The 72,089-nt window shown below is 42.2% G+C and overlaps 1 protein-coding gene and 1 long non-coding RNA gene across 2 annotated transcripts; both read right to left on the bottom strand.

Annotated features, from left to right (window-relative positions):
• Positions 1-8,552: 8,552 nt before the first annotated feature.
• HSPB3 (heat shock protein family B (small) member 3) lies at positions 8,553-11,237 on the bottom strand. Its single transcript, XM_078004736.1, has one exon. It carries the CDS (start codon positions 9,138-9,140, stop codon positions 8,688-8,690), a length of 453 nt encoding a protein of 150 aa, XP_077860862.1. The 5' UTR covers positions 9,141-11,237; the 3' UTR covers positions 8,553-8,687.
• A 36,705-nt stretch (positions 11,238-47,942) lies between these two features.
• Positions 47,943-70,106, bottom strand: LOC144341229 (uncharacterized). The gene is made up of 4 exons (XR_013418104.1): positions 69,892-70,106; positions 67,967-68,232; positions 63,221-63,287; positions 47,943-48,030 (listed from the first exon to the last, which is right to left on the bottom strand). It is a non-coding gene; the product is annotated as an uncharacterized LOC144341229 (long non-coding RNA).
• Between the last annotated feature and the right edge of the window lie 1,983 nt (positions 70,107-72,089).

Below are 72,089 nucleotides of genomic sequence, written 5' to 3'. Positions count from 1 at the left end.
AGATAGGGAAGGTTGATTATGGGGTAGAGGGAAGATAACAACTACTGTTTCACACAAAACAAGCCTGAAAACCAAAATTCCCAAGTACTTCAAAAAACTTAATGCTAAGAAAAATCAAGCAAGTCCATACTTTGAACTTGAATTCTCTCCAGATAAAATTAATATATAGAACAATCCAATAAAGACTTTGAAAATAATTATGTTTAGGATGCTCAAAGAATTATATAAAGAATTATGTCTATTTAAAAAGAGTAAGAAATTATGAAAGAAATGGCTGACAGAATAGTTTGATAGGCTGAGTGTGGTGGCTTATGCCTATAATCCCAGCATTTTGGGAGGCCAAGGTGGGTGGATCACATGAGGTCAGGAGTTCGCGACCAGTCTGGTAAACATGGTGAAACCCTGTCTCTACTAAAAATATGAAAATTAGCTGGGCGTGGTGGTGGGCATCTGTAATCTCAGCTACTTGGGAGGCTGAGGCAGGATAATCGCTTCAACCCAGGAGGCGGAGGTTGCAGTGAGCCGAGATCATGCCATTGCAATCCAGTCTGTGTGACAAGAGCGAAACTCCATTTCAAAAAACAAAAGGATAGTTTGATAAAGAGTGTAATTAAAACCATAGCCATTGAGAACACACACGTAATACATGAGATAAACGCAGTAATATGGTAAAAATGAGACTTCGTATCTCTCTGTGCTTTACATTATATAGTGCTATGGTTTGAATGAGTCCTCTCCAAAATTCAGGTGTTGCCTATCTCACCGTACTAAGAGATGGGCCTTTAAGGGGTGATTAGACCACAAGGGCACCTCCCTCATGAATGGAATTAGGGGTCCTTATATAAGAACTTGACAGAGAGTGTTGTTTATTACCTCTTGCACATCTGCCTTTCACTATGTGAGGAAACAGTAAGAAGGCCCTCACCAGACACCAGTTCCTGGATCTTGGACTTCCTAGCCTCCAGAATTAAAAACAATAAATTTCTGTGTTTCATAAATCAGCCAGTCTCAAGTGTTCCATTATAGCAGTATATACAGATGAAGACAATTAGACTGGCAAAATTTTAAGCCTGAGTATGCTAAGGTTTGATTAGGATTTAGGATAATTTCAAACCCTCATATAATTCTAACGGTAACATAAGTTGTTAAATCACATTGGAAAACACTGTTATGATCTATTAAATGGAAGGTAGCCATACTCAATACCTCATCAGTTTATTCTTAGGTATATACATTAAAGAAATTCCTGCACATTAGCCAGGTGAAGTGGCACATGTCTAATCCCAGCTACTAGGGAGGCTGAGGTTGGAGGATCACTTGAGCCAAGAAGTTTGAATCCAGCCTGGGCAACATTGACTTTGCTTCTTAAAAAAAAAGAAAAAAGAAAAAAAGAAATTCTTGCATCCGGAAGTCAATAGACATGTACAAAAATATTCATAGTGATATTGTTCATATAGCCCTAAATTAATCAAGAATGTCTATTATTATTTGGGCATAAAAGCTCATGTCTATAATCCCAACACTTTGGGAGGCTGAGGCAGGAGGATTGTTTGAAGCCAGGAGTTTGAGACCAGACTGGGCAGCAAAGCAAGATTCTGTCTCTACAAAAAAAATTAAAAAATTAGCTGGGCATTGTGGCATGTATCTGTAGTCCTAGCTACTCAGGAAGCTGAGATGGGAGGATCAGTTTAGCCCACGAGTTCAAGGCTGCAGTGAGCTATGATCACAACACTGCACCCAAGCCTGAGCAACAGAGCAAGATCCCGTCATTTTTGTTGTTGTTGTTGTTGTTGTTGTTGTTTTTTCTGTTACCCAGGCTGGAGTGCAGTGGTGCAATCTTAGCTCACCACAACCTCTGCCTCCCAGGCTCAAGCAATTCTTGTGTCTCCTGAGTAGCTGGGATTATAGGCATGTGCCCGGCTAATTTTGTACAATGGCATGACTTACTGAAACCTCCTCCTCCTGGGTTCAAGCGATTCTCCTGCCTCAGCCTCCCTAGTAGGTGTGACTATAGGCGCACACCACCATGCCTGGCTAATTTTTTGTATTTTTAGTAGATACGGGGTTTCACCATGTTGGCCATGCTGGTCTCGAAATCCTGACCTTAGGTGATCTGCCCGCCTCGGTCTCCCAAAGTCCTGGGATTACAGGCGTGAGCTACTATGGCTGGCCAACAGTAGGATTTTAATAGTCAATATTTAAAGTAAAACTTTTTTTTTTTTTTTTTTTTTTTTTTTTTTGGTGGCAGGGCCTTGTTCTGTCACCCAGGTGAGAGTGCAGTGGCGTGATCACAGTTCACTGCAGTCTTGACCTTGTGGCTCAAGCGATCCTCCCATCTCATTTTTTATTTTTTCTTTTTCTTTTTTTGTAGAGACAGGGTTCTCATTTTATTGCCCAGGCTGGTCTTGAACTTCTAGCCTCAAGAAATCTTCCCCACTCAGTCTCCCAAAGTGCTGGGTTTACAGGCATGAGATACCGTGCCCAGCCCAAAACTAAATTTAATTTTTAAAATGTTTTAAATAAATAAGAGGTGGGGTCTCACTATTGTTGGCCAGGTTGGTCTTGAACTCCTGGCCTCAAGCTGTCTTCCCACCTTGGCCTCCCAAAGTGGTAGGATTGCGGGCGTGAGACATTGAGCCGAGTCTAAAAGTAAAATTAAGAATAACAACAAGGTGGAGGACAGCGTTCAGTGGGTAGTAAGGACACAAATGACCTAGTCACAATCAGGAGAAGGATATTGACAATGTTTTTGGTGGGGTGCGGCGGCTCACACCTGTAATCCCAGCACTTTGGGAGGCTGAGGCGGGCAGATCACCTGGGGTCAGCAGTTTGAGACTAGCCTGGCCAACATGGTGAAATGCTGTCTCTACTCAAAATACAAAAAATTAGCCAGGCATGGTGGTGCATGCCTGTAGTCCCAGTTACTAGGGAGGCTGAGGCAAGAGAATTGCTTGAACCTGGGAGGCGGAGGTTGCAGTGAGCCGGGATTGCACCACTGTACTCCACCTTGGTGAGACTCTGTCTCAAAAAGAAGAAAAAGAAAATGTTTAAATTTTTTTACTTGTATTATTTTCCTTCAAAAATGTATATTGGCCTATAAATTTTCAGTCAGTGTTTAAGTTTTAACATCTTAAAGATCAGTGGAAAAAACAAAGAGGTAAACCTAAAATCTGAAAGAGAAAAAAGTAAAGAAAAGCATGATAAACAGAAACATGAAATAAGAAATAAATTCAAATATTTAATTCCAATAAGTAAATGGATTAAACTTATCTACTAAAAGACAGATGATCAGACTGCATTTTTAAAAATTCAACTACATGCTACTGCTTTTAAAAGACACATTTAAATACTGTAGTATATTCAATATATTGAATATAAAAGAACAAGAGTTGCCATGTAAATAATAAAAAAGCAGTATTTTTCAGGCAAAACAGAATTTAAGGCTAAAAGTATTAAATAGGGATAAAAAGTGGGCCTACATAATAATATAAGAAACAATTCAATAGAAAGAAATTACAATTTTAAACCTACAATTAAGTAAGTTATATAAATTTACACAGCAAACTTAAAAGTATAACAACATAATGGAAAAATACACAAAGGAATAAATGGGCCAGAACTTTTTTTAAAAATGGAAAACTGCCTTTTTATATTGAGAGATTTGAAGACACCAATCTATATGTTTTCTAGGATCAGGGGAAAAAAAGGGAAGAACATAGACTATTTGAACAACACATTACAAAGAATGGTATCATATAGATCATTTGATCTTACCACATTGCACGTTCTCTGTATTTCCTTGAGGTTAGAAAACATTAGTACATAGGATTATATTTGTATATATACACACACACTTGTGTATTAAACAACACAGGAAATGTAAACAGCAGTTTGAATCATTTACTTTTCAGATTAAAAATACTCTCTCTCTTATTTTGCGGGGGGGTTGGAGGTGGATGTGGGATCTGGCCAACTCAACCACTAAATAAAGTTATTTTCAAAATGTAATATAAGAGCTATACCAAACCAACATTTTAATTTTTAATTCTTCTTTGTGACTAATTATTTGACAGGCTCTAAAGAGAACATTAGTCATTAGTAAAAAGTATTTTTGTTAAACTAGTGGAAATCGTGGGTTTTTAAAAATTTGAGGTTGTATGGTAAATTCCCTCTATTCCCTTAATTTTCCTGGGGGACTTTTTTGTTTTTGTTTTTTACTTTCTTGGGTTTTCTTTGTTGTTGTTGCTTTGAGACAAGGTCTTGCTCTGTTGCCTAGCCTGTACTGCAGCCTCAACCTCCCAGGCTCAAGCTATCCTCCCGCCTCAGCCTGCAGAGTCGCTGGGACTACAGGTATGCGCCACCACTCACGGCTAATTTTTGTTCTTTTGGTAGAGATGGGGACTCATCATGTTGCCCAGGCTCGTCTGGAACTCCTGAGCTCAAATGATCCTCCCACCTCAGCTTCCCAAAGTGCTCGGATCATAGGCATGAGCCACCGCAGCTGGCTAGGACTTCTTTAAGATTTGTTTCTCCCTGAAAAGAACTTCTCCATGGAGCGGCTCCATGTGCTGAGCCGGCATGCCTGCCCACAGACCTGCTGAGCCTCTTCACAGCCCCCTGTGACGTGCTAACCAGCACAGTACACATCCCCTCATCACACCATCTTGGCTTACCAGTTTTTCCTTGTCTCATTTCTCCTGTTTCCTCATCTTCACCATGCTGGGCTTGCACTTTCCAAATAAAGTGTCAGCTCTTCAATCCTGGTCCCAGGCTTTACTTTGTAGAAAGAGACTTTCTAACAGAGAACTCTGACAACAGGACTCATTTGATTGAAGTACTGGATATTATCCTCCTGCCCCTGAGGGTCACCCTCACTTTTCTCCATCTTGCCCTTTGCCCTGGGAGGCTGTTGAACTAGACTGACAGGACTCCCATGCCCTCTGGCCTCCAGTCAGATGCAACCAATGGGGGACCCTGGCAGGAGATGGGAAGGAGGAAGTATTTGTTCTCCTGGCTCTCTCCCTGTAAGAGGTCTCCTTGGACTGGTCGTGCCCTCAGATGAAAGTCACAACTGGTAGTCTCCTCTATGAGACTTTCCTTTTGATTTCTGAGACCTGCTTCCTCCTCCCATCCCTTTGGACCTGGGGGACATAACAACTGCACACTGCACTTCAGATTACTGCACTTTCCTTTGCGGTGCCTCTACGCCCTCCCCACTCCTTTGTAATGTTTCTCTCTCTCTCTTTTTGTTTTGTTTTGTTTTGTTTTTTGAGACAGTCTCACTCTGTCATCCAGGCTGGAGTGCAGTGGTGCCATCTCAGCTCACTGCAACCTCCGCCTCCAAGGTTCAGACAATTCTCCTGCCTCAGCCTCCCTAGCAGCTGGGACTACAGGCACGCACCACCACGCCCAGCTAATTTTTATATTTTTAGTAGAGACTGGGTTTCACCATGTTGGTCAAGCTGGTTTTGAACTCCTGACCTGAAGTGATCCACCCATCTTGGCCTCCCAAAGTGATGGGATTACAGGCGTGAGCCACAATGCCCAGCCTGTAATGTCTCTTTATAAATAAACCCTTCTTGAATTTTTCCTGTTTAAGAGTATCCAACTGTTTCCTACTGGAACCAAGAATAAAAAGAAATAGTTAAATGCTAACACAATTGAGCTTTGTTGAAATAGTGAATAGCCATTACAAATCAGTTCTTGTTTGGCAGAAAAAGAAAGCGATGCACTAATTTTTAAAAAGTCACTGTTGCAGCAAACCCCTATCAATCCCAGTAGGGAAAGCCCCAGGATAAAGAGGCCAAAGAAGAGACCCAGAGCCAGCAGATGAAACATGGTGTTTTATTAGGGGATTAATACAGGAGAGAGAGTCCAGTAGTGGCAGGTTGGCCAGGAGAACAAAACTGCTTGCAAACATTATGCAGTTTCTACAGCATTTTCACTTAACACCCTCCATCTAAAGAACTCCACCTGCCAACTATCATTTAACTCAAAACTCAAGGCCTCAGTCTCCTGTACGGCCCATATTCCATGGAACAGGCTGGGTGGGGGCTCAGATGTTTACCACAGATAAAAAACGAATCTCCAGGTTGGCCATGCACAGATTCTGTGGCTTGAAACACACATTCGGGTACATCTACCATACTGGGTCTTTCTAAAGGTGTGTTTAAATGATTGTTATCAAATGCATTTACCCTGTAATCGATTCAAAGGTCAAACAATCAGAGTTCTGGCAGAAAATAATTTCATTGCCTAAAGGACCATTTATGAGAGAGTGGGCAAAGGAAGGAGAATCAATAAGAGATTCACACTAGGTACAAGAAAGAGCAGAGAGTCACCCCTTCTCCTCCTTTTGAACAGACAAAAGAGACAGTGTTACAACCCTGAGCCCTGTGAGAGTGGCAGCCCTGGAGGAACTCAGTCATGAAGGATGCAGCCCTGACAGGGCCTCAGTCTGCAGCAGGTTAGGAGTAACAGAAAAATTCCTTGACTTTTCTCCCCTCTTTCCCACTAATCTCTCTGCAATCTCTGGTCTCCAGTCAGTGCCTCTTATTGGCTGAGCCCAACCAGAAACTAGAATGATGTGGCCCATCAGGGTCAGCCTGCTTGGGCTCAGAGTGGGACTGAGAAGGGCAGAGAATGGTTTGAGTTGGTGGGAGTGGGGAGGGCAACAGACAATAGCCAGTACAATCAGGATATCAAACTCCATGCAGATATAATCCTAATTTTGTGAAAAGTGATACATGCATTTATGTAGTCCTGTTGTTGAACAAGATATTTAAAATAGCTACCTCATGGTAGCAGAAGAGTCATAGATGATTTTTATTATTTATAGTGTTTGGTATATCTCCCAAATAAAAAAAAATGGATATAAGACTTTAACATTTATCTTTGGGAAAAAATAAGAGCTCATTAGAATTGTGTTTAATCTTATTTTTACAGAAAATATTTTCTATCAGTGGCTCCTCATGGTAGGAATTTCACCTCCTGAATTTTCCCGGGAGGAAGGTCTCATCTAGAGTGAGATCAAGGCCAAAAGACAGGGTTTGTTTGTTTCTCACCATATTAGTTTCTTTTCGCACTATTCTGCCAATCAATGGGAAAGAATGATAATCCAGTGTGAGACAAACGGTATCCCAATTCTGATCATATTAGCAGATCTGGAATCTCAACTACTGCTATTAACTTTGTTATGCAGCCAAGCTGATCTGTGATAGTCACTTGGTCAAACAAAATTTTTCATATCTGGGTTGGGCACACAAACCTCCGCGTATAAGCATAAACCTCAGATATGCATATAACTGCAAAATCTTTTCAATTTAATTAGACAGTAAACATCCTTCTCAGATTACATTTGTTTTCAAAATAACTTTTAGAACTGTTTGATTCGTTTTTCTATTGCTTCATGTCTTTTACATTTTAACTTGAACTACAGTAAAACAACGTGGAGGAGCACTGGGATACTGTCAGCAATCTGCAGTTGCCCTGGCGTTTTCCACACCCTGCATTCCCTGTCTATTCTTAGCACTGTCCTCGGGCTGCTTGTCAGCTCACATTCAGTGCGGAGTAAAAGGCAGGCAGCCACTGCCTCTGAAGAAATACTTGGTTTATACAGAATGCGATAGCAAACGTTTGGAATGTCCCAGAGCAGCTGCTGAAAGCACTAGTCCTTAACCTCTACCAACGTCTCCACTTTGAGCCCAGGCAGCAGTTTGGGAGAATATAATAAGCACCAATCCTCAGATGTGCTGTGTAAACTCAGACACGCAGTGTAAGCTCAGGTGTTGAACTTCCACTGGCTACCAGGCTATTTAAAGCTGAGGATTATGCAGAGATAGCAGATAGTTACATTTTGCCAACTAAGTTTATGGAGCATCTAAAAAGCACAGATTAAAACTCACTGAATTCAATAATCAAACTTTCAAAAGTGGTGTCCTAAAACTTCATATTAATTTATAAGAGGATATGTTATACATATCTCAGAACATCTTGTACGTGTCCATAGAACTTATACTATTTTTAAAACGTCAAAACACTTCAGATAGGATTCAGTATAGTTTTAAAAAGATAAATGAGGTACATATTTGAATTTTTAAAAAATAAGATTTATATCTGAAAATTCTCACTGACGTTTAAGGCAGTAACAACTATACTCAATCAGAAATAAGATTTCAGACCCAACTTCCAAATACTGTATTTTAATTTTTGAACTCCATATTTACAAAACCTCACTTTAATTAAAATAGACTAAAAAGAAAAGCTTATCAAGTGAAGGGAATCACAACTCTTTTTGGCAAAATAAAAGATTTTCATAAAATGGATAGGAATTCCTTAAATGAGTATGGCTCTTTTGCCGTCAGTGATTACAAATGCAGTGGGCATTGTTGGAATAAGAAGAAACAATTCTGAGTCCTCTCTGATATCCAAATACAGCTGCGTATATTTTCAATGTTTCAGTTGTAAGAATAGTATCAGTTTAAGCCACACAAACATATTTATAAATTTTCCTTTCTGAGTAAGAATAATAAAGACAACCTCAACATACCAGGAACTGTGAATATATTTTTAATCTTCATAAAAATCGTGGCAAATCATTTCAAATGTGGGTAATACAAAGATTCTCGTGGTACCAGTGGCTGAACGATCGTCTTCCCCGTGTCGTCTGAACAGGAACCAATATGATGTCACTTAGTCCCAGCTGGATCCTTTACTTCCACCACCAAAATTCCATCATGACAGAGGACTGCAGACAAATCTTTGGTTTCCACGCCATCTGGTAGTTTGTACTGTCGGGTGAAGCTTCTTGAGATAAAACCGTGCTCGTCCATTCTGGTTCCGTGTTGCGCTTTTATCAGCAGCCAGCCTTCGAAGGTCTGAATGATGATGTCTTCGGGGAGGAACTGGACCACGTCCAGCAGGATCTGAAAACGGGATTTGCCTTCTCGGGGTGGCCTCTCTGCTGCTGAGTTCACTGGAGGAGACTGCGCTGCTCTGGTTTTCCTCAGGTCCACGATGGTTGGCCCAGGCAGTGCGTATAAAGCATGATCCAGCCTGCAGTCTTCTAGACCTCGAGTTTCAAACTCTTCCTGGTAACGCACTGGAATCTCTATGAGGTGCCTCAAGATGATTTTTGCCATAGTGAAGGCAAAAACAGCCTTGAACAGCCTCCTTCAGCCAACCTTTAGTCAGTGGCGAGCCCCTGCAGTTGCCTACTGACTGGATTACCAGTTGAAGCAGCTAGTGGTTTATAGCTGTGCCCAGACGCAATCACTTAATTAGGACTGAATCACAGCACGGCATGCTCTCTTGTCTTTTCATGCACGCTGACAATGAACGGCTATTTATAGGGCATGTTTCCCAGTTGCATTTAGCACACAGCCTGCACAAGCTGCCCAGTCATGGATTGCCCTTACATTCTCAGTTATCCTTGGCAAAGGTATCTGCCTTGCTTACTTCACGACAAAAAGAAGTGGGAATCGAAAATGGTATTTGAAAAATATCTGGGTGAGGGTGGGTGCAGTGGCTCACGCCTGTAATCCCAGCACTTTGGGAGGCTGAGGCAGGTGGATTGCCTGAGGTCAAGAGTTCAAGACCAGCCTGATCAACGTGGTGAAATCCTGTCTGTACTAAAAACACAAAAATTAGCTGGGCATGGTGGCTCATGCCTGTGATCCTAGCTACTTGGGAGGTTGAGGTAGGAGAATCGCTTGAACCAGGAGGCAAAGTTTGCAGTGAGCCAAGACCACACCATTGCACTCTAGCCTAGGCAATAGAGTGAGACTCCATCTCAACAAACAAAGAACAACCAAAAATATATGGATGGGTGCTTTCTCCCTGTGAACTTCAGTGATCTAAGGGAATAGGACTTCTTAGAACAGTCAGAGATGTGCACTCATAATATGAGCTGGGATCACATTTTCCCTAGTCTCCAGATACAAAGCTGAGGAGGGCAGAATCTCGCTGTAATTCAGAAAGAATTAACACACATGTATTCAAATCTCAAACATTCAACAAACTGCCCTCTGTCCTACGCATTTCCTTTTATTTTGTCTTTTAGTCATTTGGGCTTAAGGAACATGTGAGACGCATTATCTGGGTTTATTTACATCTGACTCATCAAAATTAGATCAGATGACTAAGCTAGAGAAGTGACAAATGTCAGTTGGGGGCTAGAGGGGCATAGGATGGGGAATCTTAGTGATGAAAATAGTGCCACAAAGAAGAGAAAAATGTCAAAGCTTTGAACGATTTGATATGAACGTCCAAAAATCTAAGGATTAATCTTGTCACAGCTCTGCTACTGAGTTGGCAAAAATTACATATAATTTCCCCCCTTAATACTAAACTTACCCTGAAAAAGAATGAGGCAACTCCTTATCCACAGCTATGGAAGGATCTCCAAGGTATATTAAATCAAAAAGAAAAGTCCAGAGCAGTATATAATATGCTAGTATTTGTACTTTTTTTTTTTTTAAGGCAGAGTCTTGCTCTGTCACCCAGGCTGGAGTGGGTGACAGCCTCAAAGTCCTGGGCTCAAGAAATCCCTCACCCTCAGCTGCCTGAGTAGCTGGGACTATAGAACAATGCCGTCATGCCCAGTTAGTTTTTTTTATTGTTTTTGTAGAGATAGGGGTCTTGTTATGTTGCCCAGGCTGGTCTCTAACTCCTGGCCTGAAGAGATCTGTCAGGCCTCTGAGCCCAAGCTAAGCCACCATATCCCCAGTGACCTGCATGTATACATCCAGATGGCCGGAAGCAACTGAAGAGCCACAGAAGTGAAAACAGCTTCACTGATGACATTCCACCATTGTGATTTGTTTCTACCCCACCCTAACTGATCAGCGTTCTTTATAATCTCCCCCACTCTTAAGAAGTTTCTTTGTAATTCTCCCCACCCTTGAGAATGTACTTTGTGAGATCCATCCCCTGCCCCCAAAACATTGCTCTTAACTCCACTGCCTATCCCAAAACCTATAAGAATTCATGATAATCCCACCCCTTGCTGGCTCTCTTTTCGGACTCAGCCCGCCTGCACCCAGGTGAAATAAACAGCCATGTTGCTCACACAAAGCCTGTTTGGTGGTCTCTTCACACGAACACATGAAACAAGATCTTTCCACCTCACCCTCCCAAAGTGCTGGAATTACAGACATGAGCCACTGCACCAGGCCTTATTTATACTTTTTTAAAAAGTATGTATTTGCTTATATTAATAAAATCTCTCTGAAAGCTTTGTAGCTGGAGACAGTGAGTGCCTCCTGCTAGTGATTGGCAGGTGGGGGCTGGAGGAAGACCTAATTTTTACTATAAATATGTTTGTGCTATTTATTTATTTACTTTTTTTATTATTATTTTTGCCACCATCTTCTTTGTGATACTGTGTGCTCTTTATTTTATTTTATTTTATTTATTTATTTATTTATTTTTGAGATGGAGTCTCTCTCTGTTGCCCAGGCTGGAGTACAATGGTGCCATCTTGGCTCACTGCAACCTCCACCTCCCAGGTTCAAGTGATTCTCTTGCCTCAGCCTCCCGAGTAGCTGGGACTACAAGCGCCTGCCATCACACCCAGATAATTTTCGTATCTTTAGTAGAGACAGGGTTTCACCATGTTGGCCAGGCTGGTCTCAAACTCCTGACCTCAGGTGGTCTGCCCGCCTCAGCCTCCCAAAGTGTTGGGATTATAGATATGAGCCACTGCGCTCGGCCAGTGTGTTTTTTATTTATAGAGTGTATATGGAATATACCTACACACAATAAATTTTAAAATATGGAAACTTTCTTCTCCATGGAGATTAATATTTTCTTAAATGGATAGACTCACGATTACCTTTCCTTTAAAAATATATGCACTTTCTTCAAATGAAAAAAAGTCTATATAATATTAAAAATCAGAAAATGGAACAAAAATCTTCTTTAGCTCCCTTTATAAGTCTAAAAAACCTTTCTGGACATTTCGGTATACACTTAGAAACATGTCCTAACAATGCTGTTCACACTCAGCTTTTTGACCAGCAGTTTATAGGTTGGTGGCCCTCCAGGGGAAAATATACTCTTTTAGATATGTTAATGTTCTCTGGCTCATAGAATACTGTGGGATGTTGTCATCAGTGCTGCTCTGAGTAGAAAGTCAAGAACAGAACCCACTGCCAGTGACAAGAAACAGATATGATCTCAAGGATTTGGCACTAAAATACTAGTAAGATTTACAGCAAAATTGAGAGAAAGCTATAGACATTTCCTACATGCTCCCTACTCCTACACATGTACAGCCTCCCCCATTATCAACACTGCCCCCAAAGTGGTACTTTTTTTTTTTTTTGAGATGGAGTCTCGCTCTGTGTCCCAGGCTGTAGTGCAGTGGCACTGTCTTGGCTCACTGCAACTTCAACCTCCAAGGTTCAAGCAATTCTCCTGCCTCAGCCTCCCGAGTAGCTGGGATTATAGGCACCTGCCACCATGGTCAGCTAATTTTTGTAGTTTTAGTAGAGATGAAGTTTCACAATGTTGGCCAGGCTGGTCTTGAACTCCTGACCTCAGGTGATCTGTCCACCTCGGCCTCCCAAAGTACTGGAATTACAGGCAGGAGCCACGGCTCCCAGCCTCAAAGTGGTACATTTGTTACAACTGATAAACCTACACTGACACATCATTATCAGCCTGAGTCCATATTTCACACTAAGGTTCAGTCTTGGTGTTGTACATTTTATGCATGGTGGTGACGTGTGTCCACCATTATAGTATCATGTAGAATAGTTTTACTACCCTAAAAACCCTCTGGGCTCCACTTATTCATCCCTCTGTCTCCCCTAACCCTTGCTCTAAAAAACTTCTCAAAAAAAATAAGGCTATTAAAATGAATACTAGAAAGAGGCTGTTAGGGTGAGACAGAGAAAATGTGTCAAATAATCTTACAGTTTCTTGCACCAGGGATTTCTAAGACAGGCAAAGAAGGCTTAAGTGTGAGTGATAAGTTTCCATGTGTGATCTGTGAATGAGCTGTTGAGATTAAAAATGAGCAATTCCAGCACTTTGGGAAGCTGAGGCGGGTGGATCACCTGAGGTCAGGAGTTCAAGACCAGCCTGACCAACATGGTGAAACCCCATCTCTACTAAAGATACAAAAATTAGCAGGGCATGGTGGTGTGCACCTGTAATCCCAGCTACTTGGGAGCTAAGGCAGGAGAATCACTTGAACCTGGGAGGCGAAAGTTGCAATGAACCAAGATCGTGCCACTGCACTCCAGCCTGGATGACAGAGTGAGACTCTGTCTAAAAGAAAAGAAAAAAAAAAATGAGCATCACATTTCTGATGTAACATTCAAGACTTCTACTTCTGCCATTTTCCCAGAATTTTCCCAAAACTGCCCTTTGACTCCAGTCCTAAGCCTGACTGCCCTCACCATGATCATCAGCTACCTTGACTTTTTGTCCTTTTGGAGAATCTGTCAGGCTTCCTCACTGGTCTCCTTCTCCTGCCCTCCTGTCCATCCTTCGCTTTGTAACTAGAGCAGTTGTTCTAGAGCATCACATAGATGACGTCATTCCCTTGCTTCAAACTTGAAGTCAGAAGCTTCTCATCACAACCAGAGTGAAATACAAAACCCTTACCATGGCCTTTGAGAACCTGTAATCCGGCCCCTCTGCCCTGCTCCCCTCCTCCTCACACTAGGGTTCAGTCTTCGTGTTGTACGTTTTGTGCATGCTGGTGACCATGCCTAAAATGGTGGTCCCCCTGCTTCAGCCACACTGGCCTCCTTTCTGTCCCTTGGATACTCTAAGCTTGGTTCTCCCTTCCTCAGGCCCCTTGTACTTGGAGTCCCTTTTGTTCTGAAAACTTGACTTTCAAGTTGTCTTAAGGTTGCCTCTTTCTCATCATTCAGGCTCCAGGTCACATGTTACCTCTTCAGCCAAGTCGTTTGTGACCATCTACGGAAAGTACTCTTGTTGTCCATCATAGAACCCTATTTTACCCTTGCTTTGTATTCTTTTATGCCATGATCAGGGCGGTGTGGTCACAAGAGGAGATACAGGAGAGAGGCTCGGGAAAACAAAGTATGTTATACTCACAGGTCCTAGAGACAACTGGCCATGGAGGGCGTGGGGAAGACACGGGCAGTCAGGAGGCAGAAGATAGGAGCAAGTGGAACATTTAGCCAGAGCCATTATTGGGGTTTCCACAGGAAGGGCAAGGCAGGGCAGGATGAACAGTTTAGAACTGGCTAGTTTGAACAATTTCAGCAGGCGCTAAGCTACAGGGTGTCTCCAACTGCCTGGTACCTGGCCTTTGGTTGACTAAGGCAAAGGAATGTTGCCTCCTGGAGGGCAGAGGCCACACAGAGGAGAGATGGCTCTGGGTTGGGCAGTTTGCATATCAAAGGCATGCTCCCAGCTGAGCCCTTTGCTGTCTCTTAGGATTGGCCAGCCCTGGGAGGGGCAGTCTCTTTCCAGACGGAAAGGTTTTTAACATATCAAAACATCATAATATACAGAAAATAATCTACCTTCTTTTATTAAAGAATGGGAACTATTTTTTTTTTCTTGCCCCTCTCAAGAGGACAAATAGAGTTTTATTTTATTGCATGCATTCTCACTGGGGGTGATATTGCCCACAAGGAGGCAAAAATTGGTTCCTATAGAGCAAAAAAAAAAAAAAAAAAAAAAAAAAATCACATAATCTAAGATTATATAAAATCTGAGATATTATGTAATGGTTTGTGATCCTCCAAAGGGCCACAGTGCATAAATGGACATGTATCTGGGTTATTAGAATTTCAATAGGGAGATGGAGGAGAAATTAGGTGGAAAGTGTCTAAAGATATCTGGGAGGGGATAAATGATACAGTAATAAAACAGGTGAGAAATGCTATGTAGTCTGCTTCATTAGTCACCCATGAAGACCCCCATGGCTTGTGCCAAATGCTGAAGAGGTTAGGTGGATAAGGATGACAGTACAGATGCAGCAAGGCTGTCCTTGACCAAACCAAGGTCAGAGGCACCAGTAGGGTGAATGTCAAATCTCAGTGACTTGGAGATCATTGACCATTGAATACAGGCGGCAAATTCTAATAACAGCTTGGCTTGAAGTCTGAGAAGGTTTTCCAAAAAGAGCCATGACTCAGCTGGAATAAGAAGGCTGACAGAGTGGGCCACAGGGAGCTTTGAGCAGGGAAGGAGAGGGAGGACATCTGAGTGTTCCAGGTAACACGATGGCATGTTCAAGGTCCTGGAGCCAAAACAAAATATCATGCCAAGAGAAGACACAGGAACCTCAGCATGGCCACGATGCACACTGCAAAGTAGGAAACAGGGAAAATGAGGCTGGAGAGGCAGGGACCAGCCATGAAAAGCCTTGTCATCTGTCTTGAGACAAAATAACATTTTTAAAGTTGCCTGAACTTTCACCAGTTATTTAAGCTGTGACAGTAGAAATCTTAAAGATGATTCTTCATCTCCTCATAATCAAAATTTCTATTGAGGTTTGTTTGTTTGTTTTCCAAATTAAAGTTTGGATTCTATTTTGGAATAATAGAGTTAACTCCAGGAAAACTCAAATCAGTGCCTTTTTAAAAACTTTTCTGACCATACCCACAATAAGAAATATATTTACTATCATGACCCAGTGGATATACATATACACACACTGGGTACAAAACACTTAGCTTTCCTAGATGAATACACTCTGATGGTCTCTATTCAGTTCTATGTAGCTTAAGAAAAGTCATCCTTGAAACTCTAAATTCATTTCATGACCCCAAAATTGGTTAAAATTGACAGTCTGAAAAGTTACTTAAGTTTTTCCATTATTAAAGTTTATCATGTTTGTGGGGTGAATTACATCTTTGCAGACTGACTGTGGTGGTCTTAACTGATTGTTCTTCTGTGGTTGTGGTGAGGCATTGAGCAGGTAGGGAAGGAAGGAGTACAGTGGGAGCAGGCAGCATGGCTTATGTCAAATGTTGAAGAGGTTAAGGAAGGTATGAATGGAATCCTAGATTTAGCAGTGAGGGTTTCTTTGACTTAATTGAGAGGAGAGTCCATGGCAAGGTAGGGACAGAAGTTGAACTGTGGTTGGTCAGGGAGTGAATATTACATATAAACTACAATTTTAAGCATGTGAGGGGATGAAAAAATTAACATAAATTCCAGGTTTGTTTTGTCTAATAAGATGCTTTTAAGAAAATTGACTAGCTGGGCATGGTGGCTCATGCCTGTAATCCCAGCACTTTGGGAGGCTGAGGCGGGTGGATCCCCTGAGGTCAGGAGTTCGAGACCAGCCTGGCCAACATGGCGAAACCCTGTGTCTACTAAAAATACAAAAATTAGCCTGGCGTGGTGGTGCACACCTGTAATCCCAGCTACTCAGGAGGCTGAGGCACGAAAATTGCTTGAACCTGGGAGGCGGAGGTTGCAGTGAGCCAAGATCCTGCTACTGCAATCCAGCCTGGGTGACAGAGTGAGACTGTCTCAAAAAACAAAACAAAAACAAAAGATAATTGACCATTAGGCTGATGGATAGGAAAGAAGTGGTTAGCAAGAGACCCTGACAGGCTGTGCTTGTTTGAGTCTGAGACCTAGATGAACAATATCCCATTTGGAACATTTATTTTAAACAAAGTAATTTCCTTATGTCATCCTCAAGTCATTGGTAAGGTTTTGTTCAGCCCTACAGCCTAATGTCAACTAGGCTTTGGGAAATTAAGGAAGGGACTGTACTATATATTATATACATTAGAGTGAATGGCCTCAGCTACCCAGAGAAGCAGTAATGAGACAACCAATGAAAATAGCTGTTTGGAAAGGGATAAAATTGGCAACCCAGTTAACATCTACACATACCCAAGGGCATCCAAAAAGTTTATGACAGGAGGTTTGATTGGACCCTGGACCCTCTTGAAGGCTGAAGTCAACTCTGGAATGTTAGCCTGGAATGTTAAGGACTTTGTCCTTCCATAGGAGCCATAATAAACACAAATACAAAGAGAGTTGAAGGATGAAGAAAGTAATCTTCCTAAGATTTCCAATCTTCCTTCTTCGATCACATCATCTTTCCCCTGATCAAATACTTGCAGTGGTTCTTGGCTTTCTCACATAACTGTTGTGATTGTACAATCTGATCTTAACTTTCTTTCCAAATCTGTATTTTTAGGATTTCCTCCGTCGTATGCTCCAAACTCTTTGGTCTGGAATTCAAGGAGCCCACCAAGACCACCAAATAGGTGTTTGTAAGAAGCCATACCTTATAGGATTGTTCTGTACCATCCCAACCCTCCAACCAACTGCTGGTTGCTGTCTGAACATTTTTCTGCTTCTCTGTCTTTTTTTCTTCACATATTTCTTTCAGCAGGGCTGCTATGGTAGGCTTGATAATGCCCCTCAAAAGATATCTACATCTTAATCCTTGGAATCTGTAAATCCTTAGACTCTGCTACCTTATATGGCAAAGATTTTACAGTCGTGATTAATAAAGATCTGAGATGAGGAGGTTATCCTGGATGATCTGGCTATGTGCCAGATGCCGTCACAAATGTCCCTATAAGAGAGAGACAGAAAAACACAGAGGAAAAGGCGATGTGAAGACAGAGCAGAGAGGATTGGAAGATGCAGGCCTTGAAGATGAAAGCAATGCAATTACAAGCCCAGGAATCCCAGCAGCCATTAGAAGCTAGAAGAGGCAAGGGACAGACTAACCTCCAGAGCCTCCATAGAAAGCACAGCCCTGTCAGCTCCCTGCTTTTGGACTCCTGGCCTCCAGACCTGTGAAAAAGTCCATTTCTGTTGGTTAAGCCATCAGGTTTATGGTTGTTACCAGAGCCACAGGATATGAATACAGATACCCTTACCCTCTGACACAGATGTTACCTCTGATGCTCAATGTGTTTTTCCTTTAAGCCTTGACCCAAACACTCCTCCTCCCTGTAGAGTTCCCATACGGCTTCAGGTGGATGCAGTTTTGCTGTACTTGCTGGTATGAGGCCCACCTGGCACCATAGTCATAAACTTGTGGATCTCTTTTATGCATTGTTAAGCGAGACACTAGGCTAGGAAACATGAGAGAGAGAGTTGGTATTCAAGAACTAGCACAAGAAAAAAGCTTGGGAAGATTCTACTAGTTGAACTGGTATCTAATGTGCTCATGAAACTTCAGGGCCATAAACTCTGAAGGGACTATTTATAAGATTTTTCCTGCTGGGACTGTCGTGATGGAGTCAGATTCATCAGGCACTGCTAAGGGACTGGAATGTCAGCAACCAGGAGTTAGCAGGTGGAGCAAGCCCCACTGTGCTCACTTTGCCTCCCCTGAGTCCCCACTGCTGGGCTCCCCAATGCACCCATACTCAGGCTCAGCTCTGCTCTGCTACTGAGTTGATTGTAACCAAAGCAAACAAATCATCAACAGCCTCAGCTCAGTCTCACCAGGACTGGAAATGAATTTAGCCTGCCAGACTCTGTGGCATAGCTTCAACAGCTGAGCATCTGCCCGCCCTCTCAAATCTCCAACCAGATTCCAGACCACAGCCACTCCTACTCTTGGAGTTGGTGCAATTCACAAAGCTGAACATTTGGCCAAGATTTTCTTCTCTCTTTGCTTTCCTCCCAGCCAAATACCACAGTCCCTCTAAAGGCCTGGATCCTGCCCTGAACTGATACTTTGCTGGTGGCTAGGGCAGTGGTATTTCCTCTAGAGTCCATTTGTTCTTTCTACAGAGATAGATCCTAGTTCTGTGCCTTCAATCTGCTAACCATGTGTGTTAGTCAGGGTTCTCCAGAGAAACAGAACAAATAAGCTGCTAATATAGAGATCTATAAGCGGAGATTTATTGTTGGAATTGGCTCAGGTGATTATGGAGGCCAAGGCATCCCATAATCTGCCATCCGCAAGCTGAAGAGCTAGGAAATTCAGTTCAAGTCCAAAGGCCTGAGACAGGGGAACTGACGCTATAACTTCCATTCCAAGGAGTCTGAAGGCCCAAGAACCAGGAGCTCTTATGTCTGAGGGCAGAAGATGGATGTCACAGCTCACAGAGAGAGAGAACAAATCCACCCTTCCACCTGCTTTTTGTTCTATTCAGGCCCTTAAGGGATTGACTGATTGCCACCAACACTGGTGAGGCTGATCTTTTTTCAGTCTATGGAGTCAAAGGCTCATCCCTCTGGAGATACCTCACACACATACCCAAAAAGAATGTCTGACCAGCTATCTAAGCATCCCTTAGCCCAGTCAGTTGACACATACAAGTATCACACAAGGCTCTTGCCAGACTGTCTGACTTTTGGGCTTAGGGATTCTAGCCACCCATGCCTCCTGCTTCAAGGAGTAATGGTCTGTAAACATCACTTGAGCAGCCATGCCCTTTGACTAAGTAGGGGAGACTGTAGTGCAGCCAGTGAGAGCAACTGGGTAGCTTCCACAGTTACCCACCCTGCCTCAGCCTCCTTTTCCTGACATTGACTTCTGAGCACCAGTGTGCCTCCCTCCTCAACCTGCCAAGTCTCTATACCTAGGCCCATCTCATCTCCAACAGATCTACTACTTCATGGTGGTTAAGAACATGGACTAAGGGTGTCTCCTTCAATGTGTTACTTCACCTGAGAATGTTTCAACTTCTCTAAAATGGGTATAACTACAGAATATACCATCCAGAGATGTTGGAAAGATTGAATTTGATTCTGGCCATAAAGTATGTTCTCTATGAGGCACTGTGCTAAGTGATCAAGATATATAATGTTTCTGTTGGTCTCTCCAAAACATAAGCAGGCTGGACACTTGAAAAGTAATTTGTTGTCTATCAAAAACTGTGATCGCACTTTGGGAGGCCCAGATGTGTGGATCGGTTGAGCCTAGGAGTTTGAGACCAGCCTGGGCAACATGGCGAAACCCCATCTCTACAAAAAACAAACAAAAAAATTAGCTAGGTGTGGTGCATGCATCTGCAGTCCCAGCTACCCGGGGGGCTGAGGTGAGAGGATCACTTGAGTTGAGGAGTCAAAGGTTACACTGAGCCAAGATTGCACCACTGCACTCCAGCCTGGGTGACAGAGTGAGACCCTGTCTCAAAAACAAAACGAAAACTATAATCCTTTTTCTCCGCTAATCTTTAGAATTTTCATGAAAAAGCATATAAAACCACTTTTCTGGGGAAATACAGGTTACTGAAACCCAGACGGTATATAAATGAAATAAAACATAAAGTTTTAGACACAGAAAAATGTTTTTTACTCTGTCACTGAGTTTTTGGTACAGGGTTTCCACCTCTCAAAATAGGACCAATACAAGCATCTGTCTTTGGCCCATTTTAACATTCCTTTAGGAAGAGATGGTTTCTATGATATCAAAAGCTCCTTTAAGTTGCTAGGCAAAAAAGAAAGGCATGACATGTTAGGTTCAGACTTGAAAGAAGCAGAGATGTTCTCAGGATCTGTACTGAGCTGTAAACCTAATTCCAGATGTGGTGTGATGTGGCGTCTGAAAGTGAAGCCAAGAGGGTTTTCTGGTTTATCTGATAACTGCCCTCTGGTGGGAGAGGCTGGAATTTTACTGATGAAAGGCTGGTTCTTTAGTAATAACTGAGATTCTAAACAAATAATTCTTACTCCTCTTGACTTTTGACTTTATTTTCCAAATAAAGATCCCCATATACTGAGACCATTTCACTATTTGATCTGACCAGCTTTTAAATTACTTCTATTATGTGGGATGGGAGGTGGCAGGCTTGGGGAAAAAAAAATGTTTTTAATGCCTAGAATCTTACTCTCTATTTGGAAAATTTTTGAAGGATAAATGTTGAACCCGTGCTTTCTGATTGGAAGCTACAAAGCACAAATTATGCTGGTTCTACATGTATATTCTGAAACAGGCATCTTATTAGTATGATAAAAGAAACCTTTTTTAAGAGACATAAAGACCTAAATTTGAATCCTCACTCTGTCTTTTATCATCTGCTGGATCCAGGGCAAGTCACAGTCTCCCTAAGCCTTCATTTCTTCTACACCAGTAAAATGAGGAAAGTATGTATATCTTTTAGGTTGCTTTGAGTGTTAGAAAGAAGATGTAACAGAGAATAGAACCTGGCACATAGTAAGTGCTCAATACATGTTAAATATTATTATTTATAGTATGTAAGAGGATGCAAGTTCTTTGGAGAAAAAGCTGATCCATTTCAACTCTGTTATGGCTATTTTTAAAAGAATAGCATGCAGCATTGCCCACATTTCTTTAAATATTAGTCCAGGCCATGGCAAATATTAGATGTTACTGGATAACTACAAAAGCCACGAATTCTACACAGATGAGGTTCAGATCAAGCTAGAACTTGGGAAGGAATGTACTAAGACTTCCCTATCACACTAGAATTACATTTATCAGCTGTGATCAAACAATATTTATTCTTTTTCTGCAATTTACTTTTAAGCCCTTTGGTGGTATTAACATTACTTTTTAGTTGCTGAGCTACTAAGCTTGAGAAACTCAAGTCTGCTTTTTAACCTGAGGGAAATTCCAAGGAAATACTTGTTATGGCTTGCTCAGAAGTGGTTCTTGGGGCTTTAGGAGTTATTTTTCCACAACATAGTTTAACTGAGAGATCAGATAAGGATGTCAAGATAAAGAAAATGTAGAATTGGAGATAGTAGGGCAGAGAGTAGAGGGAAGAACTGGCAATCAAGGGCAAAGGAAGAAGACAGGAGTCATAACGAGTTTCCTAACACCGGGTAGGTGACCAAAACATCCATGAACCCCAGTTCTCAGGTGGAAAATAGGGCAAGGGACTGAACTAAATTTACAAAGTCCCTTCCAAGTTTAAAAAAAAAAAAAAAGAAAAAAAAGAAGAAAAAATCCACTTGAGTATCATGTTAATTACACATAGCCTGCCAAAGTGTTCTCAAAAACATTATCATTTTATTCTTTGTGCACCAACTCCCCAGCTGCAGCAACTCCCTTTCCATTCATTTCATACCACCAGCCAGGGTTGCCCTTTCTCCAGCACTAAAGGCTGGCAGAGGGGCAGGTGATTCAGAAGCACTTTTTTTTTTTCTTTGAGACAGCGTCTGACTCTGTCACCCAGGGTGGAGCTCACTGCAGCCTTGACCTCCTGGGTTCAGGTGATCCTCCTGCCTCAACTTTCCAAGTCACTGGGACCACAGGTGTGTACCACCATGCCTGGCTAATTTTCTTTTTTATTATTTGTAGAGACTGGGTCTCACTATGTTGCCCAGACTGGTCTCAAACTCCTGGGCTCAAGTAATCCTCCCTCCTTGTCCTCCCAAAGTGCTGGGATTATAGAGTGCCACTGTGCCTGGCCCAAAAGCACACTTTTATGTGAGGACCCTACCATCAGATATGAGGAGTTAATTAAATTGAGGGAAGGCATTTGTCCTCAGGATGTTATAAGGGAGATTCTTATCATTTCCCCACATTCCTGGAAAGGCTGCCTTGTATGCCCCCTTGATTGAAAGCCTGATCCAATGGCACTATGGCCTGGCATGTGGCCCCAACCCCAGTCCAGTGAGTGGACCCAGGGTGGACCCTTGACCGGAAATTTGGAATTGAGATTCTGAGACTTTAGGCCCTTACTGGGGCATGCGTTAGGTGTGCATTAGGCCCTTTAACTGAGGTGTGCATGGACTTCAGGTGGCCATTTCCTGCCATAAGAAGGCCAAAGCAGAGCAGGCCACACCAGCCTTCAGGTCAGCCTCACTGTCCCGGCTCTGTAGTGAGTAGCAGAAATGGGATCACACAGCTTCAGGGAGAATAGTTGCCTTAGAACTAGGAATTGCCCAGAAACCAAAAACTTGCCAAAAACCAACTCTCAAGTCATTATCTGCCCTTGTGCTCTGGGAAGTAACACATGTGTCATTGGGATACAATTCTCTTTATTTCTAAAGCTGGTCTGAGTAGGTTTCTGTTAGCCTTTAAAGAGCAAATACATACAGGCAGAAGAGCATGAAGAAATTCATTCTCATGCTCAAACCTCAATGAGCTCATGACTTGAAGTAATAACTCTAACATAAGGACATTTCAGACACCAAGATGAGCTATTGGAAACATATTTTAGGGCTGAAGGGTCTTCTTGGGGTCCTTTCAGTCCACGGGCAGCTTCCTGTGCTATCTTCCTGGTTTCGGTGGGAATTCTAGAGGAACACGCTTGGGCAGGCTGTTTATGTCCTTTGCAAAACAAACAGCAACTAAGATCTAAGATCTCATAGATGAAAAGAAGTGAAACTCAAGGTGGTATTTTTATAGCCTAGACTTTGAAAAAGCTGTCTTTGGAGGCCCTTTTGGAGGAAGAATGAAAGCTCATGCAGCTGATGCAATCTGCTCCATGCTCACAGCCCATCTGCTATTTGGGGTTTTTGTTTTTTGCTTTCTTTGTCATTCCGCTGTTTGAGATATGATCTCGCTCTGTCGCCCAAGGTAGAGTGAAGTAGCATAGTCGTGGCTCACGGCAACCTCAAACTCCTGGGCTCAAGTGATCCTCGTGCCTCAGCCTCCCAAAGAGCTAGGCTTCACCACACCCGGCCCCATCTGCTGTTCAAGTCTCATGAAAGGTGGCCTTGTGTGATGATCAAGAGCATAAGATACAGTCACCTGGGTTCAAATCCTGACTCCACTCTCAACCTGGACAAGTTACTGAATGCCCACCTCACTGTGTTCTTTTAAGATCAAAAAAGACCATGTATGGAGTATCCAGTGGGTTCCAAACACTATTCTGCATACTTTTACAGAAAATAAAAGCTAGCATGTATGCACATAGAGTACCTTAACTTACTGATCACAAGAGGAGTTAGAGAGACCACTAAGAAATGGGCTTGTGGGGTGTGGACACGTGTGCAACCCACGTGTGGTCCTACGATTCTAGTACCCAGGACTAGCAATCAAGGGAATTAATTAAAATTCATTTTAGAAACTCACAACCTGCAACAATTTCTCAGTAATAACCAAATTAAAAACCCTAATGATGTGTTTACCACTACAGATGCTCCTTGACTTAGGGGTTATGTTCTGATGAACCCAGCATAACTTAGATATATCGTAAGCCAAAAATGCACTTAATATATCTAACCCACCAAACATCATAGCTTAGCCTAGCCTAGCTTAAATGTGTTCAGAACACTTACTTTACCCTGCAGGTAAGCTAAATCAGCTAACACAAAGCCTATTTTATAGTAGAGTGTTAAACATCTCATGTAAGAATATCATACCACATATAGCTTGCCTGGGGAAAGATCAAAATTAAGCCGGGTACGGTGGCTGGAACTTGCAATCCCAGCTACTTGAGAGGCTAGGACAGGAGGATTGCTTGAGGTCAGGAGTTTGAGATCAGCCTGAGCAACATAGTGACACCCCATTTCTTTTTTATAAAAAGGAAAAAAAAAACCCCACAAAATTTAAAATATGGTTTCTACTAAATGTGTATCAATTTTGTACCATCATAAAGTTAAAAAGTCATAAGTTGAAGTTGAAAAGTCATGAGTCAGGGACTCTCTGTATATGTGTCAGACAGGGGTCCTCACAGTGGAGTATTCTGGTGATGTATTTTTCTTTTTTTTTTTTTTTTTTTTGAGACGGAGTCTCGCTCTGTCGCCGGGGCTGGAGCGCAGTGGCCGGATCTCAGCTCACTGCAAGCTCCGCCTCCCGGGTTTACGCCATTCTCCTGCCTCAGCCTCCTGTGTAGCTGGGACTACAGGCGCCCGCCACCTCGCCCGGCTAGTTTTTTGTATTTTTTTAGTAGAGACGGGGTTTCACCGTGTTTGCCAGGATGGTCTCGATCTCCTGACCTCGTGATCCGCCCGTCTCGGCCTCCCAAAGTGCTGGGATTACAGGCTTGAGCCACCGCGCCCGGCCGGTGATGTATTTTTCTAAGCCCCAAAGCAAGATGCACTATCCAGTGGCAAACTCATTGGCTTTATAGATGGAAAGATGCAAAGTCAACAGGCTTGTCTCCTACAGTGAAATGTTATGTCGGAACACTAGCATGGAGTAAACACTTAAACACTCCTTTATTTCTTTCCTTTCCTTCTACAAAACATTAACTTAACTGTGTCACCATGTAGGGTTGCAACAATCTAGCCATCTCTTAACTACCTCCTTGTGATAATATCTTGGTAGTTACAGCGTGTGCTTTTATGAAATGTATTACCTTCATTTCTTACAACACTGTACAACACTTCTACCGACCTCTAGAAAACTATACACTTTTATACTTTACTGCCTTCAAGACTGCATCTTCCGCATCCAACTTATCCTTACAACTTCACTGCATGCCTCTTCCCCTTCCTACCTTTCCTGCAAACAAGTCTGTGTGCACACACTTGACCTTTACCTGTTGAAACTTCTTTCTAGATTTCCAAAAGGCCACCCCTTTCAAGCCTTCATGCGTTTGCATTTTCAGTTCCTTTTTCTGTATGGAAAATTCCTGTCGGACTACATTGCTTCCTCTTCTGAGAAGCCTTCCCCCACTCAATCAGATGGAGCTAATCACCTCACCCTCTATGCTTGCAAAATGCTTTTAGGTTATCCACAAAGCTGTTCTGTTCCAGGTCACTGTTCCTGACCTCTGAGGCAGGGACAGGATGCTATACCATCTTGGAAATAACTGCTTTCGAGGAGACTTGAATGTGTCAGTCATGTTCCCGGCAGGCGAATGTGGCATCTGCAAACTGAGAAGTTGAAGAAGGGTTCAAAATATAGACTATTTACAAAGGATGGCAGAATCTAGGAGAAACACAGGGATAATGCAGGGTCTCCAGGGCCAGCCAGAGCAGGGAGTTTTGGCCTGAGAAGCCAAGGAGAGAATGTAGCTACTTGAACCCACAGTAAGAAATATATATAGAGAGGGGTCCACATAGCAGGACCAGAAACCCTTTGCAGAGAGAAATAGACAACCCCCTGTGGCCTGACAGGTGAGGAGTTGAGGGTATACTCTGACCTCATGCTCTACCTGCTGCCTTCCATTGGCCAAGCCCATCAGGAAGCTGGGGCAAGGGACCCATTGATGCAATCCTTATGGCTAGTCTCCCTGAGGACGGAGCAGAGGGAGAGTAGCTTGGGAGGGTCAACGAGAGACAGACAACACTGTATGCATAGTGACAAGTTTTTTGCACACTACATAAATGCTCAAACAGTAGCTTTTAGACCCAGCAGTAATAAATCAACCACACATTAGAGATATTTAGCTAAATGATCCCAAGGTGGTTTCCCTGGGCAGTGGACTCGAGATGGTTGTCAGCATGCAGGAGACACATTTGGGGTCAGCTCCTGTGGGAGAGAAGGGAATGAAGTCTGTCTTGCTGTTTCTCTGTCCAAATGACCCAAGAGTCTCAATCAGAAAAGATTCCAGCCTTGAATCCCAATGATGAAATGTATCAGGTACTTTTCAGAAAAGTATCCTGGTCCTTTTCTGGGCCCCAAAATAACAGTCACTTGGGGTCCTCCATTTTTATCACTCCCCCCAAAAAACCCCATACATATTACTAGTCATTCCCCATTTCCCTACCACCACCCTACATAAATGTCCACATTCTCCACACTTGCCAGAACACATGGAGTGGAGCATGCATTCTCAGTAAAGGAAATATCAGCCCTTAGGGGGCAAAAATTGTCCTGGTGGCGGGGAGGAGGGGCAGGGCTGTGAAAAAAATGTAGATATTACATAGTATCTGGGAGAGTGAAATTTCATGAACTGAGGGGTGGGAGGGATGAAACTTGGGGGGAAAAAAGTCTAAGATGGCACACAACGCCGCCTGAAAAGTACATTGTGACCGCATAGCACTTCCCAGTGACCCAGCAGGCTCAAGCAACATTTCCAGCTGCAGCCTCACGCATCACCTGCAGGACCTCCCAGGTGCCTGAGTGACAAAGCTTTCCTCTGTTGTACTCCCCTGAATAGGTGCTTATGAGGCCAGACAATAACACACAACATTGTAGCCAATGTGAAGGAGTTAAAACTGACCAAACCTTTCACCTGACCTTATTAATCCCTGGACTCTTGCTTTTAGACACCCCAAAAGACGTACCAGGCTCACCTGATATCTTCCATGCATCAAACTTGGAATAAGTCATTACCCCCATGGAGCCCGGGATCTTTTTAATGGGGGACAGTATTAAGAGATCTCAATCTATGGGGTAGGGCCATTTCTACAAATAGCAGTGGAATATATATACACTAATTTTGGAACATTGTCATCACCCGCAAAAGAAAACCTTGTACATATTACCAGTCATTCCCCAATTCCTCACCATCGCCCTACATGAATTTTTATTTCAGTTTTGCATTGTTCTAATTTGTTGAATGTGGCGTGAATGAACACAGCCTAGTTTTAGAATGAATTTGTTTCTGGGAGAATTGCAGGGTGACGTAAGAGGACACAAGCACAACTCATTGCTGCCCAAGGGCCATTGTCACTTACTACCCATTGCTGTCTGACCTATCAGAAGAATGTCTTCTTCACTGAATAAAAAGCAGCATGAGGTAAATAGCTTTGGAGTATCTTCCCAGCCCATACGGCCCTTCCTTAAGTGAACTACCCTTACCTTCTCAACCACACCAGTGGACCCCGACAAGCTATTTTATACAACATGGAACCATGCCCCTGGCCACAGTTGATAATACCAGGGTTGGACATCCCATCCAAGCTAGGCCAGAGCTCTTCCTTGGTAATTTGGAGAATCTAAGGGGAAGAGACTGTTAGAGAGAAGAGGTAAGATAGAAGAGAAGGAGATTTTTTCAGTTTTCCAGCACTTAAACTGAGTCCATTTGTGGTAGGCAGAATTCTAAGAGTCCAACCCTGATATAGACCTGTATAATGCCTACCCTTGACATTGGAAGAATCTGCAGATATGAAATATCACTCCCATAACTTATTATTATATATATACATACACATATATTTTTGAGACAGTCTCACACTGTTGCCTAGGCTGGAGTGCAATGGTGCGATCTTGGCTCACTGCAACCTCTGCCTCCTGGGTTCAAGCGATTTTCCTGCTTCAGCCTCCCTAGTAGCTAGGGTTATAGGTGCCCGCCACCACACTCAGCTAATTTTTTTTTAGTTTTAGTAGAGACAAGGTTTCACTATGTTGGCTAGGCTGGTCTCAAACTCCTGACCTTGTGATCCACCTGCCTCAGCCTCCCAAAGTGCTGGGATTGCAGGCATGAGCCACCACACCTGGCCAACTTACTATGTTATATGACAAATGGTGTGGTCTAGATGTAATGAAGGCCCTAAATCAGTTGATTTGGAGTTAAAAGGAATATAATCCTCACTGGTCTTCACTTAATGGGGTGAAAAACTTTCCTTTAAAAAGCAGCAGAGAGAGTCTCTTGCCCGCTCAAGAAAGAAAGCGAACAGCTCTTGGTGACTGTCTGTGGAGACAAGTGGCCTGCAGGAGTGGAGGCCTCAGTCCGTTGACCTCAAGGAACTGCATTCTGCCCACAAACAAGCTGAATGAGCTTGGAAGAGGGCCCTGAGCTCCAAGTGAGAACCACAGCCGCCACTGACACATGCAATGCAGCCTTGAAGAGACTCAGATTCCTGAACAAGGAGACTGTGAGATTATAAATTTGTGTTCTTCTCAAGCCATTACGCTTTTGGCAATTTGTTACACAGCAATATGTAATAATATGCCATTCCCGACGCCTCACTGGCTTGGGTTCCAAAAAACCAGACAACTTAACATGCTTCCTCACTAAATTCTTCACTTTTTACCTAAGCTAGTTAACAGTAGTTTATTTCAACCAGAAAGTCCTAATATGCTTTTGGTACATTATTCCAAAGAAAGAATGATTAGCTAATGCCGAAAATACCAACCCACTTGAATGCCTTTACATATTTCTATTGACACATTTCCCTCCCCTCTGCCACATATAATGGATTCTATAAATCTGAATAGAATGGATAAGAAGAATCTTGGAAAAATTCTAAGAGGTGGATGTGGGGAGGGGAGCAGAAGACACTGCTTATCATTGAAGCAATTAAACATAAAGTCAGAAGATGATTATCTTAATACTTTTGAACAGAAGTATGCTTTCTGCTAATGAGGTTGCAAAAATGAAAATTAAAAAAAAAATATATATATATATATATATATGCTTCTTGGCTGGGCACGGTGGCTCATGCCTGTAATCCCAGCACTTTGAAAGACTGAGGCTCACCCGAGGTCAGAAGTTTGAGACCAGCCTGGCTAACATGGTGAAACCCCGTTTTTACTAAAAATACAAAAAATTAGCCAGGCGTGGTGGCACTCACCTGTAATCCCAGCTACTCGGGAGGTTGAGGCAGGAGAATCGCTTGAACCCAGGAGGAGGAGGTTGTGGTGAGCTGAGATTGTGCCATTGTACTCCAGCCTGGGCAACAAGAGCAAAACTCCGTCTCAAATAAATAAATAAATAAAATATGCTTCTTCATGTCTCTATGTTCTAGAGTTCTATTACTTGATTTGGTGCCCTCTGACCTTCAAATTTCATCCAACATAATAAGGACAATATCTTTAGGAGCAAATGTCTAGCTCATCTTCTTAACCATAGCAGTGGCCCCAGGGATCATTTTGTAAAACTGAACCCACTCTCCTGGGCCAGAACTCTGTGGTGATTTGGAGGACAGATACACACAGACTCTACCACAGGTAAGTGCTCTACATAGATGCTCACTGTGAGGGAACTTTTGGGTCTTGGTGGCTGTGGCAGCCATAGAGATGCACCACTACTCAGCTCTTCCTTCAGGAAAAGAGTGGAGTTGGGAGGTGCGAGAGCGGAGTTAGCTGACGGCCTCCAGCTGTTAGTGCCTTCAAAATCTGCCTCAATTTTTGAGCTGGAGCCATACTTCTTCTAGGCAACCCCCAGCTAATGACTAAGCACCACAGAGGTCCTAGAGCCTGGACATTTCTCCCCAACACGGAACACTTCTAGCAGATCACCTTGTTCTGGAGTTCCCCATTGGCTTGGTCTGAATTTTGTCATGTCCACATCATGATCTGAGGCTCACTTGCCCAATCCTGATTCCTCCCACTTTCCTTTAATAGGTGTTCAGTATGCATCATGGTGTGAAGACTTTCCCTGTCCAATCTACCTTCCTCTTCCTCTTCTCTTTCACAGGCATTACATCTCAACAAACCTCATGTGCTCCCAGCACCACCTCAATGTCTGCCTCACAGAGGACCCAGCTAACTCAGTGGCCATACTTGGGCATGCATGGGAATAGAGAAGAGGAAAACAATCTATATAAAGAGAAGAATGAAGCATACACTTAGGAGAGAAAGAGAGAGAGAGAGCAGGAGGGAGAGGGGGAGAGAGAGAGGGAGGGAGAGAGATCTGATGATATCTGACTGCTATTTAATCCACAAGTTCCATGGGACACTTATTAGTAAATTTCCTTTTCTTTTTCCCTCAGTTAACTTAGGCCTCTTCTTTTTTTTTTTTTTTTTTTTTTTGGTCACAAAGATAAGTAATTAATCCATATTTGACACCCTCTTCAAAAAGTGGGGGTAGGGGAGCAGGGGATTAGAGCCACAGAACCATCATCGGAATTATACTCCTTACATAGCTGCAATATGTAACCCCAAACCACCCACCATCCACACCATTATGTCTGAAAGAGATGGAAAAACACCAAGAAAATTCCCCTAAGACAGATAGAGGAAGGGCCACGCGGAAGGAGACAATTAACACTAATTGAGATAATCTTCTTATAGTATGGAAAAGAAGAGCAACTTCAGCTAATAAAGTTAACCAAAGAAGTATAAAGGTTTAACTCTGAAACAATTACAAATGTGCTATTTTTTAAAAACGTGCTTCATTGGCTCCTTATGTAGGTAGCAGAGGGGAGAGAATGAAAAGATATCTGTTCATTGGCCTCTAACATTGAAATATATTTTGGCAGCATACATTAATTGAATACCTACTATGTGTCAGGTCTGGAAAAAACACTGGATACTAGGATAAAACATTCATCTCTTAAAAGTGCTCAGATTATTGCAAGAGACAAATAATCAAAAAGAAGATTAGAGTTAAACACTCAGAATAAAATTCCCTTTATCTGGGTCATATCAGTTTTTAGAAAAGAAAAGTAGTATCCAGGTCCCCAGTTACTGAAGCATTGGAACTACAAGAAAATTGCCATTTTTCAAAAAAGAATGGAAATCTTGAAAATTAGGCACAGTTTGAAGTGAGGAAGATAAATAGCATCTTAAATGTAACTGCCAAGATGTAGCAAGAGAAAGATAAGATGGATCCAGTACAAATGTCAACAGGAAAGCTCTCTGAGCCATTAATTCTAAAGAACATATCTCCCAAGAGCACTAGTTTTCAACCTGTCCTATCCAGATTCCTCCTGAATAGTGTATATGGGCTGCCCGGCTGGTGAGGTGTCCCGTAGAACCTGAACCCCCACAGTGGACATCTCCATGTCTGTTTCCTTCCAGCTTTACAACCAGAGGCCATCATCTAGCCACCAAGGTCTGCCTCCCTTGGCTGTGTTTGAATTCCCTCTCAATTTCTGTTGATTAGTGTGGTAAGAAGCCACCAAGATGTTTCCCAAGGATCCCAGATTCCTGGTACTTGCACCCTTAGTAGTGCTGTACCATACTTAATAAAGCCGACCTATGTAACCAGTAGGATATTGCAGAAATGCCCATATGTGGCTTCTTAGGTTAAGTTACAAGAGACACGGAAGTTTTTTACCTTACTTTCTTCAGTCTCTTCCTCTGAGGCAAGGAAGCCACCATCTTGTGAGGGTACTCAAGTAGCCTGTGGAGACACCCACATGAGGAGGAACTGAGGTTTCCTGCTAACAATATGTATAATGTAAGCAAACTGTCTTGAAAGGGGATCTTTCAGCTTCAGTCAAGCCCTCAGATGACTGTTGCCCTGGACAATACCTTGACTGTAATTTCAAGAGCGACCCCAAGCCAGAATTATACACCTAAGCCACTATTCAATGTCTGACTCACAGAAACTGTGTGAGGTAATATTTAGCATTGTTTTAAGCAACTAATTTTTGGAATGATCTGTTATGCAGCAAGAGATAACTAACACAGATATCGGGTACCTGAATGTGAGGCATTATCCTAACAAAACCTCAAATGTGGTGTGAAACGATTCTCCTGCTTCAGCCTTCCAAAGTGCTAGGATTAAAAGTGTAAGCCACTGCCCGGCCTCCTGTGGTTTTGACGGCAATTTCATTACTTCCCTTTAATCCCACACTGGCAGCCTCCTGAATGTCTATCAGGCTTCTACTATCAGTTTGTTCAACATGTTATGCTTTCACGAACACTCTCCTCAAAGTCTTTCCAGCTTCCATTCATTTCCTCATTCCAAAGCCAAAGCCAAAACAAACAAACAAACAAACAAACAAAACAAAAAAACGAAAGGAAAGAGGATCCTTGTTAGGTAGTGGTAGAAAATTTAGCAACACTGTCTCCTTCAATAAGGTGGAGGTAGCATGGATTGGGTGATTTTGTTTTTTGGGGTGTGTGTGTGTGTGTGTGTGTGTGTGTGTGTGTGTGTTTTGAGTCAGGGTCTTGCTCTGTTGCCCAGGCTGGAGTGCAGTGGCACAATCACAGCTCACTGCAGCCTTGACCTCCCAGGCTCAAGTGATCCCTTCCACCTCAGCCTCCTGAGTAGTTAGGACCACAGGCACATGCCACCACACCCAATTAATTTTTTAAATTTTTGTAGAGATGGAATCTGCCTATGTTTCCCAGGTTGGTTACACACTCCTGGGCTCAAGTGATCCTCCTGCCTTGGCCTCCCAAAGCGCTGGGATTACAGGTATGAGCCACTGTGCCCAGCCTGGACTGGGCCACTTTGAACAGGGTTATCTACAACTATAGAAACCCTGTGTTTTTCCTCCCATTGCATGTTGTGTATGATGCGGGTGGGTTACTTGTTTCTTAAATTTGCAGGTCTTCAGTTGAAGGAGAATGGTATTCAAGGAGCTAAACTTAAGGAACTGCTCGTAAGAAATCTCATCCGAGGAGTCTTGTGCTTGATTTACACAGCAAGATTTTGGATGTTCAGCAGGTGCTGTAAAGGGATTAGACTTTTGGGGTCAGGAGGGGAGGTGAGAGTATTTTATATGTGGTAAGGAGGTGAATCACTAGGGGACCAGAGGACATTCTTTGGTAGCCCCGTCATGCCCACCTCCTGGTGTTCATGCCCTTGTGTAGTCCCCTCTCAAACTGAGTAAGGCCGAGCCGTGTAACCAGCAGGATGTCATAGAAATGATGGTCAGTGACTCCTGAGGCTTCCATAAGAGACACTGCGCATTCCTCCTTGCTCTCCCTTATGTTACTCATAGTGGGGGACACCAGACAGTGTGTCATAACAACACTCCAGCATCCCATGGAGAGGCCCACATAGGAAGTAACTGAAGTTTCCTTCCAACAACTAGAACCATATGGATGAACTATTTTGGAAAGGGATTCTCCAGTCCCAGTCAAGTCTTCAGTGACTGCAGCTCTGGTGACATCTTTTTGGGTTTTTTTGTTTTGAGACAAGATCTCACTCTGTCACTCAGGCTGGAGTGCAGTGGCACAATCACAGTGCACTACAACCTCAGCCTCCTGGGCTGACATGATCCTCCTGCCTCAGCCTCCCAAGTAGCTGGGACTACAAGCATGCACTACCACACTTGACCAATTTTTTTTTTTTTTTTTTTTTTTTTTTTTTTTTTTTTGTAGACATGAGGTCTCAAAGTCCCCTGGTGGCATCCTAACTGCAACCTCATGAGAGAACCTGAGACAGAACCACTGAGCTAAGCCACTATTAAATTTCTGACCCACAGAAACTGGGATAATAAAAGTTCATTGCTTTAAACTGCTAATTGATGAAGTAATTTGTTACATAGCAATTGATAACTGCAGGTGTCTGGGTTTTTTTGTTTGTTTCATATCATCATTACTCCTTCTTTTCTTCTATCTACCCACCAAATGTGTTGCAATAAAAATATTTTTAAAGTCATTATTGACATAGTACTGGAAAGAATGATTCCTCCATTTCTCTGATCACACTAAATATTTTCTACTCATCTGTGCCTGAAGAAGATTAAAGAGACATGGTAGGTAAGTTCCATAAAATGACTTTTAAATAGTCAAAGGGGAATGACAGCCAGCACTGTCATTCCAGACACATGGAAAGCAGAAAGTAACAAAGTACCTCAGTCAATGCCAATCAGCAGATAAAATGAGATCCTATTTAAGGAAATCATGTTTTCAGATTCAACTGCTCAGAAGGAACTGGCCTCAGGTTTGCTTTAAGTGTTGTCAAGTTAAATAAAGAATGCAGAAACAGAACAGCCATCACTCTGGGAGCAAGGCCAGACTCTTCCAGCCAAGAGGAAGGTGGCTGTGTCACCCATCCATTCCGACACTGATAGCATATTCTACCCAGGGGCTCAGATTCTCTGTATTTCAGTCCATATGTTTGTGGACTTGACTCTAACATCATCACATGTCTTTCTTTCTAGGCTAGAGACATCAACTCTTTTAGAGAAAGGTCTAGATTTGATGAAGGAGAGAGCAGCTCTGACATCAAGTCCCTTGAAGACTTGATTAAATGAGCTAACCCATGTGTAGACACATAGGAAGAATGCAATAAATATAAACTACAAAAATGAGAATATGATTAAAGGTACTTATGGAATAATAAAATCAGCAAAATGGTAATTTCCATGCTATTTCTCTTTAGCACCTTCATGTTATTAAAATACCCAATGGTTTTTACACCCAATTCTATATAATATTTGATGTCTGCTCCCACTTGATTGAAGAGTGGGAACATTGGTGGATATTTTAAATGGCTTTTATTAGAAATGTTTGAATTAAGCACACACAAACTTCCCATGCCTATTAGTGGCTCCTTACATGTAGCTTTTCCCTTCCACCTACTCCTGGGACCCTTGTCTGTCACTTGGGTCCCTTGGAGGATGGCTGGGCTTCCTGCCTCTCTGCTATCACCTCCTTATTTCCTAAACAGGGGAACCTCGCATGTTTTCATTGCCTTTTATTTATTTATTTATTTATTTATTTATTTATTTATTTATTTTTGGCTCTTTTACCTGCTTGAGTTACAGTTGTCTCACCTATGGATATATTTCTTTTATTTTCTTTTTATTTCAACTTCTCTCCTATCAACTCATTTTCCCCTCCTTTTTGTTTCATTTATAATCTAAATACTAATCAAATTGATTATTTTCTTTTTCCTTTGTCTATTTGGCTTTGTCTATTTGGCTATGTCTATCAGGGGCATGAAAAGATTAGAAGTATGTGGGCCATCAACATTTAATGCGATCAAAGGTTCTGAAAATGTCTAGAAATTTTCTTCACATCCTTAAATATTTCTAAGACTCTGAACTTCTTCAAAGGCAACCTCCTCTAATTCAACCAGTGGGATTGTTGGCCAATCAACTGACACACTTTCCATTAGATTGTATTTGTTTTATTCAGTTAGTAGTATTAATTTTACTGTAGTATATACTTTTACATATGTAGAGTATTTCAACCACTCTGAGTTCAACAAATTTTTGTACATTAGACGTTGCAATATTAGAACTTGAAATATATTAAAATAGAAAAATTAATTAATTGTATTACAAAACAGTAAATGGGCAACTCATTATGGGAAGTATTCCATTTATAACCAGCCTAGGTAACAAATGCTTGGTTATGTCATGGAAATTAACAAATGTTAAATAAGTAAAATTGACATGTAGGAATCCTCACTCATAGAAAAGAGTAATCCTACATATTTTAATCTCAGTAATGGCTCAGGTTGGGTTTTATGAAAGCAGATGCTAAGACAAAGTCTGGGGGTGCAACTTGTTGATTGGGGATAAACAACTGTGAAAGGAAAGGGGGCAAAAAGGATTGGGCAGAGAGAAGTGATGCCGGCCTGACAAGTCTTAGCCACTCTCCTGGGGAGCTCTGGAGCAAGTATTTACTGTTGCGGGTGGAGAAGAGGGCAGGTCCTTTATACCCACCTCGCTCAGCCACCAGATGGACTGCTCATGGAAGGGCAAGGTGCTCTTTGAAGTGCAGGCAGAGTGTGAAGAAGCAGACAGCTGAAACAGTCTGCTGTCACTCCCTGCCGGTGGACAGCAAGTCCTCCTTGAAAGGGGACCTGGGTGGTGCTTCTCCACATCTATCACATATGACTTTTTTTTTTTTTTTTTTTTTTTTTTTTTTGAGCTGAGGTCTCGCTCTTGTCACCCAGACTGGAGTGCAATGGCACGATTTCGACTCAGTGCACCCTCCGTCTCCCAGGTTCAAGCGGTCCTCCTGCCTCAGCCTCCGAGTAGCTGGGATTCCAGGAGCCTGACATCACGCCCAGCTAATTTTTGTATTTTTAGGAGATACATGGTTTCCCCATGTTGGCCGGACTGGTCTTGAACTCCTGACCTCAGGCGATCCACCTGCCTCAGCCTCCCAAAGTGCTGGGATTATAGGAGTAAGCCACTGTACCCGGTCTGGCATTTTTGAAATTACATTCTAGAGCACCAGCCTTCTGCAAGATGTACTGGCAGCGTCCTGAATGTATTTGTCCGTGAGGTGCCTATTCTCATTCCTCTATCATGGAAGTCAGACCACATATGTGGGCATATTAAAGTCTTTGAGAAGTCAGTAATCAAACCTGTTTAACATTACTTAACTCACTGGTTACCAGTATTTAACCAGAGGACCCTTTTCGGGAAACTAGTGGCATTTCTTGGATCACTAAAAGAAAAAATGCTCTTTAGAACAATGGACTAAGTATCTCAGCTTTCTTTGCATAGAAACTTCACTTCTGTCTGATAATAGGAACAATTCCCTGGTTTCGAAAGAAAGGTAAGTTTTGTTTAATGTATTCTCTAAACCTCTAATGAGAAGTATTGCTTATATTTTCTCCATCTTAATTGCTTTTAAGTGGTAGTAAAGTAGAGCAAGTATGCTAATAACTGCTTTCTATAACTAATCGCTATAATTGTAGTTACTGCCTACAACTTGGTGTTCCAGGAAGAAAGGCCCCATAATGCTCACTAGAGCTCCCCAAACCTACACCAATGATCCAGTTCAACACAGGATACTCACACTCACCGAGACGACTGCTGCTTTTCACGAAAACTTAGAGGAGAGTTAATCACTAGAAGATCATTCATTCAGCTTGCTAAAAGTTGATTCTCCTGCACCTCTGATCTACATTTGGTACTAAGAGCACCAAAGTATTGGAGCCACGAAAGAGAAACAGATTTTATGACTTTGATTTAGTGAAGTTGCTAAAGCCATGTTAGTTTTCCGACTGTAACCCAAACATCCCAGGCCTCCTATTTTCAAACCTCATGCCCAAGCTGTCTAGTTTGTCTTTAGCCCCACTTTGCCAGATTATTGGCCCCCACCTACCCATAGGTGACTTGAGTCTTGAGCAAACCAAAGACCCCTTAGGCTCTGGCTCTCCCAGAAATAACCCTGGACATGCAGGGTGGTGGCAGGCAGGTTTTCTCTTGATGTTATCCTCTGCTCTTCCTGCTGATGTCTGCTGCTCCTAGCTCTTCAGCGAGGCTGCCCCCACTGCCTGAGCACTCCCGGGTTCCACAGCTGCAAATCCCTCCACATGCTAAAGGGGCCATGCAACTTCCGGCCTTATTTCTCCCCAAACACTATATACATGGCACACCACAGAAACAGAGAAAACAGCTCTCCAGCTGCCCAGGGGTCACATTTGGCCCTATAAAACTGGAGAAGGCACTGCTTTGTGCCCCAGAGTCTCCACAGCTCTTTCCACCGCTGCCTAACACCCCTACATCCAGAAACAAGACCTAGTTTCTGAGGTTGAACCGGAAAATAGGGAAATGAAGAAGGCAGTGGTCTTACCACCATCTTTCCCCTCCAGAGAAATGTCTTCTTTCCCCTTTCTCCATGCAAATCACCTATATAATTTGAAGCTATGGGGCCAGCAATAACACAACCAGAAGCATAGTGGAGGAATTATACCCCCGCCCACGTGGTTCAAAATCAATTTCTTCTCAATGGAAAGAAAAATAAATTTTTTTCTTTCTTCTTTTTTTTTTTTTTTTTGAGATGGAGTCTAGCTCTATTGGCCAGGCTGGAGTGCAGTGGCATGACCTCAGCTCGCTGCAACCTCTACCTCCTGAGTTCAAGCCATTCTCCCATTCTCCTGCCTCAGCTTCCTGAGTAGCTGGGATTACAGGTGTGTGCCACCACGTCCACCTAATTTTTGTATTTTTAGTATAAACGGGGTTTCACCATGTTGGCCAGGCTGGTCTCCAACTCCTGACCTCAAGTGATCTGCCCACCTTGGCCTCCCAAAGTGCTGGTATTACAGGCATGAACCACCGTGTCTGGTCCCCAAGTTTTTTTTGCTTTTGAAGACTCAAAGAGGCTGCTTCAAATAGTTTTTGGAGAAAGAGTGGCTTTTTTGTGGGCACATCGGCCTGATTTTTCTGTTGATGCCATCCTGCTGCAGTCTGTTGATTCAAAACATTGGAAATTCTGTGGCTGATGAGCCAAGTGCTCAGTGTGAAGGAGAAGATGATAAACTCATATACAGTGACAGCAACTCAGGATTCTCTTATCATAACTTCCCTTCCTATCAAATAAACCATGAGAAGTGGCTTATGGGAAAAGCGAGCAGTAAAAACACAATTTAATTTTCAAAGCTTCAAAAGATTAACATGCTACATGTTTTTAAATTAGAAAAGGATACCTGCTTATGCTTATTGGAAAGAAGATAGTAACTAATGCTGACAGTGCCCAGCCTAGAAGTCAGCTGCAGGCAATTCTCTCAAACACTGACCGCTTCTCACTTCTCTCTGGGCATGGGAGCACCATAGGCTGGCGATATATAGCAGCTTATAAGAAAGGGGTGGTTTTGTTTTAGCTCATCCAATATATGGGCATGGATAGAAAATACCTGGGAAGAAAAGCATGATGGAAAAGAAATAGATACTAATAACTCATTAAATCCTTTCTAGTGGTATCTGAAGTGAGGGGAGGCCAAAAAGAGAAACATGACATAAGGGGAAGTCCCTTTGCTGAGCCTCTTTCCTAGGATTCTTAGGAAGAGAAGCTTATTAACAGTGTCAGATATCCCAGCTGTAGCTTCTAGACATGAGCGTCCTCCAACACTGAAAGGTTAAAGGTAAGCAGCCCAATCACTTGTTATCTTGCAATGTCTGTAAACAGAAGCTGATTTTTCTAAAACTTAATGCTAGTTTCTACCAAGAAGACAGGAAATATAACTGACCTTCCAAATCTGAAGCTTACCATCTTGCCGTTTCTTACTATGTCTTGTATTATGGCTTCCTGTTTCTTTTACACTTCAGTTGGAACTCTGTGAGAGAATGATGTCTTCTGAGTGACTAAAAAGAATTTTGTAGTAATAATAACAGTAGCTAACTTCTAAGTGCTTAATGTGTTGCTAGCCATATACGAAACTCTTCAATTGCTGCTCTTAGGCTTTACGGCGACCCTGTGATATATGTACCAGGACCAAGCCTCTTTTCCAGATCAGAAAATGGAGGCACAGAAGGTTTAAATAGCTTGCTCGCAGGGAGGAAACATGCAGGGATAGGAAGAGTGAAGCCCTAGAGTCCATGCTCCTAACCACTGGGCTACACGGAGAAGTGGCTATTTACCCCCAATCCTCAACTACTCCATATAAGATTAGAGAACTCAGCTGGGCACAGTGGCTCACACCTGTAATCCCAGCATTTTGGGAGGCCAAGGCGGGTGGATCGCTTGAGGTCAGGAGTTCGAGACCAGTCTGGCCAACATGGTGAAAACCCATCTCTACTAAAAATACAAAAATTAGTGGGGCATGGTGGCGGGCACCGCACCTGTAATCTCAGCTACTCAGGAGGCTGAGGTGGGAGAACCGGTTGAATCTGGGAGGCAGAGGTTGCAGTGAGCCAAGATCACGCCACTGCACTCCAGGCTGGGTGACACAGCAAGACTCCATCTCAAAAAAAAAAAAAAAAAAAAAAAAAGATTAGAAGACTATGCCTGGAAGTGCCATGAAAATGGAGGAAAATGCCAGGCAGTTGGCACATGCATTTCATGAAAATGTCTAGAAATAAAATAAGGGGGACTGTATGTTTAAAATACACACACAAAACCAATTTTCATATGGTAAGAGCTGGCTTGAAGTAATCAGTTCTGAGTGTGTATTTTAAACTCATATTCTACCCCCGCCACCCATTTTATTTCCAGAAGTTCCCATGAAATGTGTGCGCCAACTGCACTATCACGGTACTTCTAGGCATAGTCCCCTACTCTTACATGGGGTGTGTGGGGACGTGGAGGCACAAACAGTGCATCAGGAAAAGCAAAGCCCACTGGAGCAAATGCCATCTAGAACTCGTTACTTCCATTTTAGATGTATTTGAATGTCATTACATGTTTTTTGTCTTGAACAAAATATATTTATTACCTTATAGTCTAGGATGCAATATGGTCCATTAACCAAGTAATTAAAACCAGTTGTGATGAGTTAAGTAAATGGGAATCACTGAAAATGCTTAAGACTGTGGTATGACCAGAAGTGAGCTGTGAGGTATAGTGAACAAATTAAAAACTTATTTTTTTCTCCAATCCTCCTTTTTTGAATTTGAGAAAAAAAAATGCTAGAAGGAATAAGAAATGGACCATAGATAATTTGTGCAGGTGAAAATATAATTTACCTCAAATCATTATTATTAGGAGTAAACACTTCATTGGGGCAACAATATTGTTTTCTCAGAATTAAGTGCAAAATTGAAAATAGCTTTTTCTTCTAATTGTGGCAGAAGAGAGAAAGGGTGACTGCCAAGTGTGTTGATATTTCTGAAATTCAACCCTAACCTGTCATTTTCTTTCTTTAATTTCCTAGACTCAGTATTCCCCTCCACCCATCCCCTAATTCCCTTCCACCTTATATACTCTGTCTCTCCCTAAAGGGTGTGAAAATGGAATGAGTGCATTCTTCTTTCCATCTCATTCATATTAAATAATGAAGCAAGGAATTTTACAATAAATCATTTATAAAGAAGAAATAGAAACCATATTAATAGCATTTTTACCATAAATCTTAATCAGAATGTTAACACCCAGCAAATATAGATCGCATCTAAACTAGTAAGAAAAACCATATAAGTTTTCCTGATTATTTACATAGAAGCAACAAGAATATTACTTTATGATATGGGTCTTCTAAAGTTTACTTTTCTGGAAGTTACCATAGGGATCTCAGATAGAGTTTTAAAAGCCTTTGTTATTTGCTATTCCAAGGCTTCGGTTCTTAGCCAAGCTGAAGAATTTCTCTCTACCAGATTTTACCAGTAGCATCTATAATCAGCAAATTCCTCTGTCCTTGAGTTCCCTAAAATACCCTGCCCTTCCTGTCCTTCCCAGCATTGATCTTCCTTACTTACCTGTAGAGAGCCTACAAGCCAGGTACCACATCAGCTTCCCTGGGAGAATTTTCCAAGTGCTGGTTCTTTAGTTCCTCAAAATTGTCTGATCACATCTGATTAAATGAACATCTTTCCCAAATATGACATTCCAGGCAATGCCTTAATTACATAAACAATTTTTCCAATTATGGTCTGGTAAACAAAGGACAGATTCTTATTGAATATTTGCTAATCAGTATATTGCCATGAAAAGTAAGAATACTTGATAATAGTTTGTGAATTCAAGCGGTAGGTGGGAGGGGTCAGTGAGAAAAATATATCATTTAAAAATATTTTATTACTGTTTACAAAAGCAAATGGATATGGGGTTATGGGGTTACAGATAGCTTAAGAAAGAATTTCCTTATATATCTAGAAAAGACAGCATTAAAATAGTATCAACAATATTCCAAACACATAACTACAATCATCCCTCCATTCATTCACTGCTATGTAATTAATTCTTGTTCTGTGGTAGCTTGGGTTAGCAGTTTTATGAAGCCTTCTGTTTCTCCGTTAGAGTTCTGAAAATCCTGATTCAATCCTCAGGGACAGACTAAAAGTTGCTACACAGAAGCCTATACGAAAGAGTCTATTTTTAGAAGTGTCAATAGTTTAAAGTATGTGGTACAGTTCTTTTCCATCAGTTTCTGAGATAGTCATTATTTCAAGGCAGCAAGTCTGGAGGGTAGCTGATTGCAGAGCCTTCAGGAAAGCATTAGAAGAAAACACACCCTATCTGTAGATGATAAAGTCTTAAAACAACTGTGGTAAATTGATTACTGATTATTTTCAGAGTGAAAGCCCTGATGAGAGTTCATAGCAAGAATAATGCAACTGACAAGAAAGTTTGGTTGTTTCTGCGGTGTGCAAAATAAAAGTTTTAAACAAAATGTCTATAGGGACGATAGCCAATTTTCAATGTCTATAAAGACTATGATTAGCCAGTTTTCCATGTCAGTATGTGTTACATTTGATTAAAAAGAATGAACATAATTTTTACATGTAATAATCTTGAGATACAGTGTACCAAGAGTATGTTAAGACTATGCCAATATGAATATTTCAAGAATATCAAGTAAGGAGATTCAGCAAGTCTAGAGTGAGTCCTAAACATCTACAGTTTAGTAAAACTTCACAGCTAAGTCTAACATGCATCCCCAGTTAAAAACCACTGGCCAATAAGTTGCTAGTTTCGAATTAAATAAGTAATTTTGTGACCAAGTTTCACATAATAAAATGATGATTGATTACCCTATAGGGTTTTTTACTGACATCATCAGACACCTACAACTGATAAGTATAGGAAACTTCATCAGAATTATTTCATATTATTTCAGTGTTTTCCTTGAGGTTCAAACATATTAAAAATAAAGGCATCGGCAAATCTCTAGGGACTTTTCATGAAGCACAGAATTTCTAAAGCGTTATATTGAGAACATTTTACCTATGCAAATGTACAAGATTTAACCCACCTAAAGCAAACAGCATGATCTTTTCCTGGTAGGTAATGAATGAATAATACAATTTTAAAGTTAATAATTACTCGTATTGCTTAGTAACAAAAACAAAATCCAATTTATGTTTTGTTAATATATTGAAAAATAAATACAAAGTTAATTAATGTTCAACACAAAAAAAGTGAGTTATGCATTAGATCTCTGCAGAGCTGCCACTAGAGGGCACTATAAACAGATTACAGAATAAAACCCCTGGACCTTGTCTTTTTTGGTACAGAGCTTGACTGTTGAATCTTAAACTGTTAGTAACAGCAAGAAGGTACGTATCTTTGAGACTTGGTGAATGTGTAACCTCATATCTGGTTGCCACACCAGCTCCATGGATATTATTTAGGGGATTTCTGCCAGGGATGGAGGTGCAGAAAGTCATATTGGAGGACTCCCTCTTGTGCAACGTTAAACTAGACCCTTCACCTCAGGATTCAATTACTTTAATAGGTTTTCAAATATTATACTATATGTATAATATAGTATATCATATCTATATCTATATCTCCTTATTAAACCTTAGGCTAAGTACCTAAATGTATGTTATTGTCTAATTTGTTTTTGCATCATATATGTATATTATATATGTATATATTATACACATATATGTGTATATTATACATGTATATGTATATATAATATATGTATATGTATACTATGTATAATACAATAGAAAATTAGAGAATAATATACTTATTCTCTAATTTATGTACTTACTTATTCTCTATTTATGTACTTACTTATTCTCTAATTTATGTACTTACCCTAAGGTTTAATAAGGAGATATAGATATTTGCTTCAGATACAATCATGGGTTGCTTAACGACAGAAATTTATTCTGAGAAATGCATCATTAGATGATTTCCTCATTGTGTGAACATCATAGAGTGTACTTATACAAACCAAGATGGTAGAGCCTACGACACACCTTAGGCTATATGGTGTAGCCCATTGCTCCTAGACTACAATCCTGCACAGCATGTTTCTGTGCTGAATACTGTAGGCAATTTAACAGTGGCATTTGTGTATGTAAATATATCTAAACATAGAAAAGGTACAGTAAAAAGACAGTACTATAATCTTATGGGACCATGTCATATGTGTAGTCCATTGGCCAAAATGTTATTATGTGGTACATAATTGTATTTTTAAGAAATAAAATACTTTACAGATACAACAAAAGGCTTTTGAACTCTCAGTTCTATTGCTTCCCTCCCTCTCTGTTTAACAATTTCAGATTAAACCACTATTTTGAAATTGATATGTGTACTTCTCACCCTATGTTTAATACCTACATTACATATAAGGAGATACTGTTCATATTATATCATGTTGTTATGTTCCAAGAGACATTGTTCTTTCCTTCCATTTCGATTGTTTTCTTGATGCTTGCTCCTGATTTGGAAATTTTATGTTTTCTTTCTACTTGTTTAGTATGTATTTTTGGGCTAGTAAACACATTATATCATTTAATGACCTCAGAATCTTAAATATGGTCTTCCCTATTCCCATTCTTCATGTCATCTATCATTTGTTCTTTTGTTTTTTCATCATTGCTCATCACCTGTAAATATTTTTGCCTTACGTTTGAGTGTTGGTAGTGGGAGGACCATCTCTCTCCATCAGCTCAGTTCATTGGGTTGTTGGAATTCCACAAATAACCTTCTAATTGGTCTTCTCTCCAACCCACTGAACACCATCAGATTAATTTTTGTGAAGTACAGATTTTCTCATTATACCTCTTTACCACCTGTGAACATTATACTACTTTCCAGCTCAAGTGCTCATCTATTATGTTTGGAACCATATAATATGTCCCATCATATCCTTTCTAACTTGTCTCACTGTTTCCAACATGAATCCCCTAATCTAGATCATGATTCTTCCTCACTGGTCCACAGTACCCTCTGTGTTGATTGATTCACTTGTGCTTTTTATTATGCCTATAGACAATTCTTTCTCTTCTTTTTCTCTATCCCAATCCTATATTTCCTCCTAAATCAATTTAAGGTCCAGTTTGTGAGAGAGTCTTATTCTAGTTACTCCATACCTATCCATCTTTATCTCTTTTCTCATCTCTTAAGACTCTAAAAGAGGTCGGGCGCGGTGGCTCAAGCCTGTAATCCCAGCACTTTGGGAGGCCAAGACGGGCGGATCACGAGGTCAGGAGATCGAGACCATCCTGGCTAACACGGTGAAACCCCATCTCTACTAAAAAATACAAAAAAAAAAAACTAGCTGGGCGAGGTGGCGGGCGCCTGTAGTCCCAGCTACTCGGGAGGCTGAGGCAGGAGAATGGCGTGAACCTGGGAGGCGGAGCTTGCAGTGAGCTGAGATCCGGCCACTGCACTCCAGCCTGGGCGACAGAGCGAGACTCCCTCTCAAAAAAAAAAAAAAAAAAAAAAGACTCTAAAAGTCTATGATCCAGTTTTACATTGATCATATCTTCCCTTAAACTATTTTTTTTAAAGGATCAGTCCCTCTTGATTAGAAAACAGAGTTGGTTGTTTATTGGCTCTTTCGTTTAACTGACAGATGCAATAAGTATTTATTGATTTGAGTTCAATTTTAAAACACTTTAGCAATTAAATACAAAACACTTGTATTCTGTTTGTAGAAAGTTTACTAGGCTAGTTCTGTCAATGATTTCCAATTAAATCAGGGCTATCTCCCTTCCTTGTTAATTTACATCACTGTTACAGTCATTCAGGTATCAAGTGAGAATGTATGCACAAGTCTCTGTGCTGTGAATCATGAGGAAAGGCAGAGACACTGGTCACAAAAGCCCACTTATCCACTAGATATCACACACAAGAGGTGGTAGAATTTGGACTCAGACTGTCTCAGTTCGAATCTCAGTTCAACCACTTCCTGGCTATATGACCTTAGCAAGTTCTTACTCTCCATGCCTTAGTTTGATGTATAGATAAGGACAAATGGCCAACCTCCTGGTGCAGCGTTCACTGGAAACCACTAATGGAGACAGGAAAATATAGTAGTGCCACCCCCCAATCTGAGTTTTCACTTGCCACGAACAACCAGAGTCCAAAAATATTACATACAATAGGATATTTTGAGACCGACAATGTTCACATAAATTTATTATAGTATGTTATAATTCTATTTTATTATTAGCAATTGTTATTAATCTCTGCCTAATCTATTATATAAATTAAATTTTATCATAGGTATTACATATATATATATATATATATATATGAAAAAACATAGCATTTGTAAGGTTTGGTATTATTTATAGTTTCAGGCATCCACTGGGGGTCTTGGAATGTATCCCCCTCAGATAAGGGGGCACTAGTGTAGGTGTCTCCCAGTAAGTCAAAGACAGCACATAGCAATCTGGTCTTCCTGGATGTCAGACTTCAGGAGAGCGGACTCCCCCGCTTGCCTTGTGTTGCTTTTAAGCTGCATGATTAGGAAAGTCCAGGCCCTTCCTTGGTGTGACCAATACCAGGGTGGAATACACTAGCAACATGATGGGGTAGGATTTTGCCTCCAGTCCTATCCTTCCAGCTCAGCCCTGGCAGTTGAGGTTAGCACCAGGGAGCTGGTGTGCAAAGCAGTGGCAGGATCTACCACCTGAACCATCATGCTTGGGGAAGCCCCAGCCCCTATCTGGCAGGAAAAGGACTCAGGCTGCCTGGATTCTATTTTCTGTTCAACCACGTACTGGCAAGACTTGTGGGCAAGCCTTGCTTTTGACTACAAGCTGGAGTTTAAGGCAATTCATTCTGACTGGTTTCCAGGGGATCCTGGGGTAAGTCACCTAATTTTTCTGGAAGGCCAGCTTGTAGGGGATCATGAGACCAATTAACTCCTACTTCTCACTTTCCTCATCTGTAACAGGGATAATAATAGTACCTACCCCCAGGGGGTTGGTGTGAGTTTAAATGGTTTAAACATATAGTATGCATAAGAGTGGGTAGTACCTGCTAAGTGCTCAATAAGCTTTATTTCTTATGTGTGCATTTAATTACAACACAAGTGCCTTTGAAGAGATACTATCCTATGTGAGTTCAGTGAATCACTAACTAGAATTACCAGAAATGTTTATCTACATCAGTCCGAAGTTGGTGTCTCCTCAAATCTGCTTATGCAGAATCGCATACCTTGTTGGGAGCCTCTCTGTCTGGATTCTACACTCTGCCTTTTCTATCTGTTTGCTTTGATCTCTAGAGCCTGAGGCCCATCCACATTCTCTGAACTTCACTTCTGCTGGCTTGTCTGAATGACTAAGCCTCACTGTTCCTCACAGACATCCCAGATCTCCTGGGGACCTTAGCTTCACCCAATGCTCTGCTACTGCGACTATTCTTTGCCTTAGTGACCCTAGAATCTTTTATTAACCCTAGACTGAACTTTACTGTGGATAAACATCATATATATATATATATGTTTTTGTTTGTTTGTTTGTTTTTGTTTTGAGACAGGATCTCGTCACCAAGGCTAGAGTGCAGTGGAGCAATCATGGGTCACTGCAGCCTCAACTTCCTAGGCCTAACCAATCCTCCCACCTCTGCCTCCCAAGCAGCTGGGACTACAGGTGTGTATAACCACACCTGGCTAATTTTTGTTTTTGTTTTTGTCTTTTGGTAGAGATAGGGTTTCTCCATGTTGCCCAGGCTGGTCTTGAACTCCTAGGCTCAAGCAGTCCTTCTGCCTCAGGCTTTCGAAGTGTTGGTATTTTAGGCATGAGCCACCACACCCAGCTAAATCAGCTATTTAATCAAACTGTGTTTATCCTCTCTCTCTCTAAAGCCCTGCCCTTAACCTTCCCTTCTTTTATCTTTGACCCTTAAACCAAGCTCTACCACCTGATATAACTTGTTTTTATGCTTTCTAGCCTCTCCATTTTTCACCTCTTATAGCATCCTTTTGTGAATAATAAAACCAAATCATAGCATATTTTATGAAACATTATAAGGTACACAGTAGTTGTTAAAGGATGAGTAAGACAGAATTCTTGCTATGTAGGAATTTACAACTTATAGGAGAACTCCTTTATTATCCTTTCAATATCCATGGGAACTCCAGTGATGCCTCTCCTCGTCTACTTCTGATATTAGTACAGTCAGCCTTCCATCTTCATGGGTTCCCCTTTCATAAAATCAACCAACCATGGATTAAAAGTATTTTTTGAAAAGCAAAAATAAAAATAGAATAAAATAATACAAATTTTTAAAAAGTACATTGTAACAATTATTTACATAGCATTTAAATTGTGTTAGGTATCAAAAGTAATCTAGAGATGATTTAAAGCAGGAGAGAAGATGTGTGTAGGCTATTTGTAAATACTGTGCCATTTTATGTAAGAGATTTGAGCATCCATAAATTTTGGTATCCATGGAGAGTCCTGGAACAATTCCCCAGGGTTTTCATGGGACAACTCTAATTTGCGTCTTCTCCTTTTTTCTTGGCCTAGAGAGTAACCAATTTGAATGATCTTTTAAAATAACTAGCTTTTGATTTTGTCTATTAATTTTCTACTTTCCATTTCCCTGATTTCTGCTCTAATTTTTCATTTTCTTTTCTTCTGCTTATTTGGCATTTGGTTTGCTCTTCTTTTTAAGTTTTCTAAAATAGAAGTTTAGATTATTATAGATCTTGGCTGGGCGCGGTGGCTCAAGCCTGTAATCCTGTTATGCCCAGACCGTTTATTCCCCGAAGAAGACCACCAGAGTCCAGAGTCAAAGCTAAGCAGCAAGGATCTTTATTACAGGTTCGAACCTGGAACTCTCCCTCGCTCGTGAAACGAGACGGGCAGGAGAGCTCCCCCACTCAGCTCCGAACAATGTTATATAGTCTAAGAAAAGTGGGCATAGAGTTATTATACAAATCAGATATATGATTGGCTAGTGTTTGAACAAGGCGATTTGGCTAACTATGATTGGTTCCTGCCATTTCTGATATTTTGGTTCAAACTTTGAGGCGGGAGAGCAGGTTTATGGCAGCAAGAGTTTATCTTACTTAAACACGTCTTGTGACCTTGCCTCAGAACTTACAAAATCTCTGGTATGTGCAAAACAAAATCTCTGGTACGTGCAGAAAACCAGGTACTCACAGAACTTACGAAATCTCTGGTATGTGCAAAGATTAGAGAGCAGAACAAGGGTGTAGCGGGTGGGGGGCGGGTACACATCTATCTTTGTGTCCTTTCATTTCTCCCTTCTCATAAGTAACTGGATGTCCAATCTTGGATTTCCAGAGTCTTATAATATAGCCTCACTTTCTGGGTGCAGGAGAGGCTGGTGATGGCTACGGAGGACCATTAGTTGGATGGTATCAAACCTTTCTCTGACAAATTGTAAAATTTTATTTACCACACAGGGGCCTATAGTGAATAGAAGTAGTAAAGACATTAGGGGGCCTAAAAGGGGTGCCAGAAGGGAAAACATTGAAGAGCTCCACCAATTGTTAGCGGCTGTAGTGAATTGTTGCTTTTTCATTTCTAAGCTTAGTTCGTGTAGGCGTTGGACTCTTTCCTCAACTAACCCTGACTCATTTATATAGAAACAGCATTCTTCTTTGAGGAACATACAGGTACCTCCTTTCTCAGCCGTGAGTAAGTCTAAGGCTCTGCGGTTTTGAAGGGTGACCTATGCTAGGGAGGTGAGCTGCCGCTGAAGGGAGGCTAGGGAATAGGCGGAGTCTTCCATAGCAACAGAGAATTGTTGTAACAGCTTGTCGTTTTCTATCATGGAGTGTTGTAGGGCCCCTCCTGCTAACCCCGCTGCGACGACAGAGGTGGTTAAGGATATTCCGGCAATTAGTGGTAGAAAAACTGCTCGTCTATGTCGCGCAGTTTTAGTTGGGGCGGTCCCTGCCCAGCCTATGAACTCTGCCGGGGTTAGCAGTGTCAGTCGGGGAACTAGGGTAACAGGGATACACAACTGTCCGTCAGAGATGCTTTTGGACAGAGTTTTTAACAGAGTCATATTACACCAGAAGAACACACCAGGGGGAGCATATATGGGACTATTAGGGTATGTAGCCAATTGGTTACAGAGGCTGTTGCTAAATGCCGAATAACAATAGGGGTATTTCTCTTGGTATGGGTCACGGTACAGGGCTACATCGGGTATCGTGACTATCGATGAGTTAAAACCTGTATGGTTTGTGGGAGGGGAGGATAGAGGAACAGCCGTTAATGGTGGTCTTCCTAGGGTTGCACACATAAAGCAAGAGGACAGGTCGCCTAAACCAGTGAGGTTGGCGAATGCTAGCCCTTCCCGTAATAAAGTTAGCCAGGAGAAGGGCTGCAAGTCTTGTGATAGCTTGGTTTCTTGCCTGTGGATTTGTGTGTGGATTAAGGGTTGAATCTGGACTAGACTTCTCCACAGATATAAATGGCTACCGGGCCAGGTACTAGTTGATGAGTAATATACTCCCCCATGTTGTGGGGTTGTCCACCGAGAGTCCCATGGGTCTCTAATTATCCAAGTGTAAGTGACGGGAGACTCAGTTTTGTAAAAATACCACCCTTGTCGTTCTCTCCAGTATCGGACAGAGTGCGTCTTACAGTAGCTATATGGGCAACCTGCACTCTGGTGCCACCAATAATTTTTACAATTATATTCAGTTTGATCATATTCAAAACAGATCATGGGTATTGCTGGTTGGGCAATCTGGAACCTAGTGAAATTGAGGTAAACTATAGTATTACACCCTGGGGGGGGCAGTCTGCGCTAGCTAGCAGTTTACCCGCTTGGGGGGTTTCCCCGGGGTGAGTTTTGTTCTCATAGAGCCAGAACCTCCAGACATAGGGATTAGACGGCGCAGCAGTGAGGAGAGTCAGATGCATAAGGCATAAAAGCATAGGTAAGCTAGACATGGTTACGGCTATGGGGATGATGGCGCAGGGTTAGCTTTAAGGGATTGTTCTTAGCTTTGTCTACAGTCCATGTAACCGGTGCTCCAGACGGCTCGAGAAGGTCGGATGTTGGGTCCACTGGTTTGACGTGTGTGTAGTGGATCCACGAAGCGATGCCTTCTACTTTGAGAGCTGTGGGAGTAGTCAGGAGTACTTGCAGTGGTCCTTTCCACCTGGGTTGAAGAGTTTCTTGCCGGTGGCGCTTGACTAGGACCCAGTCTCCCGGCTGGAACGGATGAGGCGTCGGCGGAGGTCCTGCCTCGTACAGTTCTCGTAGTCTGGGCCAAATTTCCTGGTGAATTTTCTGTAAGGCTTGTAAGGAGAACAGGAGCTCAGAGACATTTTCAGTTTCAGGTTTGAGTAAGTCATCTTTTAGACTGGGGACCAGGGTTGGGGGTCTGCCATACATGATTTCATATGGTGTGAGGCCCAGTCTGTAAGGGGTATTTCGGGCCCGGAACAGAGCGTAGGGGAGAAGTACTACCCAATTAGCGCCAGTCTCCATGGTCAATTTAGTTAAGGTCTCCTTCAGAGTCCGATTCATCCTTTCTACCTGTCCTGAGCTTTGGGGCCTATAAGCACAATGTAATTTCCAATTTGCCCCCAGAATGGAAGCCAAATCCTGACTTACCTTAGCAACGAAGGCTGGTCCATTGTCTGACCCTATTTGGACGGGAAAGCCATACCTGGGGAGGATTTCTTCCAAAATTTTCTTTGCTACAACCTGAGCAGTTTCTCTCTTAGTTGGGAACGCTTCTGTCCATCCTGAAAAAGTATCTACAAAGACAAGTAAGTACTGATACCCATATTTTCCAGGCTTTATCTCAGTAAAGTCTATTTCCCAATAGATACCAGGCCTAGTTCCTCTACACCTAATTCCTGCGGTGGTCTGGGTTTGGGGGCAAGCGTTGTTTAGTTGGCAGGCTTTGCAATTTGTTGTGACATCGCTGGCCAGTTCAGCTATGCGCCTGATTCTAAACTTGGCGTGCCTGATTAAGTCCATCATTCGCCGGGCACCCAGGTGGGTTGTCCGGTGGATGTGTTCCAACACCTGCCGTCCTAATTTTTCTGGTAGGATGGTTTGGTCATTTATATCAGTCCACCACCCATTTTTAACCTGTTTTAGGGGAAGCGTGTTCATCCATTCGCGATCCTGTTCGGTATAGTCGGGAAAACATGGCAAATTTCGCGGGCCAGGATCGGGGAGCTGGAGCGCGAGGAGCTGACTGGGAGCTTTTGCTATGCTCCTTGCGGTTTGGTCGGCTAAGAAGTTGCCTCGAGCAATTGGCGTAGTTGGTTTCTGATGCCCAGGGCAATGTACGATAGCCAATTTCTTTGGTTTCCACAAAGCAGTTAATAGAGCTAGGATCTCTTGCTTGTTTTTTATTTCTTTGCCTTCGGCTGTTAATAGTCCCCTTTCTCTGTAGATGGCCCCATGTATGTGCGCAGTAGCGAAAGCATAGCGGCTATCCGTGTATACTGTTAGTTTTTTCTCTGCCCCTAGGGTGAGGGCCTGTGTAAGGGCTATCAGTTCGGCTCTTTGGGCCGATGTCCCTGGAGGCAAGGGTTCCGCCCAGATTACCTCAGTCTCTGACGTTACAGCCGCTCCTGCATACCGCTGGCCTTGGTGGACATAGCTGCTGCCATCAGTGAACCAGGTGAGTTCTGTGTTGGGGAGCGGACGATCTTGCAGGTCCTCCCACACCTCATGCACCTGAGCCAGTATCTCAGTGCACTCATGGGACGGGGCGTCCAAGTCTGGATTTGGCAGCAGTGAAGCAGGGTTTAAAGAGGTTGGGGGCAGAAAAGTTATTCTGAGGGGGTTTAACAGCAGTCCTTGATAGTGGGTGAGCCGGGCGTTACTCATCCATCGGTCCGGCGGCTGCCGGAGGACGCCTTCAATGGCATGCGGGGTTATAACGCGCAACTCTTGCCCCATGATAAGTTTATCAGCGTCTCGGACCATTAGGGCGGTTGCCGCGATTATCCGGAGGCAGGGTGGCCAGCCAGCAGCCACTGAATCTAATTTTTTTGACAAATAGGCAACTGGCCTCTGCCAGGGGCCTAGGTACTGTGTTAACACGGCTTTTGCAACACCCTTACTTTCATCCACGTATAAGTGGAAGGGCTTGGAGACATCAGGGAGCCCCAGCGTGGGGGCTGATAACAAGGCAGTTTTGATTTGCTGAAAGGCCAGCTCAGCCTCTTCCGTCCAATTGAAGGGCTGCCGTTCCTTTGTTGCCTGGTATAGGGGCTTGGCTAACTCAGCAAATCCGGGTATCCATAACCTACAGAACCCTGCCGACCCCAGGAATTCTCTCACTTGCCGTGTTGACTGGGGTCTAGGGATGCGTAGGACTGTTTCCTTTTGGGCTTTGGTTAGCCAGCGTTGCCCCCCTTTTAATAGGTACCCCAGATAAGTTACCTCCGACTTGCAGATCTGAGCCTTTGTTGCTGAGGCTCGGTAGCCTAGCTCCCCCAGAGTCTTCAGGAGGTCCTCAGTCCCTCGAACACAAGTTTCCGGGGACCTGGCCGCTATTAAGAGATCATCAACATATTGCAAAAGAGTTATTTCAGGGTGTTGCCGCCGGTACTCACCCAGATCTTCATGAAGGGCTTCATCGAACAGGGTTGGCGAGTTCTTGAACCCTTGTGGCAGTCTGGTCCATGTTAGCTGACCGTTGATGCCCCTCTCAGGATCCGTCCATTGAAATGCAAAGAGTTCTTGACTTTTGGGAGCCAGAGGAAGGCTGAAGAAAGCGTCTTTTAGATCAAGAACGGTATACCACTGTTTTTTGGGATGTAAGGCACTCAGAAGGGTGTATGGATTGGGCACAGTGGGATGTATGTCCATGACCCTTTTATTAACTTCTCTTAAATCCTGTACTGGCCTGTAGTCCGTACTGTTGGGTTTACGAACAGGTAACAGTGGAGTATTCCAGGATGAGTGGCAAGCCTGTAGGACTCCCTGGTCTAGGAGTCGGCGGATATGGGGCGTAATTCCTTCTCTTGCCTCCGGGGGCATAGGATATTGCCGAACCCGAACCGGGTCCGTCCCTGGCTTAACTTCCACAAATATGGCAGGTTGATGTTTAGCTAGCCCCAAGCCCCCAGTTTCTGCCCACGCTTCAGGGAAACGCTGGAGCCAAGAGTCAATTCCCTGATCGGGGGGCTTTTGCTCTTGATGGAGTCGGTACTCATCTTCTAAGGTGACAGTCAGGATAGATATTGGCCTGTTTTGGGAATCAGTTATCTTGGGCCCTTCTGGCTCAAAGTGGATTTGGGCCCCCATCTTTGTCAGCAAGTCCCTCCCTAGTAGAGGGCAGGGGCTCTCTGGGATGACTAGGAAGGAATGGGAGACTTTTCCCGTTCCTAAGTCTACAGTCCTCTGGGTTGTCTAGGGGTATTTTTTGATGCCTGTGGCCCCGTGGACCCAGGATGTTTTCTTAGACATTTTTCCAATTGGTTTGGTTAGGACTGAGCGTTCCGCCCCAGTATCGACCAAGAAGCGAACTGGGAACCCCTCCACTTGCAAAGTTACCCTGGGTTCGGGGAGGGGGTCTGAACCCCGTCCTCCCTAGTCAGAGTCCTGGGTAACGAGTACGGAGGTAGGGTTAGCTGGTCTCCGTTTCTTTGGGCAGTCTTTAATCCAGTGGCCACGTTCCTTGCAATAAGCACACTGATCTTTTTCTAATCCTTGCCTAGGGCCTTGCTTTTTCTGCTTTCTGTTTTGGCCATTTCCTGCCTGGGGGAAAGCTGCTACTAAGACTTTGGTCATTTCTTTGGTTGCCTTGAACTGTTTTTCTTCTGGAGTATCCCTATTATTATAAACTCGCTGGGCCATCTGAAGGAGGTCCTGAATCTGCTTTCCCTCTAAACCTTCTAATTTCTGGAGTTTTCTTTTAATATCTGGTGTTGCCTGGTTTACAAAGGACATTACTACCGCTGCCTGATTTTCCGGTGCTTCCGGGTCCATAGGGGTAAACTGTCTGAAGGCTTCCATTAATCTCTCTAAATACACAGCGGGGCTTTCTGTCTTACCTTGTAACACAGAATATACTTTAGCCAAATTGGTGGGCTTGCGAGCTGCAGCCCGGAGACCCGCCATTAGAGTCTGGCGATAAATGAGCAGTCGTCCCCTACCTTCTGCCGTGTTGTAGTCCCATCTGGGCCGGGTCAAAGGGAAAGCCGCATTAATGAGGTCAGGATTTGCAGTTGGCTGGCCGTCATCTCCTGGAACCAGTTTTCTGGCCTCAACTTGGATTCTTTCCCGCTCCTCCGTTGTGAACAGGATTCGGAGGAGCTGTTGACAGTCATCCCAGGTCGGCTGGTGAGTAAACATGACACTGTCTAACAACGAGGTTAGATCTTTGGGATTATCTGAGAATCGAGCATTTTGGGACTTCCAATTGTATAAATCACTGGTGGAAAAAGGCCAATACATGAGACGGGAGAGCCCGGTATCATCGAGCGATCCTATTTCTCTGAGAGGCAGGGCTACAGTGGAGTCAGGGAGTCGGGAAGCTTGGTCCCGCTGTACGCGGCCTCGTGTTCGGCCGGCCGGCCCCCCCAGGTTACTTTCGCTCTCGGCTGCTTCCGCTTCTCGGTTTCCCTCTACGGAAGCACCACCCTCGGGGACTGGGTCCTGCGGGATAAGGTGCGGATATGGTGGGGGAAATGTGGGTTCTAATGTTAGGGGGTCCTGGCTGTCCGGCAGCACAGGGGCCGAGGGAGCAGAGGGAGTCTTTTGTCTTGTAGGTCGCGTTACTAGGACTTTGCAGGGCTCAAGGATGAATGGAGTTATCCAGGGTGGTGGGTTTTCCACAAGATCCTGCCACACTGGAATATAAGGAATTTGATCAGGATGTCCTGACTGCCCTGGCAGGAAAATCTTAGTTTTTACCTTAGTAATAATAGAGAGACAGAAAGTTCCTTCGGAGGGCCACCCTACGCCGAAAGAGGGCCACTCCGAACGGCAGAAAGTAACTAGCTTTCCCTTCTTTAGTTCTACGCTTAAGTTATGCCCCCGAGACTTCACATCCTTAAAATTGGTAACAAGGAGTGAGGGCGGCGTGCTCTGGTTGTTGCCCATCTTTGGACTGCTCCTACAAAGAGAAGGGGGGACGAAAATGAGTGTGAAGCAGAGGGGAGTATCCGACAGGTCCGGTCCTGGAAGGGAAAGAAAAGGTTTTATGTTTCGTTTTGGGCTTACACTTAACACTTAACAATAACGGACAGACAGTAATAACGATGAGCATTCGCGAGCGCGTGTCGGACTTCCGACCTGAGTCAGACGGGGCAACCAAGGATGGAGGCCCCCAGATGGGCACTGGGGAACGTCTCCCACCAGTCCCGAGTGGCTGTCTTCTAGCGCGTCCGCCAAGACCGTGCCACTTACAGAACAGACCAATACAGATTACAGATTATGGATTTCGCGAAATTTCAGGGAGACAGACAGAGACAAAGACAGAGACAGTGACAAAGCCGGCTTACCTACAGATTAAGATCCGTTGACTTGGGGGTCTGGTGGGCTTGGGGGAAATCCCGGACGAGCCCCCATTTGTTATGCCCAGACCGTTTATTCCCCGAAGAAGACCACCAGAGTCCAGAGTCAAAGCTAAGCAGCAAGGATCTTTATTACAGGTTCGAACCTGGAACTCTCCCTCGCTCGTGAAACGAGACAGGCAGGAGAGCTCCCCCACTCAGCTCCGAACAATGTTATATAGTCTAAGAAAAGTGGGCATAGAGTTATTATACAAATCAGATATATGATTGGCTAGTGTTTGAACAAGGCGATTTGGCTAACTATGATTGGTTCCTGCCATTTCTGATATTTTGGTTCAAACTTTGAGGCGGGAGAGCAGGTTTATGGCAGCAAGAGTTTATCTTACTTAAACACGTCTTGTGACCTTGCCTCAGAACTTACAAAATCTCTGGTATGTGCAAAACAAAATCTCTGGTACGTGCAGAAAACCAGGTACTCACAGAACTTACGAAATCTCTGGTATGTGCAAAGATTAGAGAGCAGAACAAGGGTGTAGCGGGTGGGGGGCGGGTACACATCTATCTTTGTGTCCTTTCAATCCCAGCACTTTGGGAGGCACTTTGAGACGGGCGGATCACAAGGTCAGGAGATCGAGACCATCCTGGCTAACACGGCGAAACACGGCGAAACCCCGTCTCTACTAAAAACACAAAACATTGGCCGGGCGAGGTGGCGGCGCCTGTGGTCCCAGCTACTCGGGAGGCTGAGGCAGGAGAATGGCGTGAACCCGGGAGGCGGAGCTTGCAGTGAGCTGAGATCTGGCCACTGCACTCCAGCCTGGGCGACAGAGCGAGACTCCATCTCAAAAAAAAAAAAAAAAAAAAAAAAAGATTATTATAGATCTTTCTTCCTTTCTAGTTTATGTATTCAATGCTATAGATTTCCTTCTAAGTACTGTTTTTGCTGCATTATGCAAATTTTAATGAGTTGTATTATCATTTTCATTTAGTTCGAAACATTTTTTAAGTCCTCTTGAGATTATTTTTCTTATCCATATATTGTTTAGGAGAGTGTTTCTTAATCTCCAAGTATTTGGGATTTTCTAGCTATCCTTCTGTTATTATTTTTTCATAAGCAGGAGCTGAGGTCTCTATCTTTCTGTTATTGATTTGTAGTTTAATTACATCATGGTCTGAAAGCAGATGTATGATTTCTATTCTTTTAAATTGTTTAGGTGCATTTTATGGCCTGAAATGTGGTGTATTATGGTGAATGTTCCATGTGAGCTTGAGAAGAATGTGTAAGGTCCTGCTGTTGGATGAAGCAGTCTACAGATATCAATCATATCCAGTTGATTGGCACTGCTACTGAGTTCAGCTTTGTCCTCACTGATTTCCTGCCTGCTGGATCTGTCCATTTCTGATCAAAGAGTGTTGGAGTTTCCAGCTATGATACTGGATTTATCTATTTCTCCTTGCACTTTTATCTGTTTCTGCCTCATTTATTTTTATGCTCTTTTGTTAACCACATACACACTAAGGATGATTAAGTCTTCTTGCACTGTTTACACCTTTATCATTAGTTAATCCCCCTCTTTCACCCTGATAATTTTTCTTGCGGTGAAAAAATATAACAATTTGATAAATTTCTTTATAATAGAAGTGTTATGGGGCAGTCAAGAAGTATAATTTCCTCTGAAAAAGGGATGCACGGGTCAGAACTTATTTTTTATCATTTATCATGTGCCAGGTACTGGGTCTAAGAAACGGGGGCAAGGATTGTTTCTTTAGGCATGACGTGATTGGAGGCTGGATGCATGAAGTTGGTAGCAATAAATAAGAAAAAAAGCTTGTGTCTATATATGCTTTGTGTATCTAGTCTATCTACCTACTTATCTATCTGTCTATCTATCTTGCTGAATCAGTTCAGAATGAGACATTATGATATTTTATTCCTTAATAGTTCAATGTACATCTAAAAATAACTGCTAAGAGCATTATCTGATCTCACAAGACAACTATTACATCTAACAATTAACAGTTCTACTCCGTACTAGTTGTGCTTTATTCTCCCTTTGCCTCCCACCTCCAGATGCATTCTCCACTTTTCTCAGTTTTGCTCTGACCTGTGAAAGGCTGATTTCTGCAGACTGCCATGGGTGGCCAGTTAGGGTCAGCCAACGGGAGGCACCTACAAGACATCAGAGGCCAATGGGGAGCACTGGCAAGAGGTCGGAGGGTGGGAGAGAGGCTGGGATACTCTTTCTCTGCTCTTCCCTGCTGAGTTCCTGGTCTGGTATTGGCTGCAGCTGCCACTGTATCCCTTGTGAAGCCACACTCTGTTCAGCAGCTCCAGCTGTGACTGGACCCTCATAACTGCCCCCATGCCTGCTCCTTCAGGTCTACGAGTGCTTCCCTGCTGCATCCTGAGTGCCTCAGCACCCCCTGTTGATTCCATTAGCTCTGCCCACATCCCTCAATAGTCCCTTCTTTAACTGATTGATGATTAAGTTCTTTTGAGTTTGCCATTGGTTTCCTGCAAGGACCCTGCCTGATATTTGAATATTCCATATTCAAAATTCACCATTAACCCAAAGTGTTTTTAAAGCTTTTTTAAAAACCAAAATCCACTCAAGAATCCCATGTTGAATTGGTTTTGCATGTTTAGTCCCTCAACCTAGCACCTCTTCCTTTTTTCCTTGTCATTAGCTTTTTTTTTTTGAGACCATAACAGTTGTCTTATTCTGTCCCATATTCTGAATGTGTTCAAGTTTCCCTTAATTTGTTCTTCTCTGCTTTGTATTTCCTTTAACTTGAATCTAATCCAGCCTTTAGATTCCATTTCCATTTTAAACATTATCTCTTAAACTGTATTGACAGGTGCTGTCATATAATTTATAAAGCATTATCTCAGAAGTCACACAGCGTCATTAATAGTGGGACAATCAGGTAGTAAGTTACCTAGTGATAATAGCCATATCTCTCTCCACGGTAAAGGGTACTTTTTCCTCCATTTGCTATTAACAAGTAATAGCAAATTACTTGTTATTTTAAGGGTGATACTTTGGTGCTTTTTGAATATCTAGTTCTCTGTTCACTGTTCAACTAACAGTTTTAGCATTCATTATTGATCCTTGTTTGGATTATTTCATAATGTCTTGCAAAAATATTTTCTATTTCCATGATTATTTCTACATTTATTATCTAGCATTCTTTTGTATACAAAAGCTTTAGTTTAATAACAGGAGCTATTTATTTTTCCTGACTACAGGTGTTATGTAAAAGCAGAATAATCCCTAATTTGTCCCCCTTTAATTCCGTACTCTGAAATTAGATAATCAATGTAATGCCATTACTAATATAAACTGTCTACATTGTGTTTCATTAACGAGGTCTCATAATTCTGTGCAATTAAGCTTGGTTATCAGGGAAATTGAATGTTGTATCTTCTCAAACACAATAAATTCAGCTTTGTCTGCATCTTCTTACCTTTTATTATTGCTGCAGAGATGTCTGGACCAGCCTTCATCATCCATACATTACTAGCACTAATAGATACAGACCTCTGGTACTGTGGTAACACAAACCAGATGAACAAAACCCACTATCAATAGCTGATATTTACACCACAATTAGATTGTACATCTCATAAGAGTGCTCAGAAGGCATTCAAAAGGGCCATCATCTCTTTCCTGTGTAAGCTATTAGTGTCACAAATCTTTGATCAGGAGACCCTCAAAGTTTAGTTGTACTGTTACGTTGCTTTCTCATGCTGAAATCAGCCATTGTGCTTCCCTAAGTGCTTCTGTCTGAAAAAAATAATGGATTTTTTCAAGCTCAGTGAGATTTCTGGGTTCTGTTGGATTTTCCTGAGTGATCATGTGGAGGCTGGCCATTTGTTATCCTCAAGTGCACTTTGGACTGTCTCCTTCACTCCCTATATGCAGTCACAGGTATCTGCTACATGTAGTAATAGCCTTTTGCCAAGTTCTCTTTCAAATACTCAGTGCTGGTCAGAGTTCCTAGCCTCATCTGTATGGCTCTGGGCTTTTCTCTGCAGCTGCCACCTCTTAGTAGCTGTTCCTCAATTGCGAACACCACAGCAGAAGGGAGAGAATCAGACAGAAAGAAAAGGCTCGCATGGCCATTAATCGATTAACAAAGTCTTTCTCCAATAAAACTAACAATAATGAGCCGAAATCCCTAACGTATCAGTGATCATCACAAATAAATCTCTCTACTCATTGAGCCAACAGAGAATGAGCTGTATATGCCAAAAACATCTAGGCTGAAGGACGTACAAAACAAAGTTGTGATAAGGTCTGTGTGGCCATTGGCTTATTTGCTCCCAGATCCATTCATTGTCTTTCCCCTGTCTGTTCCATGTTACAGGGGTTATCCTCTGCAAACTACAATTCCCAGTTTATTAATTTTCTATTACTCTATAACAAATTACTGCAAACTCTGCAGCTTAAAGTAACTCCCATTTACTATCTCATAGGTCTATACTTCAGAAATCGGGGTTAATTTGGCCGGTTCTCTGCTTAGAAAGCCCAAGTCAAGGTGTGAGCTGGACTCTTATTTTGAGACTCTGGGGAAGAATGCACTTTGTAGTGCATTCTGGTTGTTGGCAGAATGTCGTTCCTTACAGCTATAGGACTCAGGTTGCTTTTCCTTGCTGGCTGTTGGCAGGAGACTAGGCCTTGCTCCTGGGATCAAGTGATTGACTGGGAGAGGTGGGATGGATTTAGAGGAAGAGCAAGGTGGTTTGAGGAGTGGGCCATGATGAAACTAATTGCTGGGGGCTGTTAGATAATACTCCTCCTCTCAGCTGGGCAGTAAGTCCTTTCTGGTAGGAGTATCTAAGCCAGGGGTTGGTAACTGCATATAGCCTGCTGCCTATTTTGGTACAGCTCCCCAACCTAAAAGTAGATTTTTACATCTTTAATGGTTACATTTTATTTTTATTTATTTATTTATTTTTTGAGATAGGGTCTTACTTTGTTGCCCAGACTGGAATACAATAGCATGATCATGGCTCACTGAAGCCTCAACCTCCTAGGCTGAAGTGATCCTCCTGCCTCAGCCTCCTGAGTAGCTGGTACTATAGGTACAAGCCACTATATCTATATCTATATCTATATCTATCTATATATATATATATATTTTTTTTTTTTAGAGAAAGAGATGGTGTTTCACAATGTTGCTCAGGCTAGTCTCAAACTCCTGAGCTCAAGAAATCCTCCTGCCTCAGCCTCCCAAAGTGCTGGGAATATAGGAGTGAGCTACCATACTCTTAGCACCTACATAATATCTTGATTTTGCTGCTTAGCTCTCACGGGTTGAAATATTTACTATCTGGCCCTTTACAGAGAATAATTCATGGGCCCCTGAATTTTATGCTGGGCATCTTTGTGTTTGCTTAACCCTGGCAGGTCAGAATAGAGGGCATGGTGAGGGGTACTCTGATACTGTCATTGAGGAAGGGAGAAAATGGGAGACACATCAAGTAGAAAAAAACCCAAAACCGAGAAATATGATAGCAGGGCATGCATAAAAAGTGAGACTGTCATTTAAAACTTCCTGGAATGGAGTATAATTTTTTAGGTCTTTGCTAATTTGTTGTAATAAAAATATTCTTGTTTTAATTTGCATATCATTTGGTTACTAATAAAGTTGGAATTGGATCTCTTTTCATATGTTAATTTAAAGGATTGCAAATGACAGCCACAAATAAAATGAACAGATTTCTGAACCAAGGATAGAAACAAAATAGTTAATATCCATATACCAAAAATAATCTACAAAATGGCAAACATTAAGTTTGCAACCAAAAAATGAACAAATGTTTATGCTTTTAAATTTGTTAATATTTGAAAACAGAAACAAATTTTGAAGCGTAGCTTCTGAGTCCAAAACCTCATATTTGAGCATTTTGAAATACCTAGGGTATTCCCTAGTACTTGCTACCAGTTCACTTCTCTAACTGATTTGGCTAAACTAAATAGTTTTATTTCTAAAGAATACTTATGTTATTAAAGAAGCAGAAAAAAAATTTTCCTAAGGAAAAATGGAGTCAAGAATACCAAGTTTTATATTTGTAATAACGATATTTCTCTCAAAGAAATTGCAGGAAAAAAAATTATAACTATTAGTGCACAGCTAGAAAATTGAAATGGCACCAAGAAAAACCTATGTGATTGCAATCAGCTCTTGTTCAAGAGTAAAATCCCCTTTAGTGCCAGAATTGTGATTTTTAAATATCATTCTCCACTAAAAGAGATTCCTTTTGAGAAACAGTTGATTTTAGGTCCACATCAGGACATTTACAAGATGAGTAGACATATTTTCCTGCCAGAAAGCAAGGATATAATCAAACTTTAAAGAGGTCATGTCAAAAGTACACAGGACCTAAACTGAAAAGGCTTCTGCTGGCAAAGTTGTGACAATTCGAGCCAAAAGGAACAATGTAAGTGCTTGAAACATAAATATATAAAATTCAGTAGTTCACGACAATACTCAGGGACCAACTCACTGGTCACCATCTGAGTTGGCTAGGGCACCAACTCTGCTCTCAATTGTTTTTGTGTTTGTTTTGAGATGAAGTCTCCCTCTGTTGCACAGGTTAGAGTGCAGTAGTGTGATCTCAGCTCACTGCAACCTCTGCTTCCTGGGTTCAAGCGATTCTCCTGCCTCAGCCTCCTGAATAGCTGGGATTACAGGTGTGTGCCACCACGCCCAGCTAATTTTGTATTTTTGGTAGAGATGGGGTTTCACCATGTCGGCCAGTCTGGTCTCAAACTCCTGATCTCAAGTGATCCACCTGCCTCGGCCTCCCAAAGTGCTGGGATTACAGGTGGAAGCCACTGTTCCTGGCCTACTCTCAAAATTGATAAAAAAGAAAGAATCAAGATTTTACTTTTCTTTAATAAGCTGCATTTCCATTTATCCAAAGACTTGAGGTCATGTACTTCACAGAATTCTAGCTAACAAGTGCAGAAGAAATGATGGGCTTAGAAAATCATGATCTTTCAATTTCAGTGAGATACTATGGATCTAGGATAATCAATGGTTGACAAATATTATAATGGAGGGATCCAGCTGCCACTTCCTAATGCACTGATCAATTTTAGCATCACTCAAGTTAGATAGGCCTTGACACTGCATTTCAAGATACAATGCCATAGGAACTATAAAGCTCCGCTTACAAAGTATTCGTACTAATCAAATTGAACGTGTTTTGAGCTCTAACAATAAGTTTATAGGAAATATGAGGAATAGAGGAACTACTCTTTAAAACCATCATGAGACAGCAATCAGCCAAATTCAAATATGGAATACTCTGTGGTAGGAAGGTTGGGCCTCTCCAACAAATCAACTGTATTAAAAAACAGCAGAAGGGTATGGAATAAAATACATAGCAGATAGAATAATCAAATGCAATATTTAGGCCATATTTGGATCCTAATTTGAACAAACCAGCTGTAAAAAGCATTTGAGACTATCATAAAATCTTAATATAGTCTCAGGATTACATGAAATGAAAAAACTACTGTACATTTCACTGGGTAGCATCATGCCATGGCGGTTGCGTGGGGAGGAAAAATAGTCTTTATCAGTTAGCAAAGCTCCAGGCAGTCTAAACTTCCCTTAAGGCCAATGAGGACTCTTTAGAACACAAAAGAAATCACGTGGGCTCTAAAACAGGCTGGTTCTATCTGAAGCAGCATTTCTTTCCTTTCATGAAACAGTATCTCATAAGTGACAGGCAAACTGGGGAGTGAAGATCATGATGCAAAAGTTGTGGTGGTGAATATGCGATTTTTGCCAACACATCATTTGAGGTGATCAGGGTAAATTTTCTTACAGGGAGGGAGAAAGTCTAAGAAATACATGAGTACTTTAGGGAAAAACCTGTATATCCATACAGTGAAGACCTTCAATGAGGTAGTGATTCTTTTTTTTTTTTTTTTTTTTTAGACGGAGTCTCGCTCTGCCACCCAGGCTGGAGTGCAGTGGCCGGATCTCAGCTCACTGCAAGCTCCGCCTCCCGGGTTCACGCCATTCTCCTGCCTCAGCCTCCCCAGTAGCTGGGACTACAGGCGCCCGCCACCTCGCCCGGCTAGTTTTTTGTATTTTTTAGTAGAGACGGGGTTTCACCGTGTCAGCCAGGATGGTCTCGATCTCCCGACCTCGTGATCCGCCCGTCTCGGCCTCCCAAAGGGCTGGGGTTACAGGCTTGAGCCACCGCGCCCGGCCGACGAGGTAGTGATTCTTGAAGCCATTAAACCAGCCACTAAGTTTTCTGTTACATCTGGTGAAGCTGTGAGTGCAGCTGAAGACGCTTTGAAGAGACATCCCTCTGTATTGAAACGCTAGATGAGAATTCTAATGTTGATGCCTATGTTCTCCATTGAGAGTTAATGCCCCAAGGACCTACAAGAAGCCTGAGTCCCAGGACATAAGGCTGCAAAGGGCTGTCTTTGATGCTAAAGGCAAATGTTTACAGAGATTCAGCCATGCTAGTATTTCTATTTGTATCATACTCTTGCGTTTTTTACTTCCTAATTCTAACACGAACCCCATTTTTCTCATAAGCCCTATTATTTTAAGTATAGTATATTGCTAACTGAAAAGTGTGACTTTTTTTTTTTTTTTAGGAATGCATATGATGTCATAGCAAAGATAACTGTGTACCAAAGTTAAAATGTTGGTCACTTACTAGAAGCCTAACATTGAACAAACCACTAATCTTCTCTGGACTATCTAGCTTTCTAAAATTTGACAAATGGGAATATCATTTCTCTTAAAGGATTGCTAAAGTTGTATACAAAAAGCACCTAATATGTCATCTAGCACATGGGAGGACTGAATAAATAGTAGCTATTATTATCCAAGGGTAAGTGTTGGTCCTCGACCCGCTGCTGCTGAGCTAGGGAGCTCAACAGCAACCAAGGTGAGCAGTCTGCAGATATTTTGACATGAGCACTCAGTGATTTATCCTGCGCTCTCTTCACCTCCTCTGCCAGACCACATAAACATAACTAGTCTTTCATTGTTCCCTCCCTCTGGTCTGTAGGTTAAACCCCAAATGGAGCCACCCCTGAAACTTCAGCCTGGTTGTTACAGACAAACTGAGCCAAGCTCAGAAAACTGTAAGTTCCTGCTTCGCTCAGTGTTAATGCAGGTTAACACATGGTGTGTTGAGAAGCAGTCCCGGCAGCCGCCCAGAGGCTTTTCCAGACATCCCATTGCTGGTTTGATAAACCAGGGCCTAGCATATCACCTCAGAGGAACTCCTACTTCAGAGTACTGTGACCAGGGCCTCAGGGTCAGTCCTATCACCCCAGTGCCCTCCTCAGTGCTTCTGGCTGCAGAAGCTTGGTCAAAGGGAACCCCAGATGGAATCCTACCCATAGCAGACACTTCCGCTAGTGAAAAGAGATACAAAAGGAACCTGGTGAGAAACTCCTAGAGCCCTTTAGTTCCTCTCCAATGTGGCCACCCATATACATTTAGTCAGACATGAGGAGAGTTTAAAAACACAACACTGAAAGGAAAGTGGAGCCTTGGATCTAACTCTCCTCATGGGAGCTCTCCTGAGGCTCAAGGCAAACTGCTGGGACCCAGGGCTTGGGGCTTCCCTGGTGAGGCTCCTCAGATTCCTACCCTGTCTTTCCTCCCTGGTTGCCTGGGAACTGACCAGCCTGCTTATGGCCACTTTTCCTTTCCACTCACCCTCTTCTGACAAAGGGCACCCCCTAGACTGCATCCAGCACGAGATCCCAAGGAGATTCCTTTACGGCATCATGGCGTGATTCAGAAAAGGGAAATGGAGAAACAGAGAAGCAGGTGAAGAAAGTACGAAAAAGAAAATAAAGGGAGGAATGAGGCTAAAGTCAAAAGAAAGGCCAAGAACTTATTCATGGCTGGGGTGTCACATGTGGTCATCACCATCATATATTTCCTGATTCAAAAATTATCTAAAAGGGCTGGGTGCAGTGGCTCACACCTGTAATCCCACTACTTTGGGAGGCCAAGGCGGGCAGATCACCTGAGTTCCAGAGTTCGAAACCAGCCTGGCCAACATGGTGAAAACCCGTCTCTACTAAAAATACAAAAATTAGGCAGGTGTGGTGGCACATGCCTGTAATTCCAGCTACTCCGGAAGCTGAGGCAGGAGAATCACTTGAACCCAGGAGGCGGAGGTTGCAGTGAGCTAAGATCCAAGATCGCGCCATTGCATTGCAGCCTGGGCAACAAGAGTGAAACTCCATCTCAAAAAAAAAAAAAAAAAAAAAAAATTATCTAAATGTACTCAGGAAAGAATTGAAGGATTATATCCTGAAAGGATTCACTGTTTTGTTGTGGAAATTTGGCCCTTAAGGGCTTTTGTTTCCTGTGAAAATACATGAGCTATAAGAGTAGAAAGTTTACAGACAAAGTAAGAGATCTTCAGAGTTATTTAGGTTTTATTAAGCTTGCCTCACTCCGTATATATTTTTCCAAGGGCAGTCAGTTATCTAGACATGTAATGTTAATAAAATAAAGTGCCATTTGGTGCCATTTGTATTGTCTATGTAGAAGTGACTGTTGCCTACACAAAGCTTTCTTCCCAAACAGTGTAACATTCCCATGGAACGCACTAACAGGCAGACAGATCTTTTCATTGTTCTCAGAAAGTGCTTCCAGACTTGTAAACTCAGAGAGAGTGCCTTGCTTACAAGTAGTCTGAGAACAAGTTCTTACATGTTCTAGAAAGGAAGACTCTGAAAACATAGAAGCAGCCTGTTTTCAAAAAAGGGGGAAGAAAAACAGATGTCCAGTTGATTGGACAAATTAGTCCTAGGTAGAAAAAAGAATGTGAAATGCACAATAACTTGAGGAGTGAAAGGCAGTTGTGAGATGGAGAAGGTAACAATGAATGATGATTACTGTGTATTTACTTTGTGGAAGGAGAATGTAGGAAATGTTAGAGTTGTATCATTTAAAAATTCATTGGTTTTTTACCACTATTCTTGACAAAATAAAACGTCAAAATTCACACAATAGCACAGAAAAATAGATGAAACATAGGCAGAGAGAAGTTGTGAGTGACTCGTTCTATCTTGAATGTCTAGAGGCATCTGGGTGTTTTAAAGATACCTTTACAAAAAAGTAAAACTTAAAGGAACTAACTAGACTCCTTTTTTCAGAAAAAAATAAAGGGGATTGCGTAAAAGATTATTGCTTAGAGATTTGGAAGAATTCCAAGAACATTCATATTCCTAAAATAAAAGCCAGCCCAATTTAAAAGTTTTATGAAGAGCTTAACTGGGGTTGTTTCTAAATTAAATCCAAGAACACTCTCAAGTTGATTTTGTCTATTTAGAATTGCCTAAAATAAAGGAAAAGTGTGAAAAACATATATTAGGAACACTGCCAGACTTTTTTTGCTTCTATCGAAAGGATTATACTGAAGGAAAGAGTCTCTGCTTCTTTATGCATGAAGAATATGTTCTGAAAATAAAGATATCGACTACCCAAGCAAGCTTTAAAATTGCTCTTTTGTGAGATCCCATGGTATGTGGTCTAAGTACAAATACATTAGAGGTGTGTATTAATTATTGATGGCTGCGTTAAAAAATTACCCCCAAATTTAAGAGCTTAAAACAACATTTATTACCTCACACCATTTTGAGGGTCAGTGTCAGGGTCAGGAATCCAGGAGTGGCTTAGTTGGGTGATTCTGCCTTATGAGATTATCATCAAGCTGTCACCTAGGGCTGAAGCCTTCTGAGGCTTGACTGGGGCTGGAGAATCTGCTCCCAAGCTTATTCACATGGTTGACAACAGGTCTCAGGTCCTCATCACCTGAGATTCTCATTGCATGATTGTTGGCTTCCCTTTGAGTGAGTGATGACAGATGGTAGCCACAATGTCTTTTATAACCTAATATCGGAAGTGACATATCATTACTTCTGCCATATTCTGTCACACAGATAAATTCTAGTACGTTGTGGGAGGGGAATTTTACAAGGGTATGAATACCAGGAGGAGACAATCTTGGGGGCTGGCTACCCTAGTCTGCTTTCTAGGCTCAAATGAATCAAGTCCCTCCAACATACAAAACACATCCACTCCATCCCAACACTTCTAAAATTCTTGTCTCATTACAGCATCAACTCAAAGTCTATAGTCTTGTCATTTAAATCAGGACCAGGTACACAGAGGTTCATTAGGTATAATTTCTTAACTCTAGTTCCTTGGGTATAGTTCCTCTCAATCTGAAACTAACACGCACACACATAGAGACACACACACACACACACACACACACACCCCAAACACACAATGGTGGAACAGGAATAAACACTATGCATTAATATTCAAAAAGGGAAGGTACTGGACATACTACTATGTCCCCATAGCAGCTCTGAAATCCAGCCAGGCAAATGTTGGAAGCGCCTTAGGATTTAGTCCTATTTCTACGCATGAGTTATTCTCTGAGGCTCTTAGCTTCCCCTTCTGAGTCATCCTTTTTTTTAAAGAGACAGAGTCTTCCTATGTTGCCCAGGCTGATTCAAACTCCTGGGCTCAAGTGGTCTTCCCACCTTGTCCTCCCAAAGTGCTGGGGTTACAGGAGTGAGTCACCATGCTTGGCTATTCTTTCTTTTTCATGCAAGTTAGTACATGTATGCAGCTGAAATTTTTTCTTAACCTGCAATGAAACAGGGGCAAAGTGAGTACAAAAGCCTTTTTTCATTTTATACTGTCTCTGTCCCTTGAGTTCTAGTTGGCATGTTTCTACTAATATAATTCTTTTTAAAAATTTGTGAATCTTCTACGAATTTTTAGGGGTACATTCCATTAGACAAAAGTCACACCCAAAAATCTCTTTGAGATAATCCCTTTCCCACCTTGTGATTCTGCTGAAAAACTATGCTCTTAAGCTTCTTAGGAGCCCTGTTTTTGAAAGAATCTATGAGTCATAGCCTTAAAAACTTTAGAGGGCCTTTGTGTGACTAAACTTGTACTCTGAGGATCCACTTTTGATCTTCCTGAGGTCATAACAAAGGATTTATAGTCACACCTCAGCTTCATCTTTGGATTCTGTTTCCATGATGGTGCCCAGGATTTGACCTCTGTCCTTCAGCCATTTCTTAATTTCAGCATTTTTCACCATCTGTAAAAGCTGAGAGTCTTTATGTCTTTATGAATAGCAAATTAGATCACCCAGTTTACCAGGTACATTTCCACCACATACATTACTGCAGACAACAATATTACTAAGATTTATGCCACTCCATAGTAAGGATTCCCTGTCCTGTTTTCAACAAGATTTTTCTCACTTTCTTTTAAACCTCCACCAGCAGCCTGGTCAAAGTCCAAATTTTTTCCAATGTTTTGTTCAAGACTCTTGAGACTTTTACTACTATGCTTCTTCAATTCTTTCCAGCTACCTTCACTGTCTAGTTTCCTAGCTGTGCCTACATTTTAAGTATTTATTATGGTAGCACCTTACTTCTAGGTATTAAAAAATATATTAGGATAACAAATTATCCCAAAACTTGGTAGCTAAAAGAAACAAACTTTTTTTTCATCTCATACAGTTTTTGAGGACCAGGAAGAGGTTAGCTGAGTTGTTCGAGCTGAGGGTCTCTCACGAGGTTGCTGTTAAGCTGTCAGCCAGGGCTGCAGTCTTCTAAAGGCTTGACTGGAGCTGCAGGTTTCACTTCCAGTGTCACTCACAAGGCTACTGTCACTTGGGCCTCTCCATAGGACTGCTCATTACATGCCAGTGGGCTGCCCCCAGAATGAGTGATCTATGAGAGACAGAGAGACCTAATGTCTAATGACATATTGCATTGATCACACAAACTAACTCTGGAACCACAAGGGAGGGTGGGAGTACCTGAATTGGGATTATTAGGGGGTAATTGTGGAGGCTATCACAGAGCATAATTTTTAAAAGAACTCCTTTTCTCTCCCTTGCCAGAACCAATTGAAAAGTAGATGCAATGCAAGGATCAAGCAAAGAGATGAAAGTATTAACTTTATTATTGATAGAAGCTAAATTGGAGGAGGTGGCTTAGACATGTGGCTACAATGAGCTTTAATACTTGGCCTCCAAATTAGACTTACCTACCCAGTTACAGAAAGAACAGGACTTCTCACTTATCAGATTAGCCTATAGAGCAAAACCAAAAGCACCTCTTGTGTGTTCTTTTTTCTGTATTTTTGTGGGGTCTTTTTGTGCACAGTTGCCTGCCTCTTGTGTAATACATCTAACAAAATCTGTCCTGTCTTCCTCATCAGATCCTAGAAAGTTCTCAAGCTTAGTATGCTGATTGCTGGGCCTGGAGAATTTCCATTCCTTTATAAGTTCCCAGATAATCTTGATACAGCTGGTCTGAGAACAATACTTCGAGAACCACTGGCCAAGTACCTATGAGGCACGGATGCTTATGGGCGTCTCATTTTCATTCCCACTCTCATTAGTGTCCATAGAAATGTAAGATAGATTTCACTAACCCTTCCCCTGCACTTGACAGACAAGGAGAACAAGGTTCAGAAGTGAAGTCGGTGGGCCAAGCTTACATCCTGCTAGGCATGCAAAGCCAATCTTCAAACCCAGGTCCAACTCCACAGCCTGTGGTCTTCCCTCTCCACCGCCTGTGGTCTTCCCTCTCCACCGGGCTGCGACTAGTTACTAAGGACTGAACATCAGTGCAGAGTTTGAGTCTTAACAGTAATCTCCTAGAACTGTTTTCTATTAACTCTGCTTTGCATCTTGTTTTTTATTTCTATTTTGTAAAACTAGAACATTTAGTTGCATGATGAATTGTTGACGTTCTGAAGATAAACTGGATGCTGCAACAGTTGCCTTTTTGGGTTTAGGTGTTGTTCCTTCACAGAATTCATGCCTGAATCTGGGGTGTACAATTATTATTATTATTATTTTTGAGACAGAGTCTCGCTCTGTTGCACAGGCTGGAGTGCAGTGGCACAATCTCGGCTCATTGTAACCTCTGCTTCCAAGGTTCAAGCAATTCTCATGCCTCAGCCTCATGAGTGGCAGGGATTACAGGTGCGCACAATGACACCCAGCTAATTGTTTTGTATTTTTAGTACAGACTGGGTTTTACCGTATTGGCCAGGCTAGTCTCAAACTCCTGACCTCAGGTGATCCACCTGCCTCAGCCTCCCAAAGTGCTGGGATTATAGGCATAAGCCACTTTGCCCAGCCGCAGTATACAATTTTTAAGTGCCTCATTTGACCAGTCCTGGTGGCATTTCCTCTTTCAGCCTTGGTACTCTAGTTATACTTTCTCTTGTGCTTGTCAGGGTGGCTGCATTTGACACAGATCAACCTCTGAAGTTGGTAGGCCTTAGCGCCACAGCGGCAGCATGTTTACTCCTTATTGCAATGATTTTCTTTCTTTTTTTTTTTTTTTTAATTTATTTATTATTATTATACTTTAAGTTGTAGGGTACATGTGCGTAACGTGCAGGTTTGTTACATATGTATACTTGTGCCATGTTGGTGTGCTGCACCCATCAACTCATCATTTACATCAGGTATAACTCCCAATGCAATCCCTCCCCCCTCCCCCCTCCCCATGATAGGCCCCGGTGTGTGATGTTCCCCTTCCTGAGTCCAAGTGATCTTATTGTTCAGTTCCCACCTATGAGTGAGAACATGCGGTGTTTGGTTTTCTGTTCTTGTGATAGTTTGCTAAGAATGATGGTTTCCAGCTGCATCCATGTCCCTACAAAGGACGCAAACTCATCCTTTTTGATGGCTG

This window comes from Macaca mulatta, chromosome 6, assembly GCF_049350105.2.
Source record: "Macaca mulatta isolate MMU2019108-1 chromosome 6, T2T-MMU8v2.0, whole genome shotgun sequence".
Taxonomy (NCBI): Eukaryota; Metazoa; Chordata; class Mammalia; order Primates; family Cercopithecidae; genus Macaca; species Macaca mulatta.
This window is presented reverse-complemented; position numbering and strand designations above follow the sequence as displayed.

Coding starts and splice junctions, on each gene's coding strand:
- HSPB3 (XM_078004736.1), bottom strand. CDS start 9,140: ATGGCAAAAATCATCTTGAGGCACCTCATAGAGATTCCAGTGCGTTAC.